Source organism: Hippichthys cyanospilos, chromosome 14 (assembly GCF_059441005.1).
Source record: "Hippichthys cyanospilos isolate Australia breed blue-spotted pipefish chromosome 14, RoL_Hcya_1.0, whole genome shotgun sequence".
Taxonomy (NCBI): domain Eukaryota; kingdom Metazoa; phylum Chordata; class Actinopteri; order Syngnathiformes; family Syngnathidae; genus Hippichthys; species Hippichthys cyanospilos.
Window position 1 is genome coordinate 14,558,524 of NC_142382.1, and position 72,089 is coordinate 14,630,612.

Below are 72,089 nucleotides of genomic sequence, written 5' to 3' on the forward strand. Positions count from 1 at the left end.
TCATAACACTAATGAACCCTGACTTCACTGACCTCTCTGGGCTCCAGAGAGAGTTGCTGGCCGCACACAGTGCAGCCAATTATACCTGACCTACAATGGAGACACACAAGATTAGAGGTGGGCAGCGACATGGTAACGGATTAGTTGGATACCATTGTGGTGAGTTGGTGCATTTAAGGCTGAAAATGGAAACCAACTGTGGCCAGTTATAGAGCCAATGTGACATAGGTTAGAATATGCTGTGACAAGTACTGTCAGATTGTCCGAAGGCTGTATAAATATTTTATTTTAGATCCAAAATGTGGTTGTGAGAGGTCTTTCTCTGGCGAAAACAACTGTTTTAATTGGTCTTGTCCTTGGATTGGCACACCAGCACAATCCATTGCAGAAGATGCATCAAAACATTCGCTTAATTGGGCAATAGAGAGTTTTCATTGAAACTGGAATCTTCCTATTGAAGCAAGGGTAAATGGTGTGTAAAAGACTTGCATTGCAAAAATAAAGAATTCTGCAGTTTTTCCACTACAATAAACCTTTTCACATTAATATATTTTGCATAATTATTTGTTTAGACAAAACCCTAGATGTAAGTCACTCTTGTATTTAATCTCATCTGCGCAGGTGACACTGTTGTGTATGAGAGTCATTGGAAACAAAATTCAGGATGACCTCTTTCACTTTTGTAGCACTTTCAAGCATGTGTCTGCATGTTGGCAGATACAGTTTTGTGTTTTCAAAAATTATATTTCTATTAAATAGACCTGGGTTTTCCCTGTGTTCCACAAACGACAATGATCACGTCAAGTGTGATTTTCGTCTTTAAAATGTTGACAATGATTAGATATTGCTTGGTTCACCACCTGTGGGTTTTTCAGTCTTTCAGTGGAGACTCCTTATCCACCTCCACAACCCTCTCTGGGGATGCCATCACACCCACCATCTCTCACAGTTACCTCAGCTCTCCCGCTCATCACTGCAGAAACCCATCAAACTGTTCCCAGCAGGCGTTGATCAGTAGCACGATTCAACCATTAACACAGTATTATCACCTCCTCTAATAGAGTCATTTAGCTTCTTCACATTTCTTTGAATGCTAATTAGCTTCTACAGTGATGAAGCTGAATAACCAACATGCTCAGGTTCCAAGCTCTTCATTTGAAAAGGATCTTTTACATCACAGTTGAATCAACACTGTTTCTCACAGCCAACCTGTTTTAAATCTTAACTTGGACTACATGTTTTGTTTAATTTCTGTTATAATGCTTGTCATTTTTTTATTGTTACTACCCAGTTGCTAAAATAGCTCATTTAAAAGAGCTATCTTATACGAAAAGTAATCGTATAAGGACAGTACACTCTTGCAAATTAACATCATACCTTCAGTGACATGTTCTTGTTTACTGAATTAATTTGGGATTTCTCTACAGGGATTCTTCATATTACTCTACCTTAAACCTAATTTAATTCTGCCCACAGTGGTACCACAGCATGGGCCTAAAATTTTTGTAATATAGAGTCTATTAAAGAGGTGGGTTTTAATTTCGTGATGAGTATGAAGCACATTGGACCATCTTCTCTTTCATCTTATATGTTCTTTATTCAGGGAACATAAACAAAAACAATCATAAAACCACATTAATCAAATGTGAAGGATAAGGAAAGAAACAGGAAAAAAAGAACAGACAACGAAAACACTCGACTGAGAAAAAACAGGTCAAAGCATACACCTTTGCATGTTCAGAAAGTCATAAGAGGGAGTGTAGTCGTATCTAGTACAGTACTACCCTTTGCCTACAACCCATAGCTCATATTTACCTGATAAAAATGGTAAATGAACTTTTGCTTATACAGCACAGCACTTTTCTACTGTTGGTACACAATTAACTGCTGATGATGTCACAAGGAGCAACCGGTGGTTAAGTGTCTTGCTCAAGGACACGTTGACTATAATTAAGTAGAATGTTTTGAAATGCAAAACAATTAAAATAACCATAAAAGAAAGCTATAGTTGAAAACTAAACTTTTAGAAAAAAACTTTATTCAAACTCAGAAAAAAAATTGGAATAGGAACATGAAAGCTTGCAATGTTGCTTTAACATTTTGACAGTATGTCACTGAGAACTGGAGTTACTCCCATCATTCAATACTTCCCACTTATAGAGATATAATATTGACAACTACAACTATGCATAAATAGGATTCACAGTGTCAGTGGTGAGCAGAATAACTTGACAGCAGCATAGGGGTCCTGGATTTGCTTCCAGCGTCAGCTTTCCTGAGTGGAGTTTGTAGGTTCTCCCCATGGCTGTGTGTGTTTTTTGTGGGTGCTCTGGTTTCCTTCCACATTCCATAAACATGTATGGTACATGTATTGAACACTTTAAATTGTCCTTGGGTATGTTTGTGTGTATGAGTAGTTATCTCTCTATACCCTGCTGACAACCAGTTCAGGATGTACCCTGTCTCCTGCCCAAAGAGGACTGGGATAGGCTCTTGCATGCCCGCAACCCTTTTGAGGATACATTTTCTTTTAAACTATCGTATGTTCACATTTCTCTGCGCATATACACCTAACTTCTTCCAAAGTTTAACCCAACACAAAAAGCTCTTCAAAAGCTGTTTTCGTCGTTGTGCGGTGGACTTTAAAGTTTGATGGATTCCTTTTAACTTAAAATGCTCCACCTTCTCAACAATCTTGCCTGTATATTTCACAATAACAGATAATTACAACAGAATTACTGCAGATCTCCTTTAGATTTTGAAGGAGGCTCTCTCTCTCTCTCTCTCTCTCTCTCTCTATCTATCTATCTATCTATCTATCTATCTATCTATCTATCTATCTATCTATCTATCTATCTATCTATCTATCTATCTATATATATATATATATATATATATATATATATATATATATATATATATATATATATATATATATATATTATTATATATATTATATGTATGGGGGTGGAGTCAACACACTGAACACATTGAGGCATAAGCTAAACCTACTTTGCTTGATTTTATTTTATTTTATCACTTACATCAGTGAAAAATACAGTCAGGCACCTTCCATCTGGGACGTATTTTTAGCAATTTGGAGAATGCATCCTTTGAGGGACAGTCTTTCTTTATCTAACCTTTAAAGTGTTGTTTTAGCTCTCTTAAAGGCCACAGACCTCCTTAAGGGAGATCTCATCTAGCCTGCAGCAAATTAGTCTCAGTCAGCCAAAAAGGCCATGCTGTGTTCACTGGTACAGCAAACACATGACTTAAAATTCTATCATGATCTTAAAAGCGCACTTCTATTTTTTTCAGCCATACTGCTACTTCTCTTTGGTCACAACCTTTACCAGCTAATTAATCAATATAATATGTAAAACAAGGTGATTAATTATTCTGGTAGAGTTTTGAGGCTGGTGACATACATGTAAGTGAACCAAAGTGCTTCACAATTTTGGAGAAAATAAAACACCTCTTTAACAGCAATGTCATCCTGACATTGACTGTCAGTCAAGTGTCCCCTGAAAATGTTGTGAGCTCAAACTACAATATAAATGTAAACTATATCATCTATACAGTTCACATTGCGGTCAAGCAGCAATTAAAATAGAGAGCTATGCCTGTAATCCACAAGGGGCCTTTATCTGCAAGCTCAAAAAGACTGCAACATTACAGCCAATACTATCGTCCCTAGTGTAACATTTAGGCCTCATTGGCACACTAAAAGCAAATAGTGAAAGACAGAAACTCACACAAACAATAATGAGATCACAGGAGCTCCAAGATAATGGAGTGGAGACGAGACCTGTCGAGATTAGAAGAATGGTAAGCTATATAGGCTGTGGTTATGAGCCTAGGGTTGTTGTTTCAAATTGTTTGCTGTGCCGTGTTGTGCGTTACACACGGGGAGGTGACCTGACTGCTTCATTCATTCTAGGAGTGGAGACGTCTAAGTGCAGCCATGCTCATTGAGTGCATATGGCTCGTCTAGCTTTAATGGCAGTTTGAGCTACAACTTACCTTAAGCGACTTATGAACTCAGTACCAGCGCTGGGTAAAACCGTCGTTATCGCAGATTGTTGTCGTTGACAGTCGCCCTTTGGCGACCACTCCTACATTTCAGCATGTGTTTTACGCCGGGTGTCCCCAACCACCGATCCATGGCCAGGCACTGGTCCGTGGATCAACTAGTACTGGGGTGCACCCAAAAAAATTATTATTTCTGTTTTATGTAGTAGCTATATGAGTCTGAAAGACATTTCAGCTTGAAAAAAAAAAAAAAACCCTGACCAGATCCTGTTCTATTTATTTCGGTTATAGCAAAAAAAAATTAGTAAGTAGTCTTTAGAAAATTTATTTGGGAAGCGGAAACGGCCCAACCAAAACACAGGAAAAGAGCTTACAACTTCAGAAGAAAAAAAAAAAAGCTTTTAACAGGCAGTATCAGTAGTAGTACTGTTTTTAAAATAATGATTCATCGTGATAAGGAGTTCAAGCACTACTTTCTAGCCGGTCTAGGTGATGTTAATGATGGGCCAATGTGTGCAGCTCTGATCGATACATTTTTATATTCTGAGACATTAATATATAAGGAACATCATGCAACGAACACTCAAATACTCACATTAACTTTCCTGGTATGAAATTGCTTCAATCTGTGCTAAAGAAAGTGGTCTACTTACAGTATGTGCCTTATGTGCCCTATTCTGATCTTTTGGCACACTCAAACAATTGTTGGCCCGGATATGAATAATGCATCCCTCTACAGCGCTGAAGCATCTTTTACATTTCTCTGAATAGAAATGGAAAAAGAGTAGTATAATGCACGACTGTTGGCTAAGCCTCTCTGGAAAAGACATAATCTCCAAAGATTTTCGGAGGTTACCGCAGAAATAATAAACAGGGTGTCCATAAAGTCTTTCATTTAAAAAATGTATTACATATGCAATTGATTAGATATTTTATTCAGATTTGTTCTATTGTATTCAGTGTTTTTTAAAGTTTTTTATCACACTGCATTTGGCTCCCCCCTCAAGAGAAGGTGTGATGTGTCTCATGGTTTATTGAAACAAAATCGAATAGGCAGCCTCAGCGAAACTACAGAACTAAGTATGGAAGAAATCCACCATCACGTCCGTCAATTCGTGCATGACACAGAACATTTATGGAGACAGGGACAGTGTTAGATAAAGGAAGGAGTGTGCGACCAAGAACATCTTGAGGGGTAGCCATTTTGTAGGGGTTCATTCAACATCACCTCTTTGACAAACAGGATCCCTTAAACACGCAGAGTAATAAAAAAAAAAACTTTAACAAACACTGAATACAGTAGAACAAATCTGAATAAAATATCTAATCACTTGCATGTTTAATAAATTTTTGAAATGGTAAAGAGACGTTATGGACACCCTGTATATTTTTTTTTTTACTAAGCGTATTGCAAGGCGTGTAATTAAGAACCTGAATGCGTTGTGTTAAAAAATAAAGGATATATGCTTAAAATAGTTTTAGCTTTTAGTATTACTCAAAATAAGGATGGCTTAAGGGGAATGAACAGTGCATGGTGAGGCCCCATGGGTGCAGGTCCGGCTCCAGTGGGGGGCCCCATTGACAGTATTCAGGCGAGGGAAAACAAAGTCCAATAATCTTCATGGGAGTCTTTGGACCATTCTTTGTCTTGTCCCTCACCTTGGACCTGTTTCCTTTGGCTCTTGGCTCTTACAATCATTGGAACAGACAAACCCCTCTGCTCTGATAAGCTGATGTCCCAGCAAAGGGATACTTCAATCAGTCTTGTATTTTGGTGACCTTTTTAGCTTATGAGACGGATTGAATTTTACACACAACTGTCAAGTGCCAATAATGTCTGTCTAAAGAATTAAGAACTACTGCTTTTGATTTATGATAACTGTCAGATGTGTACGTGTGCAATAGCCTTTGCCGTCAAGTACTTACTGCCCCTGATTGTGCCTTCCACGCCTACAGTATGTCACTCCCAATTACCTCCTGCATTTATTCTTGTATCTAATCCTAATAAGTCTCGCTGTTAGTTTGTTGTACCTCACGTCACATTCAAGCATTCCTTTAATGCCATTCATTGACTTAGTACGCTCTCTTGTGACCCTGTTTGTTTTTTGCCTTTGCCTTTTTGCATAGGCCTATCTCTACCTTCGCTGATTAAGTAAACACGTACAGAACCTGTTATTAAACAGTGTGTTGTTTGGAAACTGTCTTTTGCCTTACGTTGTTTATTTAGGTCATCCCTTGTGTACCGATTATAACTATAATTTGATTCACTGGCAATGTAAAAATATTTAGCAATGGTTAATTTCCCTAATATCTCATCATTTCACTTCAGAGATGGATTGTCAATAAATTATTCACAAACCTGAAAGAAGGTATTCCCTGTGACTGACTTGCAAATCAGAGTTTAGCCTGCTCTCTGCAAACCGGAATAGGACATTTCCTATTGAAAAAATGGATGCAATGAGAGTTCATTGTATGGCAGGTGTCCCTTACATTTTTTAACTTGACAGCTTCCACTTGGTTAGTTTATTATACAAAGGGCTACTAGTGTAATGGAAATGTAACTTTATGAATTAATTATTGTTATTTCACAATCATTACCTGCTATCATACACAACTATGTGAAGACAAGAATCATATTAATGATTTAGCACAATTTTTAGCTGATATAGTGAACAAACAAAAGCTAAGGTACACATTATTATGCACTGCTTAATTTTTCTCAAACCGGGCAAACGTTTACGTTTTCAAAAGATCACATCTACAACAGTCCTAGGAAATTACAATGGCTATGTTTACATGCAGTCAGTATTTAGGTTAAGGTCGGGTTATGTTAGAATTTGAGTTCCAAAACCATTCGGAATATCTCTGTTTAAATGCGTTAGCCAATAGGGTCATTGTGCTACGTCCGACCACGAGGTGCGGCTATGCCTTGATGCAAATAGACCTAATATTTGCTTCATATATTACATTGTCAATAAAACACATTATAGTCATACCACTCACCATAGAAACAACGTTATTGGGTTCCTCCCTGCTCCCAAAATGAGACTAGTTGAAGCATTTGATTTTTGCCTAAGTTCATCAAGTGGCAACCCAACACGGGTTGCTTTGCTTCTTCCAAGGTAACCTTCCCCCTTGTTACGGCAAGGTTTACACAACGTTGCGGTGCATATTTGAAGTACTTTTATATCAAAAGGCACATATTCCTTGCAAATGTGCACTCTGAATGTTCTTGCATGACCAAAAGTTAGAAAAAGAGGTGATTTAGGGTTCACTATTGAAGTTTTAAAAAGGCCAAATATGAATATATTCAGGTTATTGCGCTTGTTGTCATGGCATTTAAAACCAGAATATTGCAGTACTAATTGGAACAGGATGGAATGTCATTGAGGCCAACCTATTGGCTGTGTGTATGAGAATTTCTGGCTCTATAAAACATACTGGGTGTCAATGTACCTCAGATGCTATATGCATATTCACTTGTGCAGTCTAATAAGATAATACGTGTGAATTTTGATCATTAAAAGAGCTATTTCACCAATATATATATATAGAGAGTTCATTCGTCGTGATTGTATGTGTGTGCAGTGAACTGTTCATTTCCTGCCAGCATTACACACGCCTGTCTTGAGTACAAGTGGAGATCAAGAGCACCCCCTGTCAAGCATCTGAAGTAACACAAGCGGGACATCACTAATTGCTGGAAGCTGCCTTTGAGTGTGCTTGTGTTTCATTACCCTCAAACACCTTTGCACCACTCTATATGTTAATTAGAGAGGAATTCATGCCAGCATGGCAGTTAAAACATACTGGATGATATTACTCTTGGGAAGTTAATCTTCGCTCACCTTACCTCCCAGCTCTGGCCTCGTCACACATCTCTCCTGAGGTTAGTAAAACGGCGTATGGTGTTTGTATGCATGTAAAAAAAAAAAAAAAAAAGGCTAAAAATAGAATGTTCTGAAGTGGGGAAAAATTTTACAAGGCCTCTCTTAGAGTGCTGAGAGATGGCATACTCATGAATTTTCCATTCTTATGTGTTGGCATTCAAAGGTGTCAAGAGCTCCTTTTGCTTGATTATGTCAGTCACTTGTGCTCAATTATCTGTTACGGGGTCAAACTGTCATCATCAAAGGTAAATTAACCACTTAATTAAGACTATGTGACAATCACATAGGATACTAAAATTAAACACTGAAGGTGTTCACTTGAGGTGCTTGGTGGCAGTAGATCGGTTAGCATGCCCAGCCAACATCTGGAGGATTTTGGGTTCGATTCTGGCTCCGGTCTTCCTTGTGTGGAGTTTGCATGTTCTCTTTGTGTCCGTGTTAGTTTTCTCTGGGTACTCCGGTTTCCTCTCACATTCCCCAAAACATGTATGGTAGGTATATTGGACACTCCAAATTGCCCCTAGGTGCGATTGTGAGTTTGAATGGTCGTTTGTCTCAGTGTGCCCTGCGATTGGCTGGAAACCAATTCCAAGTGTACGCCGCCTGCGGCCGAAAGACTGTGATAGGCACCCAGCTGTGACCCTCGGGAGGACAAGCGCCTAAAAAAGTGGATGAATGGATGGATGTTCACTTCATCCTGTTTGATACAATTTTACATTGTCCAACAGCTTTGACTAACAAAGTGAGTACTCTTTGTCAAGTCATCTGGGATAGACTTTAATTCACTTGTGAAGAAAAAAGGATTTAGAAAATGCATAGATGTTCTATTGTCCATAAAACACAAACATTTAGTTACTTTTTTTAAGAGTGTCAGAAAATGTGGTGCTTGAAGATGAACACTCCCAAACTTTGAGAGCTTTCAAGAGATCAACTTAACAAGAAGTGTGGGGGCGAAAAAATAAGACAGGTTATCCAGCAAATTCTACATATTCTATAATCACCTTGCAGCAGCTGCTTTTTTCTTTTGTAGATTTGTTGTTGCTAATGTTCACTCTTGAGTGACAGTTTCTTTGTTTTAAATAAGGGAACGTGTGACGCAGGGAATTATGTTCATCCATCCATCCATTTTCTAAAGCTGTTTATCCTCACAGGGGTCGCAGGCTTGCTAGTGCTTATCCCAGCTGACTTCAGGCATTAGGCAGGGGATATCCTGAACTGGTTGCTAGTCAATTGCAGGGCACACAGAAATGTACAACCATTCACACACCCAATCAGAGCTAAGGACAATGTAGTACGTCCAATACACCTGCTAAGCATGCTTTTTTGGCGTGTGGGAGGAATCCAGAGTTCCCGCAGGGAACACACAAAGTCACGATGAGAACATGCAAGCTCCACACAAAAAGACCGGAGCTGGAATCAAACCCGAGACCTTTGAACTGTGTGCCTAGGTACAATTTGGTGTGTCCATTATACCTACTATGCTAACCAGTCTTCCACCATGCCACCCTAGAGATCTAAATAGTCTTGCATGAATAAAAGTGCATGAAAGTTGAGTTTGAAATTAAACAAGAGTCATATTGCAACATCCAGAGAGAAATCAAGTTGTTTACGCATACCTCCCTAGGTGTTCTTTAATCAGAAATGCATGACACGGCTGAGGAAAATCTGCTGTGCGCTTGTTTGTGTGGACAGGAAGTGTGTTCCTAAAGGGCTTTATCAGCATTTCTTACACATTTGCTGGGATGGAAGACATGCAGGGTGCATGCCAGTTAAGACCACAGCACCATACTTGATTCCCTGATTACGGCATGCTTTGTAATGCCAGCGATGAATAATGTCCTTGGGTTTGTATGGTCTCCCAAAGGTGGCTTTTCTGCTTGGCCTCGCTCAGTGCATTAATCCTCATAAATGTGTGAGTGCTTTTGTGCTGATCTTTAAGACCTCTTAACACATTATATGCTTGTTAAATATGAAACATATGACTGTAATGTGTTATCAAGGTATGGATCCATCCATCCATCCATCCATCCATCCATCCATCCATCCATCCATCCATCCATCCATCCATCCATCCATCCATCCAGTTGAACATTCTATTTATTCTATATTGAATACTAGTGCTGGTACTAGTGCTGTCAAGAGATTAGAAGGTAGAGAGATAGATCTGTATTTAGTTTGTGGAAATAACCTCTTTTTAATCACACTGATTTCTGGGAAAAACCCTCAAACAGTTTTTACCAACACATTGAATCCCAAAGATATAGATAGAAAATACTGAATGAAGAAATTAAGAAACTCCTTATAAAACTAAATATTGTGTTTTTAAACAACAACAAGTGCAAAACAAATTCAAGAATTCTAAAAAATGTCAAAAAATAAATTACCGAAACATGTTTGCCTCATTATGAATACATAAAACTACCTTCCATTCTGCTTGTGTGACCAGTAGTACTTTAACTACAAACACCTCCTAATTAAGTCATGATCATTTTATGATAGTCAGTAGAAATGACAGCTTTTTGGTTTGAGTTGTCTTACATGTCACTGGTTCTAAAACTGTCCTTTTATTCTTGTTTGTTTGTTTGTTTGTTTTTTTTAAAGGGTGAAGCTTGGAATATACCCACTTCTCAGGCTATACCCACTTCTCAGGCAACCACACACACACATGCTGACACGCACACAGACACCCACGCATGCAAACACACACACGTCTGCCTTTTTCCTCTCATGCAATTCTCTGTCTATGGTTGGGGTAGTTTACATTAAATACATGATTCACTTTTCTTTCAAATGTCTAAAGTCTAAAGTCTAAAGATTGTAACTGTTGCATCACCTAATTTGGATAATCCTGCTATGAAACAATGTGATTTTTTGCACCTATTTGCCAATAAAAATATGAATAAAAAAAACATACTGTGACGTGGAATCAGGAACATTTCAGGAAATCACTGTTCACGCAGTTCATCGCTGAACAAAGTTGGAAACTGCAAATAAAAGCCATCCATCAACAATACCCAGAAACCCAGGTGGCTTTTTTGGGGGCTGTAGTTTACCTGGTATGACACGAAAGAGAAATGAGTGCTATGGTCTGATGAGTCTACATTTAAAGTTTTTATACGTTAGGAATAACAATATTATAGCTGATAATTGCTTGTGGGAAGCAAACCTTTGTTGTATTGTTTCAGATGAATTAATAATTAATATCTATGTTTCTCTGTGTAGAGCTAAATAATTTGTAATTCTGAGTGGCCTTTGGTTCAACCCTCTTGCTAACTTTTAACCTTAGGAGTAGTTTAAGCACCAGAATCAAACTGATGCTCTTTAAACGTCTCCATCATTCTCATGCAGGTTCAACCCCCCAAGGTGATGGCTTCAAAGGCTTGGCCCAACATCAGCCAAGGTGCTCTGATAAGACTATTTTTCAGGCTTTCATCTTCATCAGCAAATCTGCCTCATCAGCTTTCTTGACTGCATTATTCATCAAATGACTGGATATGACTGACTCAGACACATTTCATTTTGTTCAGTGAGTGATTGTAGCCTTAAGCACAGAACATGGCTTTGAGTTTGTACTGAATTGCCTAAAAAAAAAAAAAAAAAAAAACCTCTAAATGTGTGTGTCTCTGACGATAAAAAAATAATATATATATATATATATATATATATATATATATATATATATATATATATATATATATATATATATATATATATATATATATATATTGAGGATGAAGGGATAATATGTAAATATGGTCAAATAACATTACAATCAACCCTGATATGTGCATACCTTTTTAGTCGTTGTCATTCAATATAAGGTATGGAATAGGATATGCACGTTTATACTAATGCAATCTGTTCTGTGGCTTCACCCAAAAAGCCAATGTTCAAAATCGCCACTAGAGAGCGTATATATTCCTACCAATATACTGTGCCGAGGTAAAGCGTCAACTCTAATTATTGAATTAAAGTTAGGTACAATTGCACATGCCAATGAAGAACACATAATGTTTAGATGTGGTAAGTTACTTTTACAGTATCACGCATTTTACTTAGCGGTATTCTAATAATTAAAGTGTTTTTAATGTCAAAGGCTTTAATGTCAAATTCTAAAACTCTTGAATGAATTTGCTCTAAAGATGTTTACTTCCCTCAAAATTCTAATCATTCAGCTGCAGGGAAATGGCGAGCTGACCATTTTATTGGGCTGGTTAGTTATAGTAATAATCTATTACGATAATTACAGCAGTAAACTACGTAATTATGAAATACAGTAAGTAGTGATTAGTACTTATCAGTATTTATGATATGTTTTATTTTTTTTATTAGCAGTTAACACCACCTAATAGTCTGACCTGTGTAATTAATAAAGTAATGACTACAGTGCTTTTTCTAAGTGTAATTACAAAACAAAAACAATGGACATCCATCTGGGGGTGTGAAAGCTGTCCTGCGGCTGACATGCTTGATTTGTATGAACACATATGCTTCTGCACATTGTGCATGAACCATCTAACCTGTCCAGTGTGTGCAAGCACAGCGACTTCCTGAATTAATGGCTTCTATCACTTTTCATCATGCCACACAATTAAGTCAGCAGAAACCCTGCTGAGTCAATCATCTATAATTGCATTCTTAACCCCAACTCTTCTAGACATCAGTTCCTTTCAAAAGGCAGGTGTTTCCATTTGTGTGTGTGTGTTGCCATGTCTAGAAACATCAAACTGATGAATTTTCAATACTAGACAAACCAAGTCTGACCACAATCTGATGAAACACAATAAAATGTAATTTCTTCTGTCTTGCGTCACAGGTGATACATAGAATGGTGTATGTCATGCGTACAAGCATCCACTCACCCGTAATATAAAACAAAAGTTCTCAAAGTGAGGGCTGTGGACCCCTGGGGGTTGGTGGCCCGACTGCAGGAGGTCTGTGAAATAATTTGGGTTATTAACAAAAAAAAAAAAAAAATATATATATATATATATATATATATATATATATATATATATATATATATATATAAATATTATTTATTTATATTTATTTATATATAAATATTTATATATAAATATATATATATATATATATATATATATATATATATATATATATATATATATATATATATATATATATATATATATTACGTGAAAGTATTGATTACTCTTCAATAAAGCAATCAATTCAACCAGTTTAAGTCATTCAATGCCACAGATGTATTTTCACATTCATTTTTAAAGAGTCCAGAACATTCAATCCCAGATACTTAAGTATTGATTGAATACCTAATATAGTTAAAAAAAAATGTAATCATTTTGAAATTTGTCAAAATGGGTTTTGTGTCTACAGTTCAATCAATCAATCAAATTTTATTTGTATAGCCCTTAATCACCGAAGTCTCAAAGGGCTTCACAGATGAAAAAAGGTCATGTCGAGACTTCTTTCGAAAAAAAGTCATACAGACATCTTTTCAGTGTAAGGTACACAATAGCATCCTCTGTCAAAGCTCCCAGTCTACATTTGCTTGCTAATTAGGAACCAAGCAAAGCTAAAAAGGCTTTTTTTCTTTTACAATGCTGTTTTTGACTAAATAATTGGAAATCGGCCCGGTTTATTATGACGAGGCAATTTGCAATTTTTATTTTGTAAACTTCAATATAGCTGAAAATGAACAAATATACTTGTCAAATTGAATCTGTTGGTGAATAAAAAGAGCATTTATCACATTTTTTAATTTTATATAACTAATACATGCTTATGTTTTTTTTTTTGGTTATTTTTTGTTTTCCGAAATATTTGCAAGGGGGGTGTCCTTGGAAATTTGCTTTCTATGAAGAACCCCCGGTCTATGGTTTGGTCTTTTGGTTTGATGTTTGGGAAGTTAGAGAAGGTTTATCATAACATATTTTGATGTCAACATCCATCTTGTTTTTTTTTTTTTTTTTAACTTTCACTGTTACATCCTACGTATGATTAATTTGGTTAATCATAATATTGAGAGAGCCTTTCATGGAATTGCACATTGAATCCACCGACATTCAGACTGCTTTATTCCTTCTCGTATTGATTGGAGCCGGCAGACTGTCGTGGATGATGGACTTGCAGTCTATTTAAGTGAGACCCATGCGCCACGTAATCGGGTGCTTCAGCAGTTGCTGCGTAAGTGAGATGTGTCCCTCCAGTGTGTTTGTTTTGGTATTAATCCTCGCTCTCCATGCCCCTCACATGTAACCTTTCCCCTGGCCCCACCCAAAGCCACGTACATTTTCTTTAGGGACAAAAGGCCTGTCCATGAATCCTGCTGACTGTGTGGCAGCAGTCCGGTCCCAGGACCGCACCACACTGAGCTCCCTTGGGGCCCACGTCCTGAAGGCTCCAGCTTCAAAGAGTTCCTGGGTCAAGGGGCTGAGTGGAACCTGATTTAACCCTCCTATGGCCTTTGCATCACAATGTGTGGGTACGTTCCCGCTCTCTAGCTCTCACTTTCCCCATGATATGCGTATATCAATGATAACCAACCCCCCCACCCCCATCCAACCTCATTTGTCCCTCACAATGTTGCCTGACACATGTACAAGTCACATTCGAAGCCACTTGACTTACCATTCATGATTCAGCTGTCATTCAATATGTGACCTTGAGACAGAAGAAGCAGTAAGAATGTTCAGGACCTGGTTCATTTTCTGATCATTCGGTCCCCCCTAAAAAGGAGTGGATAGCGAATGCCTGTAAGTGCCATTGTTTTCAAACTTAAGAAGCACTTGAAAGAAAAAAGAACACAAAATTAAGCTGAGGCTAAAATGTCTTGAAAAGATGTTTGTTTCTTCTGAGACCAGGCCAGGCAACCTGTAGTGACCTGATACCGCAGCTCCCGCCGGAGTCGAGCAGTAACTTTCCAGCGGGCTAAATTACAAAAGTGACATATACACTCCAGCCGTGTCCCACTTAATTCTCCGGGTGCTCAGAGTCATCGTCCCCTCAACCTGTGATATACAGGTTACACCAAAGATACTGGAAGAGTCATGTAAGGTCTTTGGAAATATATTGTTTGAGTTGTGGATCAATTGCTGTTGGAATTCTGATGTGACCAAATTGTGCAAACAGTACTACAATGTTAAACTGGTAGACATGCATACTCACGTTATGAGAAGGTCAACTTAAGTTTATTCCTAAGTTTTTACTTGAATTTGTCCTTTGCAAACATATTTAGAACCTCCTCAGTACCATGTATGAGCATACGACCGGTTTTCTCAAATGTTTTGAACATACTTTACTCAGTTTACAACATATTAAAACTACATTGATTTATAAAAACTAAAACCATAACTGAAACTGGGTATTTGCTGATGAGTTGTTTCCATGTCACGTCTACTTACACTATTAAATACAGTGTTCAATTTAACACTGTACAACACAAAACATGACCATGTAGGTGCAATACTTCTCTCAATTATGACACCATATCTTATCCTGTAAATGACAAATTAATGTCATCACTTTTTCCCTTGTTTTGGTCACACAGGCCAGATGAGTTTCCTCATCCGCTCATTCTGTGCATTGATATTATTGTGTTCTTGCCTTCCTTCATTTTTCTTCTTTTTCTCTGACTCGATTACCTTTACTTCGCATCCACCTTAATTTCAAACTGCTCTTTCGTCATCAGTGCTATGGTGCTGACCTCAGATGACATTATATTAGTGACCGCTCCAGTGATATAGGCCTGCATATTTTTGATTTGTCAAACAAAATGCCACTAACCATTTCCATGTACAGTAAAGATATATTTAAGCACCAGAATGGAAACAAATAAAAGCACTCATCATGAGTGTCTGCATCCATCCATTTTCTGTCGCTGCTTATCTTCACCAGGATTGCTGGTGCAAGCAGTAGGCGGGGCACACCCTGAATTGGTTGCCAGCCAACTGTAGGCAGCACAAGGAAGAAAAACCATTCATGCACCTAATCACACCTAAGGACAATTAAGAGTGTCTAATACGCCTACCATGCAGGATTTTGGAGTGAGAGAGGAATCCACAGTGCCCGGAGAGAACGCACACGGGCTCAGGATGAACATGCAAACTCCACACAGGAAAGCTGGAGCGAGCTAGAATACGTAGAACCCGATACTCTGAACTTTAAAGCTGATGTGCTAACGAGTCTCCCATTGAGGACACTTTGTGTTATCTGTTCCCTTCTGCTTATATGACTATTAAAATAGAGAGCAGTGATCAGGGTTAGGCTCAAGTCAATAGCCTTAGGCTCAAGTCAATAGCCTTTGGCTAACGTCTCAGCAGTCTACGTAGTAGCTTCCACTTTGCCAGGGGTCACCAACCTTTTTGAAACTGATAGCTCCTTCTTTGGTACTCAGTAATACGGAGGGCTACCAGTTGATGTGAAGAAACCGATCATGTTAATGATTTTTCACAATAATTAAGGAATATCTGTAGTAAATATGTAAATACATGTAGAATTGTTTGTAAAATTCATACAAAATCACCTATGTTCTATTCACTTCTAAGCTATTTGCAGAACAGGCCTGTGGGCTACTCATGTGATCTTTGGGCCTGCGGGCATCACGTTGGTGACCCTTGCACAACGCCTTTTATGCTACTGCTGCATAACTGAAGTTTATCAGCAGGGTGACCACATGCCTATTTGAACAATTTCACCAGTAATTTTTTGAGTTATGGGTGTAACAAACTAACCCTCAGTGATTTCTGCAACAAAATTTGGAGTTGGCAGTTCTGAAAGTGAGTGTTTTGGAGTGCATTGGATTCAAGTTCCAATGTAACTAAATGTCATTTTTTAAATGCAGTTTTGATTTCCATCCAAAAGACAATTATAACCAAAACAATACATCTGAAAAAAAAGGTGTTGACAGAAAAAACAACAAAAAACAAACAAAACAGAAAACGTTTGTGTGCATTTCACGTGAGCTCACAGAGAAAGAAAGAGACGTCATTGGGTAGGCAATCACTGCAATGAATTTCAGCCGAGCTTCCACTTCTTTCCAGAGACTATGGGTGAAAAAAACCAAAAACACAACCAAGGAACACACACAACATTACGTAATACAGTAAAGTTGTGAAGTGCAGCTTCAAAATAAACACACAAGATAATACATTGAAGTCTTTGCAATGGCCATAGTGCACTTTTATCATGAAGTTGGCTTTTGCAGCAGTGGTTGCTATCAGCAAGCCTTACTCTTCTTTTTTACTCTGCTTTTATTACCATTAACATGCCACCATTGAAAATAATATTCAATCACTTATTAAGGATGCTAAGAGACTGCCAACCAAAGAAATACAAATAAATGAAGGATAAACCTTTCTTTGTTATATTTACACATTATAACATTTACCACAAAAAAATTGAGCACATTAAATTTCGTCCATGTTAGTCATTGAACACTGAACAAGAATAATACTCAGTCAGAGCCATTGTATGTTAGAAGTTTTACTACATTTCCATCAAACAGATCTGTACATGATACTGCTTGTACCGTTACAGCACCTGAAGCTCATTGGATTGCTATGAGGCAATGTGTGAAAAAAAGATTAGTATTTTTTTCAATGTTACCGTTTACGGCCAAGAATTTTCTCTCTTTGGCTTTTCGGAACACGTCTAATTATTTTGCTACACGAGTGGCTGAGATCACAGGATGATGCTGTTCCCCACGACTGCAAACTTAACATTGAAAAAAGGCTTCAACACTTGGAGGGTATTAACCAAGTCAGAGCATCTATTAAAGAGCAGAATTGATAGTACAGCTCTTAAATTAAATCTTCTAAAACACACTTTGTAGAATGAAGCACGGTTGCTTATTGGTATTAAAGCCAAAAGACTGCCATGAGTTCCGCTTGCATGCAGTAGAAGAGCAGAAGGCAATTGTCTCAAGAGGAGGTTGTACTTGGCTAACTTAAATGGGAGGTGGGGACGCAGGGGGCAAAGGGCACAATCTTACATGAGTTTCCTCTTTCAGCGATACACAATAAAGTTGTGAAAGGAAAGGAAAGTGAATGGCTGGGATGGGGTCACTGGGAGAGACACAATTGTGGCTGAGAAGGGAGGAAATCTAATCAGTTTGGAGATGCTAATTTTATGGAACACCAATTAAGGAGAGCTTTTATGACACATTTCGGGAGAAAGCAAAACACCACAGTCGTCCTCCTGTTGGTTGATGATCTATTGTTCATGCCCCCCCCCCCACCCCCCACCCCCATACACACACTTATCCTCAACCTCAGCAGCATTGAGCCAAGCCTCTAATGGGATGGCACCTCCTTTCTGCCTGTACTCACCCACATTGGGGAAATGAGGCTGTGTCTGTTTGTTGTTCTGGAAGGCTCTGTGTGCCGTTTATCACTGTCACAGCACAGAAACATAGAAAGAAGAGAACTAGGGTGGGGGCTTGGCTATGCAATCTGTCCTGCTTGGGGCTTTATGACCACAGGCCTCACGTGGCGAGAAGCCCACCCTAGACCCATAGATCTCCATTGATGCCTTTCGGGCACGACGGCCTTTGTATCGGCTCACTCCGGCTGCCAAGATATGTGTCTGCACCACTAATGGGGACCCGTGTAGTGCTCAAAACAAGACAATGACAGGAGAGTCAAGATAGCCAATGTTTAACCAGTGAGCGGCCCACTCATGCCCCTGCCCGGCCCCGTAGCCCCCTGTGCCTTTGTGGGCTCGGGGTTAATCTTTTAAAGGCCGGAGCTGGGACAAATCCCCTCCTACCTACAGCACCTAAAATATACTACCGCAAAGTCACTAGAGTTGTCCTTTTATGGGACCTTTTGTGTGAGTACTGTGTACAGTCAAAGCACTTCATGACTCTACGAACCTTAGATCCCTTTAGGGATTTAACCATCATAATAGGTCGCTTGGTTAACGGAAAAAAGTGGAAGTGTTAAAAGGTGCCATTTCTTAGAGGGATGCTAAACCTATATTGCCATTTTCAGCAGTAGAAAGTACATATTTTGTCTGTACTGTATTTAATTTGATAACCAGTATATTTTCAAGTGCAAGTTATACATTTAAAACACATTCTCCCACTTGCTTGGCTGAAAATGACATCCCAGATACAAAGGGCTGAGCTAACTAATCACGACTCGGCATGCAAATGTCACATGACCAAACCCAGAAAACAGGTTAGCTGAGACTTAAGTGGGAAACTGCGTTTCTATAGGTATTTTTTTTTTTAGAAAAATCAATCACTAAGAAACTACCGGTAATTGATTACGGAATTAATTGATCATTATTTTTGAATATTGAATAATCATTTATAGAACTATAATTGTTCAAATCTTCAGATTTTCAGCTTCTAATAAGTAAATATTGATTAGATTACTTTAGTGGTCTTTTAAATCCTACGGATTATCATTGTGTTACAAAAGAAAAAGACAAACATCTGCTATTAATTTGGAAAACAATGATCACCTTTTTTTCCTTTTTTTTTTATATTCGCTGTAGACCAAACCAATAACTGCAACATAACTAATGTATGTTTGTGCATTTTTAGCACTTTTAATTAAGGAAAAATGTCCTTTTTTAATACAGACTGATGCGAATTACAAAAATATGTACAATATTTCAAAGATTATGCTTTATGCTTTTTACCTTTTAAATACAAAACACCCATTTTTTTCAATTAACAGATGGAATTTAATTGTTTCAAATTGATTCATCAATAGGCGGAAGACGGGTTAGCACGTCAATTCCAGCTCACCCTAACCTTCCTGTGTGTAATTTGCATGTTCTCTCCATGCTTATGTTGGTCTTCTCCAGGCGCACTTACCAAATTCCAGAAACATGAAAATAAGGTGTACTGGACATACCAAATTGCCCTTGTGTGTGATTGTGACTGTGAATGGTTGTTTGTGTCTGTGTGGCCTGCGATTGGCTGACAACCACCAATTGCCGAAGATGGCCAGGATAGGCACCAATAAACCAGCAACCCTAGTGAGGAAAAATAGCTCTGAAAACTGGATGGATGGAGGATTCATCAATTATTTATCAACATAAGTGACACTTTAATCAGATAAAAACATCATCAGCTGCTGCTCTTATTGTACATTAAAATAGTTATATCAATTTACTTATAGACAAAATATTAACTTTTGTCTGCTGAAAATAGCTAAATATGATGTGATGCATTAATCATGCGACGTAAAACATTTCTGACCACAATGCCAAGACCTGTTGTGTCCTGTTTCTTATTCCATTCAATCTCTGCTGGTTTTCAGTTTGCACTCCCCATCTGCACACCAATTTCATACACACAAGAAATGCTGAGCTTTGAATCTTTTTTTCATTGCTTGTCTGTATCAAGTATTTACAGGCCGTCATAAACAGGTATTGATATTTAATGCTGCATTCAGCAGGGCGGGGTCTCTTGTGTAGAGATTGAAGTACCAACAGAAACAAGTCAAGCAAAGAATATAAATGACAAAGGTGCAAGAAAAAGCAAAATGGCCCAAGAAGGTGACACATCAGTATGCTTTTTGCCCAGTGTAGCATCTGTGGAACAGACTGAGCTTTGACTCTAGCTGACCTGTCAAGGACTTCTTCATGCATCATTTTGACGCTACACTGCCAGGCTGCTATATCAAATTCTCCACAGAGTCTAATACAATGATGTCAAATACCAGAGCTGTGCTAAAATGCTTGCTTGACAAAAAAAATAATCAGTTTCCATGACAATGACAGAGAATTATGAATTGATCAATATCCTAATTCATGTGCGCTTTTTGTATTACGGTTAGCTAAAGGGGGACTCAAAACGTAGTCTAAAAAGAAAAAAAAATGTAGTAGTGTGAAATGCATCTCTTGATGTGAGCGTCACCATTGTGTATTATAACACAGCTCATGCTTATCTTACTGCACAGGTATTCATCTTTTTTTTTTTTTAAATATGGTTTTATACACTGAATGAACTCACCAAAGAAGAAGGGAGGCACTTCTAAGATCATCAAGTGTATTTGAGCTGTCTTCTTGCAAGCAAGCTTTGATTACATTTCAACTGTCATCATCATTTACTGTATATGAAATATTTCTTGCTTTTATCTGAATTGTTTCGCCTGATGACATAATTATCAAGAAATGCTGTAACTGGTAACTGGTGAGGAAGGCGGGCTCGGTTGTGGGCACAGAGCTGGACAGTCTGACAACTGTGGCTGAGCGACGAGCGCTAAACAAACTGCTATCAATCATGGACAATCCAACACATCCACTACACAGCATCATCCACAGACAGAGGAGCTGCTTCAGTGACAGATTGCTGTCACTGTCCTGCTCCACGGACAGGCTGAGGAGATCTTTCCTCCCCCATGCCATGAGGCTCTTCAACTCCACCCGGGGCAGTAAAAGCTCACATTAAACTCTAAACCTCATACTCTGCACTGCACTATTCACTTTATACAAGCACCTTAATTATACTTGCACTAGACTCCAACGATTCACACTATTCTGTTTACACTGTTAACAAGCACCTTAAGTATACTTCTGTACTGGACTTATGTGTATCTTGTGTATTTTATTTCTCATATTTTATATCTCGACTTGAGGATACTGCTGGAAATGTGAATTTCCCTACGGGGATGAATAAAGTATCTATCTATCTATCTATCTATCTATCTAAATCCATTGATTATGCATAGTTAAGGTTAGATTACTATTTGGTAATCATTTTTACCCTTCTCATTGGTTTGATCAGCATTCATAACCACCTATATGCAATTTAGGGTTTAATGCATGGCAATAATCACCCATCTGACGCTCCCGAAATGTAGCTTGATGCCCATTGTTTTGTTTATTTTGTGCAGCTTTGTTTTACTAATCGTTTTTTTAGTTTTATTTAGTATTAGTTGTATCTGTGCACTGTGCCTTTCAATGACCTTGTGTACTTGTTGACAGTTACGTACTTGAATCAGGGACATGTGTATGAATTCCAAACTACTTGTTTTAAAGTTGGTGTTTAACCTGTACAAATGGCATTAAACTTTATTTTATCCTAAATTATTGACATAATGAAAACAATATTAATGGCATTATTCGGTAAAAACAAAAAAAAATAATTGAAACAGAATGTTGCATAAATTAAGATTTTTGAAAATAGGCGTTTCGTGCAGGCAACTTTGTGTACAGACATCTTTGTACTTTCTCCGTGAGCTTTATGGGGTGGATGATGCTTTATGACCTTAAATGACATTTGACTCACAGTTATGCATTATCAAGAGTCAATAGTTTGAATTTCTTGTCCTCTTATTGTTTATGGCCATTTACATCTGAAAGTGTTCTAGCTCAAACTTATGACTGTTATTGTACACTAAGCAGGGACAGTAAAGCCATTATATTTGAAAGTGTAAAAGGTTTTTCTCGATTTTCTACAATTAAACCATCATTAAACACGAGTTACCGGTAATTCTGAAAAATTACTTTTGCGAGTCATGCTGAAGCTACATTGTAAATTGGTAACAATCAATGTAAGGTCCCCATTAACATCTAAATGATCACAAATGAGTGCTAGAACTAGCCACAATTTACTTTACTAATGTTAGTGTGTTAAAGACAACACTTGGATGGGAGAATTTAGCTCTTCCCTCTTCATTAAAAAGTAAGTTATATAGACAGTCAGAGTCCCCCCTCAAAAAAATATGAGAGAGCATCCAAACATTGGGTGAAGACATGAAGTAATTGTCCAACACGGTGCTGGCTTCTACATGTGATTTCTCCATGGACTTCAACTGCACCACCGGAAGTGGAAACACAGAACGAGAGGGAAAGTGGAGCTATTTATTCATATATTTGTTTAATTATTTATTTTACATCATGTAGAACATAAGAGTAATGACCATAGTGAGTGTAACTGCCAGGAGAGTAAAAAAGCGGAGCAATTTGGGTGTTACGGACGTTTGCCCCCAAATGTTTCCATGGTGATAGGCCCTAAACGAAAGCAGAAGATGCCTGATTTGAACGCTGCGTTCAAAGACCGTGTGAATTTGGACTCCACGTGCAGTCTAGTCGGATCAGAAAAGATGCATCTGAAAAATACAGCCTTTGGAGGATCCAGCCTGTGAATTTGGACACAGCCATTGTGACTGCTGTACGGCACATTTCATGGGCTGTTAATGTTAGATATCTAGCAATGACAAGCAATCAGTTTGATAGTTCACAGTTCTACACTGTCACGACCAAGTACAGAACAAATTAAAAAGTGTGATATTGTTGATATACAATTACCTCATTGCTATTCATCTGTCTCACAGCTAATGGAAGCAGAAATGTAATTCAGTCCGAATGCAGGTGCCCGGAGCTGAGCCTTTCATGACACTATGGGCTTGTCCTCAAAGGAGATGTAGTCTCTTCTTACTCAAAACACTCCCTCTTTTGTCCATAAGGTTCTGTCATAATCAACAAAATCTGAAAGTTCTAAGTCATTACTTCAAGATACATTTAATACTTTATCTAAAATAGAAATGCTGTGATGAGGATAAAAATCTATAGGGCAACAAAGTCTAATAGATGGCTCTAATAGGGCAAGTCATATGTCTAGGATATATATATATATATATATATATATATATATAAAACCAAAGTCAATAAATTTTGGGTCACTAAGTGGCCTGATGCCTTCCTAAAGGAGAATACTCGGAGAAAACCGACACACTTGATTTGGTGGGCTATGCAGGCTGGGCCGAAGCTGTACGTGAGCACACACACTAAGCCACACGCGCGGTTGGGCCATTGATCAGCTCGTCAATCAAGAGCCAATGAGGATAGCCACTGGCCACCAACATTCAGGTTATTGTGTGTGTTGACCCCAGGGTCAGCGGTAAGTAGCTGAGGACTAAAAAACACACAAAAGGACAGCATCATGTACTTTCCACATACAGTTGCGTTGCCGCCGGCACCCTTCTGAATAGACACATGGCAGGCCTGTCCACAGATGGGACAGAGACAAGGGGGGGGCACTGCGTTTCTTCTGTTTGTTTGTTGCCATGGTGAGGGGGCACAAGCAGAGGTAACAGACCGAAACAATGATGCTGATGAAGGCAACAGTCGTGCCTGGGCTTCAGGGATGAAGATTACTGGGTGAGCATGGCCCCGCTTCTATTAGCCTAGATAAAACAGAGACACGGGGGCACGGAGGACACACAGGCGGGTGGGGGCAAAAAGTGGCAGAAGTTTGCAGACTGCCGACACAATGCCGCCCACATGCCTGAGTGAGTGGCCAACTGTTCAAAAGTGTGACATGCACGCTGCCAAAGACACGCAATGCGTCTGTGTCTATTGGTCTATTTGTTTTGTATTGATCAAGATTTGAAAACAATGATAATGAATAGTGACACTATGTATTTGGTAAAACTTTATCCTTGCAAACATTTGTACTGGCAGCTCAGCGCTCTTGATGTTTTATATAATTAAACCTCTACATATTAATAAGAAAACAAATGTAGTATGTTTTATAATGAAGGAGAATGTATGACTGTGAAGCATATCAGATGGAAAGCTGCAGCCACAGGATTTGTCAATATATTTATCGGAACATTTTCTTTGCCTCTGTCTTTCTTTGCTTAAATTCTTGATTTGATTTGATTTGATTGAAAGCAAGCACTTCAGCCTCTAAACATTTATACTCAGAGTCACTTATTTTTATGAAAAACAAAACCCTTCTTCAATAATTGTGTGTGTGTGTGTATACATATATATAGATAAGCACATTACTGCAAAAGTCTATGGGATCTTCTACAAGCATTTTGTTGTTCCTTTGATCACTGTTGCACATATTGCTCAAAAACTAAAGACTCAAGTTAAGAGGAAATGTATCCAACCCTCTGGTTTGGCCACAGATGAAATGTTGCTGACAATATGAAGATGGATAGGAGCAATGGTACAAAGAACCCAGAACAACCTCCAAAGAAATAAAAAGTCAACTTCAAGGTCAAGGTACATGGGTGTCAAATCGCACCATCCATTGTTATTTGAGCCAAAGCCAATTTCTTCAGAAATGAGTAAAGAGAGTGGTACTGTTGCTAGGACAATCACACACACAAAAAAATGTCCTTACTGTAAAATACTCTGTAGGTGGCTCTCTGATTTTTTGTGACGGGACGTTCACGAACAGACAGAGATGGTCGGCTCTTCACAGTGAACGGTGAATGATGAGAACCGAGTTTTGATTAGGAGCCATTGAAGGCGAACCTCTGGAGCTGGGCTCTACACCTCGTGATGAGGGTCGGCACGGAAAATGGTTCTACTCTCTCTGCTCCTTTCTCAATCTCGCCCCTGGGCCAGTCTTTCCACCCTCTGTCTTCCCCTGGGGTAATTGTGGGGTAATTTATGAAGTTCTATCAGCAAGACCTAGCCAATGTATGGGGCAGCCTGCTGATTGAGCCTATTCAACCTAAGAAGAGAAGGCACAGACTCCTTTTATCCCACTCATAATCAACGTTTCTCCATGGATCTGTGTCCTTCTCCTGGTTTGCCTCGCCCTGCAGCCCTCCTCAGCATGTGATCCTCCGTGGGTGCTTTAGGAAGAAGGGGAAAGTTATTGGGCTCTTAAGTGACTCATAAACATCCGGGAGGATTTTCATAGCACCTTTGTGCCTTTTTGTCATTGCTGAAATAATGCAATTGTTGCCAGCAGTGTAAATGAATAAATCACAGGACAGTTTGCTCCAGCAGAGAGGGATAACAAAGGGCAGCACTCCCTGTCTGCTCAAACAGTGTGTGTGTGTTTATGTATATATATATATATATATATATATATATATATATATATATATATATATATATATATAAAGAGAGAGAGAGAGAGAGAGAGAGAGAGAGAGATAGATAGATAGATAGATAGATAGATAGATAGATAGATAGATAGATAGATAAGATATATATTTCTATACTTTGCAAAGAACATGGGAGATGCTAAGATTATAGAGCAATCCAATCAAATTCCGTCCTGTACCTTTTTTTCTTTTAATGTCTTTATCTCAAAGCCTTTAGACATTCAAGTGACAAAAGGGGAAAACATAGTGCTAAACAAAAGCAGCTGGAAGCTCCACGGGGAATGCTCTCAACCACAAGCCCAGATTAAAGCCCATGTGTGCATGTACAGAAGATGTAGCCAGTGATCCAACCGAACAATAACCAGCTGAGAGTGAAGGAAGCCTTTTGGTCCACACCACAGGTTTGTCTTTCAGCTTAGCATTTTATTGAGCCGCGATACGCCTTAATCTATCCTGATCCTCTGTTGCTACAAGCATATGCCTGTGATAATGCTCTCATTTTCTGGTCACCTGAGCACTTTCATTGCTGTGTACCCCATGAGGTAGAAGAAAAGGGGTCTCTAAACCTTAAGAACGTCTGTCATCAAGCCTTTGAATTGGATGTTAGACTCTGAAAGGTGCCAAACAGAGAAGAAAGTCAAACAGCCAAATGCAGGGTTAAAAATTGGAAGATTATGTGGAAACATGGAGGGTGGCTATGCATTCATTTGTAAAATACAAAGCTCAAAGACCCTTGTTTCTCTCTGTGTGGCCCGTTGCTTCTGCAAACACATGAATAAGAATAAGAAACCGTAGAAGAGATTTATTTGGCTCATGCATATATCTGTATTCTAAGAAAGTGTTTGACTATGTTTCCTTTATTCCACTTGAGCCCCTAACAATGATCTATGTGTATGTGGATAGCAACTGTTCTTTTACTAACACACAGTTGCTCCGTCTTTGTGTTTTGGTGCATCTAAATGAAAATGAGTGGCAAAAATCTTTTCAAAATTCTCACCTCATATACAGTCAAATTAAAATGAAATTAACTGAACCTTTAAACACACATTACCACTGCAATGTGTTAAACACATTAAAAACCACAGAAGCAGGCATTAAAAAGTCTGAAAAGGCCGCAGAAGAAAGAAATCAGGGCCATTGTGTCCGACATAGTTAATTAGGATCTGACCCAATTAGTGAGGGGAAATCCAGAAGCCATGTTGGCGCGGAGCCTAACGATGGGAAAATCCATATGCTCCGAATAAACGGCCCATGTTGTCGCTCAAGGTTCTCCAATTATAATATCACTACATGTTGGCAGGAGCAAAGCAGCCTGTGGGGCCCCCTGATGGAGCTCTAGTGGGGGGTCCTCAGGGCCCCCTTGATTCCCATTCTCTGTTTGAGAAGAACACACAGTCTAGTATATCTTACACTGCATCAGTCGACGCTATGCACTGTGCAAGTCAATGAAGGTGCCCCCGTACAAACACAATAATAGACTTTGAAAACTTGTCCTCAGTTGTTTTTGCAGCAATTATTATACAGCATAATGACACCTACAGTTGGAGAGGACTGTATTGTGTCGAGTAAAAAAGATTAAAAAAAAAAACAATGTCCCACTGTTGAACGAGTGGACTAAGGTTAACACCTTATTCTGTTGTTACAGCATATAACTAATAATTCAGTAGGTTTCCTCCTTGAGTGCCTTGGGGTATGCAACAGAAAACGATTGTGATGTTGAATTATCATATATATAAAATATTATTAACTTTGAAATCCATTAATTTGAATGTGAAATAAGTCATCATGTAATTTACAAGGCTTACACTAATTATATACACCTCTAATTCAATATAGTATGCATCCGTTTTAGAGAATTTGGACATAACATCGCAAAATGCACTTTCATCAAGCATCACCTAGTTGCCTCTTTGTTGTCAACAACGAGGCTACGTGGATATTTTTTTTCGGCAGACTTTGAGACTTATGAAAAGGAAAATACGGCTTGAATTGGCTGCTTCAACCCTCCGATGTGTGCTTGAACAAGCTGGCATGGATCTTGGCGGGATGGGGGAGAAACAGCAACAGGCAATGTTCCATCCATGATCTGAACTCAGAGCAGTCGTCATTTGGGTAAAGAACATCCCACATAAGATGATTAGCAAATCATCTCTTCAAACAAATTGGATGGATCTAAAGATGACTACCCTTGGAAGAGTAACGAGGATGTTTGCACAAATGACGAAGCAGGATGGAGAGGACATCCGTGAGTTAAATGAGAGAAGCTAGTTGGTGTGTCAAATAGTGATGATGACTTTTGGGCCTTTTTGACAAATTAATGTTCAGTTGTGTCAAAAAAAAAAAAAACATTGAAACTACAAATAATCTTATTGTAGCAACATTAGTTTCAACATTAGCTTTACTTGAAGTAAAAAAAAAAAAAAAAAAAAAAAACGGGACGGGAAGGGGGCTACTTATAAGGGAGGTTCACTTGAGCACTGAGAAATAGGTTACATGTAACCTAACTGCAAAGTTTGTTTAGTTTTTAAAGATTTAAAGTTTTTGATGGATGCAACTAAGTCACTAAGTATTGTGTAATAAAGTAAACTATAAATCTCGAATGACTGTGTTGACTGTGTTGAGTGTGTTTTGGTTGATCATGGTTTGGTTAGCGTTTTAGCTGTCAATTTTTTGGTGTCATTTTTGGATCCATTTCTTCCACACCATGTTTCATTGGACTCCCCAACCTTGCCACAAAATAACATCCCTTATTTTATTCTGTATAGACAGACAGCAATATCAAGATAAGTACCTCTGAAGGATCATGTGCGATTTGATACATTTTTTCTATATTTGTTGTTTTAGTTGATAAATCCTCAATGTTTTGTGAAAAACATTTTTTTTTTAGTTGCTTTAGTTTTCGTTAAATATAACAACCTTGACACACACAATTGCTAAAGAATAAAACTTGGGTTTGATACAAGTGGAGTAGCAAAATGTTATCTGAAGGATATTGGATATCACTCTTCATATCACTCTTCAGAGATGTACATTTTGGACATGTACATCTGACATGTACATGTTAGAGCTGAAATGTGGTATCCGCTGTCAAAGAAAAAGAAGCCGACTTGCGAAGAGCTGCAAAGTGTGCATGTGAGAGTACAAGTGGCTTTATGGTTGAATTAGGGGAAGACAATGCAGTGCCCACTCTTTAGTATCTTTTTAACTACCTCCTCCCCACTTGGCAGGCCCCCTTCTAGTGATAGTGATGCAATTTCGCAGACTGTTTAGAGAGCCAAGTCAAATTTATCTGACCCCTTTTGTCTTGGCTTCTGGTTGAATTGTATCTAGTCTGCCATTAACACTGCTCTTTACATGTTCAAGCACCTCATATGGTGCTTCATGCCTCTCCTAGTGTCGCATAGATACCATATGTAAATAAGGCCTTCCAGGCATCATATATCTGGTCCTATAGTGCAGGCCTAGGGTGGTGGACACTCACTTTTACTTTACTTTCATTGAATGGTAAAAATGTGTATGTAAAACACTATGAAACATTGGGATGAATATGAAATGTTATATTTGTTTTTATAATGAATATCTCAATTTACAAGGAACTAAGTACCTTGGACTTGATTCAAAACTGACTTACTTCAATTCTGAATTAGTAGATCCACAAAATTCAGCCCACTGATACTGATAACTCTTTGTTAATCAAATTTCTGTTTAGAGATGTACAAAAACAAAACAATACCAGAGACTTTTGAGAGAACAGGCTTGGCAATAATTAAAAGCTTGTGATTACATACTGGGGGAGAAAAGTAGTACTTTATGTGGTACATACTTAATATCAATGTTGTAAAATTAATGCCATTTTTAAGTCATCGTTTGTTAAAAAAAAACATTACTTGCCATGTAAATGAATAATACAGTCAACCACTTAGTGAATAATGTTGTAATTACAATAATTTATAATAAGATGTAATCAAAGAAAATGATATTGTGACGTATCAGAATTCCAAACACATTTACAATTGTAATCAAAACATTTGAAAAGTTTGCAAAATAAGTGTATATTCGAAATTTTCTTTTGTGGATTTAACATTTTCATTAAATATTTTCCTTGTGGATTTAGTTTTGGCCTTCAAGTATTACAAAGTGTGCCCGACATAAGATACTGTGTGAAATTAATTTTTCAAAATATGATTTCATATTCACAAGTACATTCTTGAATGACAGTTTTAACAGTTTTAACAGTTTTATCTCAGTTAACTTGTTTTTGGTTAATGTGTTGTGCTTCATCTGGGATGTTGGGGAGAGATGGCTAGTTGGGTGAAAAGAGGCTAAATGTGTGTGTAGGAAGGCTCAATGGGGACTGCAGGACAACGTGCGTGTGTGTGTGTGTGTGTGTGTGTGTGTGTGTGTGTGTGTGTGTGTGTGTGTTAAGGGTGAACATGTGTCCCTTCTGCAATTGGCTATAGCTCTAAGTGTCTCATTATGCGACTTATTGTTCCTTTGTTGTGGAAGCTGTATAAATACACCCCAGTGGGCCCAGAGGATGACAGTTCATACAGACTGGTCATCAGACTGAATGAAGAGAAAGAGACTGTGGCTGCACTACGAGGAACACACACACAGCTCAAGAAATTTGGGCAAGCGTCTGAAAACATTCTGGATTTTTTTTTTCCTTTTTGTGCTTGTCTTTGCTTCAACCAAGATGGATTCTGATGCTGGTTCAACCTGCAGCCGTTCCTCATCCCCAGACCTTGTTGTGGATGACTCAGCTGGCAGCTTCTTCTCAAACAAGATGTTTCAGACATACTGCCAAGAAAATCGGGCAAATAGAGAGGCAGACCAGAGCGGCGTTGGTAAGCCCAAAACGAGGTCTCAGCTCAGCAAAGAGGAGGTGCAAGACCTGAGATTGAAAGTAAACAGTCGGGAGAGAAAGAGAATGCATGATTTGAATCAGGCCATGGATGGCTTGAGGGAGGTCATGCCCTACGCTCATGGGCCATCGGTCCGCAAATTGTCAAAAATCTCCACCTTGCTACTTGCCCGAAACTACATTCTCATGCTGTCCAGCTCGTTGGAGGAGATGAAGAAGCTGGTGGGTGATGTGTACGGAGCCAACGCTGCCGTCCAGAGTCGCACTGCCCACCCGTCCATCACCCCTGCCGCATCACCTGCTCATCTACCCTTGCATCCTCTGGCCCAGTCCCTACACTCTCTGGTAGGCACCAGCCAGCACCATTCATCCACCCCGGCAACAACAGCAGTTCCAACAGCTCATTCCCCTCCGTCGACCAGCTTTCTGGGGTTTCATGCTCCAGTCCAGGGTCTTCTGAAGGACCCTCTGCACCTGACCACCACCTACAGGCATTTCCCTGGCATGCCTTGCCCATGCTCACTCTGCCAAACTTTACCCACGCCGACCTCTTCTTTGCACAGCTTGGCAATGAACAAGTAACTGTCAGACTGCCGACTACTTCGTGTATCATGATGAGGGACCAAACAACTTCAAGAAGCTGAAGAAACAGCAGACCTTACGAATGGTGCCACAATTTGTACTGTACATAATGTATATACATTTTCTGCCATGCAGACTGCTGCTATTTTTATAACTAGTCTCTTCTGTATTGCTTTAAGAGAATTATTCTACGTGCACAAGGGACTTTATCAAGGGTAGCAAATTTTGTAATTTATCTGAAGTACAACAATGGAAAAACTGTCTAAAAATTAATTTTGAGTGTCGGTGAAGGATGTCTATTTTCCTAAATTAAATTTGTTATGGTCATGAAACTTTTGCGCTGATGTTTTTTTTTTAATAAACTATCTATCTATCTATCTATCTATCTATATATATATATATATATATATATATATATATATATATATACTGTATATATATATATATATATATATATATATATATATATATATATTATATACTGTATATATATATATATATATATATATATATATATATATATATATATATATATATATATAAAATCAGCTTATGTAACAACAATACTGGGACAAGGGTGGAGCATAAGAAGAAAAATGGAGATTTAGGGTGTCATTGGTTGCTAACCAGTTTTAGAGGGACGGGGGGCCGACCTCTCAAAGAGCAAAAGAAGGACAGAAGGGCGACACAATGTGACAACACAGAAGCTGAATGTGGTGTTCTTGTGCTGAGGGACCATCCATCTTTACCTCAACAGGGTGTAGGAGATGAAAGGACGACACAGGCGCCAGAAAGGCGCGTCACTTTTGTCCCACACAGGCGAGGGACGTAGCTATGTCCTTAGGTTCCAGGACAACTATTTGTCACTGTCTCATAATGACTTCGTTATTTGCACACAAAGGGCAGCTTGCACCAGAGGGCACAATGTGGCCAGTCTTCCAAAATTTGTTTTTGGAAGGTGATATTTCTACATACAGTAGTCAAAACAAAATGTGCTGGCAAATACATTTAGTTAACAAAGTGCGGACTTGATAAAATGATGAATCAGCTTAAGTGCAAACACACTGATTACCATGAACATGATTTCGGCAAACAACACCACAATGACTTGCCTTCACTTAGCAACAAATCAAGCATGTAAAATACATGCTTATCCTCCCACGGGTGACAGATGAGCCGCAGATCAGGGGAGAAATGAAGAGATGTAACTCATTCTCACCCCACTCCCTCTTGGGCCCCCTCCCTCTCCTGAGAGCCCTGAATGGGCTTGAACAATAGCCATGCGTGGGTCACAAAGGCTGGGGGTGTCCGGGCTCTCGTGCCTGAGACACAGGCCCCCTCCATTCAATCTGCATTTCATCATGGTAACAAGCGCTGTCAGGCCAAAAAGCCTGACACCCTCACTCACCACAAAGGCGGTTAGCTCTAATATATGAGGCTATTGACACTGTAAGGAGCCCCTGTCAGTGCTGGGGAATTGTCAGCTGTGGGATGTCTCAGTGGGGGGAGGCAGCTGCCAGCCAAAGCAAGCAGTGAAGCTTCTGGAGTGGGGACCGCCATTGCTGCATCACCTGGTGCCTCGTCCCTTGACACAGAGACCCCAGGTCCTCCCACAAGGCCCCCCTTTTATCAGGGCACAGGTGGGAATGGGAAGCAAAACACATTGTGGAGATTAGTGGAAACCGGCCTCCCTTTGGTCAAGGTAGATAATTAGAGACATTGACTTGTGCAAAGCTGGTGTTTCCTGATCGGCACCAGATGGTGTTAACCCACGGTGTGGCATCAGCGGTCTGGAGTGAACGTGTTCATGGGTTTGAGTGTGCTGCGTAATGGATATCCTTCTTAAATCATACAATATGGGCCGGTCCTCTGTGGACCATTATGGTCAGCGACTGCTGTCATCAAGGCAATGTTAAGCAGACTCAGCAGCTTTTGGTCACAATGATGAATTATGAACAAATGTTACGGAGAAAAAGACACTGTGACAATTTTAATTCATTAAAAATTGTTGTCTGGACAGTCTGCATTTGTTAGTCCGTGCACCTTTTCTGGAGCACTGAATATGTGAATTTAACGGCACTCTGTTTAGTATGTATTAGGTGTTACTAATAGTGCTGTCTAGACCTTAGAATTGAGCGATTAATTCTTTAGCATCTGTAATCAATTGAACTAAACTCCTTTTAATGGCACCTTAAACTTTTGTGAGAAAAAATCTCAACCAGTGGGTGTGCTTTTTTTAAAGTTCAGATTGTTAAGTTCAGATGTTAATGTGGCTTCAAGTCATTTACGTTATTTAGAATTAACACATTCAGTTTATTTAATCTAGAATCACAATATCATTTGGGGGGGGGCATTATAAAGAATGTGTGTGCGAGCATATGTGTGTGTTTTTTAATGTATTTGCTTAGGAATGGCCTGAAGTAGTTTTATCAATTTGTAAAGAAAAACAGTTCCATACTTATTAGTCCATAAGGCACAATTAAAATCCTTATAATCAAGGTTGATTAATTTCCTTCAGATTCATTCATATTTACTTTCACAATGAAAATTTTTTGGTCTGAAAATATACGGCACTTTACACCTGTCTACAAACTATTACATAAACGCAAAACTACAATCTTCAAAGTATGAAAAGAGGCCTGTTCATTCAGATTGTACCTTATCAATTGATGCCTTATGATAAAAAAAACACCCCCTCCAAAGAAACAATATATGGTTATTGCATGTCTAAAACAAACATTAGGTAATGTGACCCTTGACCTTTGAAGATTATGCTGTTAAAAATGTGAAAACGTCATACAGATTTCTCCCGATGAAAAAATGGCGTGAAAATGTGACATTGTAAACACACCCTTGGCAGTCAAATTCATTAATTCCATGATATTGTTGACAGATGGACATTCTAACTGATTCAGATTCTGATCAATATAGAAGCACTTGTCTAACTTGGCTGATTCAATCTGCATTGACAGAGTTAATTGGGTGACTGAAAAACCCAATTAAAGTGAAAGAGACACTGGGCAGAGTATACATATTGCAGGACATATGCACACATGGTGTAGCGTCTGGATAAAGGCAATCTTCAATTAAGGGACAGCACACTTCCAGAGCTTTGTTGTCTGCCCATTTTTTTTGTTTCATTTTGAGCTTAGGAAAGCGAACAGACAACCCCCCCACTACCACCACCACCCCCATCCAAAAAAAAGCAAAAAAAAAAAACGGAATGCATACTAATGAATCATGAGAGCACAGCTGCTGGGAGTATGGACACATGCAACACAGGAACGTGTGCACGCAAAGGCAGAGCTTTTCCAGAGGTCTTTCTTCATGTTAGAGGTTTAACAACAAAAATGCAGTGAACTAATGTGTTCAGTTGTTAACATTGTATAACACTGTATTATTTGTTAAATGTTGCCCACTTGGCACTCAGGCTGGTCATCCTGTAAGAAGGATTCCCTATCTAGCCCCTTCTAAAGAGTTGACTTTTTTTCTTGCTTGGTTGGTGGTTTCCATCAGTGGTAGTCACTAATATTTGTAATCTCTTTGAGACACCTGTGATTATGAGCTATATAATTAAAATTGATTTGATGAATGTCCATTTGATGTCAATCAATTTTGTCAATGATACGGTCCCCACATTTCTTTGTCTTAGTTTGCTTTTATACACATTCTTAAAAAATAAGAATTAAACAGAATTCACCATTTACATTAATTGTAGTTCTTGTAATTAATGTCTTGTACATCGCTCTCCAACTAAGCATGTTGTGAAACATGAAATTAAATGCACTAAAAAATATCACAATTTCTAATTTGTCACATCGTACAGACATTTACCAGTAATCACAGGTGATCAAGGATCAATTTCACTTTAATATGACATCCCTTACAAATTCATACATTAAATAACAATTTTTGCATCTCACCGTCAATCAAAAATGGACTTGAAAATATGTTTGAAAATATTTGAAAATACGTTTAAATGTGCTTGTTGGCTAGTTGATAAAAAAAACAGCTGTTGTACCCATAATGCCATGAGGTATGGTATTATGCGAATACATTGTGTTATGGAGAAAAATGCTGAGCGTGAATGCTAATTAACCCAGAAAAAATACTAATGAACAATGGTTAATTCATTCTGAACATTGGTGCTGTAAATCATGTGCTACAAAAATGTTTTTTTTTTTTTTTTTTTAATGTTTCCATATGTAAGTCAAAACGTTGTGGCATTATGGGGGAAATGCAATGTTTTTATTTGTTTGTTCAGCCTACAAATCCTGGGGAGCTCACGGCCATGCTACCCTGAGAATGCTCCATTCTCGGACACGAAACAGGGTTAGTAATTGAATGGAAGATACTTGGGAGTACCATGTGCTGTAAGCTTCCAAATGGGGAGCACACCATAGGTCTCTTCAGGATTTGGGTGTGAGGGGCCCAGGTCCTCGGGCGCACTGGGCCAACCACACAATCACCATAAAATCTAAATTGTTACAGAAACAGAAGCAACAGCCCTATCTCTGCTTTATGCCTCACCCGAGGTGAAGGGGAGCTACCTAAACACAAGTATAATACTCAAATTATCACCATTATTTGTTTGATCAATCAATCAATCAAATTTTATTTATATAGCCCTAAATCACCGAAGTCTCAAAGGGCTTCACAGATGAAAAGAGGTCATGTGGAGACCTCTTTCGGGAAAAGAAGTCGTACAGAGACATCTTTTCAGTATAAGGTACACAACAGCATCCCCTGTCAAAGCTCCCAGAAGGGGAAGGAAAAACTCAAAAAATCAGAAACCTCCAGAAGGGACCACAGGTGGGAGGAGCCCCCTTCCAGGCCCACAGGTTGAAGTGGATGCTGCATGTACCAAACACAGAAACAATATAAATTACAGAAAACATGTTGTGCTATATAGTGCAGTGATGTCTTGACAGCAGGCAAAGCCATTGGGCAGGAACCATCCCACATTCCAGCCAGGTGGACCGCAGATGGCCGAACTCCTAACCCGTGATGGTCGACCAGTGCAGGACCCAATGGAGGCGGTCAAGTCAACCCTCACCATCTAGCTAGCCCCCTCTCCCGGCCGGAAGAGGGGGGCAGGAAAAAAGAAAGAAGAAGAAAGCTGCAGACAGGCTCAATTAACTAAATGCTTTAGAATATAAATGTGTTTTTAGTCAGGATTTAAAGATTTCTACTGAGGTGGCTGCGCGAACTTCCATAGGTAGGGCATTCCATAGTACTGGCGCGCGAATGGAAAATGCCCTTGATCCCGCAGACTTCTTTTTAGCCCGTGGGGTCGATAGCAAACCGGCATTTTGTGATCGAAGTTGTCGGGACGGAACATATGGTGATACTAAGTCGACAAGATAGGAAGGAGCTAAACCGTGTAAAATTTTATAAGTAATTAACAGCACCTTAAAATCACATCTCACGTGTATTGGAAGCCAATGCAGGTCAGCTAGAATCGGAGTAATATGATTGAATTTTCTCGTCCTTTTCAATAGTCTCGCTGCTGCATTCTGTACACACTGCAGGCTTTTAATGTAGGACATGGGAAGTCCAGAAAACAAAATGTTACAATAGTCTAGGCGCTACGTAACAAATGCATGAATTAATGTTTCTGCATCGCTAATAGGGCAAATTTTAGCTATATTGCGGAGGTGAAAAAATGCCGTTCTTGTCATGTTATTAATATGTGTTTGAAAGGAGAGAGTTGAGTCAAATATCACGCCGAGATTTTTTGCTGAACTACTTTGGGAAGTAATAGTTTTCTAGGTTCAGCGTGGTATTCTTGAGCAAGTGCTGATGATGAGCAGGGCCAATAAATAACATCTCAGTTTTATTAGGGTTGAGAAGCAGAAAATTGGAAGACATCCATTGTTTAATCTCGGCAAGGCAAGCCTCCAGTTTACTGCACTTGCACGGATTTGTTATTTCTAAGGGCATATAGAGTTGGATATCATCAGCATAGCAATGAAAACTAATAGCATGTTTACGTATAATATCGCCGAGAGGAATCATGTAGATGTTGAACAGTAAGGGACCAAATACTGACCCCTGCGGGACACCACATGAGACGGAGAAAGATTCAGAGATCGCATTGCCATAAGAGACACTATGCGTCCTTCCCAGGATGTAAGATCTGAACCAAGAAAGTGCTGATCCCGAGATACCAACACATGATCTAAGACGTTCTATAAGATTATGATGATCAATAGTGTCAAATGCGGCAATAAGATCAAGCAGTAATAATAATGATGAGATGTTGGAATCCAAGGCTAAGAGAAGATCATTCGTCACTTTTACTAGGGCTGTCTCAGTTGAGTGGTTGGCCCTAAAACCTGACTGAAGGAGTTCAAATCTATTGTTGTATATCATAAAATCGCTAAGCTGTTGTGCTACAACTTTCTCAAGAACTTTGGCGATAAACGGAAGGTGTGACATTGGCTTATAGTTAGAGATTTTCAGGATCTAGGTGAGGTTTCTTAAGTAATGGTTGAATGACGGCCGTCTTAAAAGCTTCAGGTACAATGCCAGAGGAGAGTGACAGGTTGATAATATTCAAGACAGATGACCCTAAGACCGGGAATAAATCTTTAACGAGTTTGCCTGGAAACGGGTCGAGCATGCAGGACGTCGGCTTTGCTGCATTAACCAGGTGTGTAAGACACTCCAGGGATACTAAATCAAACTGGGACAGGGTAACCAGACTTTCTTGAACCTGATTATCCAAACTAGCGTCAACAATCACAGCCGAGGGGGTAAGTGGCGCTGCCTTTTTTATTTCGTCCCTTGTTAGCTGAATCCGCTGAGTAAAGAATTGCATGAAATCGTGTGCTGAATGGAGGGAACTATGATTAACCTGCTGCTGTTGTGTTAGCTGTGCTACCGTCTCAAATAAATATGTTGGGTTGTTTTTATTAAGACTAATCATTTTGGAAAAGTAATTTGTTTTTGCTAACCTAAGAGCCTCTTTATATTTCAGCAAGCTATCGCACCAGGCCTGACGGAAAACCTCGAGTTTAGTTGTTCGCCATTTACGCTCAAGTTGTCTACTTAACAATTTACATGTACGCGTTTCATCCTTAAACCACGGAGTGTGCCGCTTCGGACGAGATTTAAGTTTCAGCGGCGCAATAGAGTTTAGGGAATTTAAAAGAACCGTATTAAAATCATTTGCGAGCTTATCGACTGAACCAGTGAAAGACGGAAAGGCAGCTGTTGCGGAAGGCAGTAATTCAGAAAGTGCAGCAGTGGTTGAAGAGTTAATATCACGGCTCTTAAAGCCTTGGTTGTGGACAATAAGACCACACTGAGCTAGGACTTCAAATGTTATAAGATAATGATCAGACATAATGTATGTTTGATCAATTATGAATCACACTTCTACAACAAACAATTACAATACGAACAAATATAGGTTTAATTAAACCTATCTTTGTATTTCTTTCTGTGTATTTATATCAATTTGTGTTCGTTAATACCTTTATTTATGGCAAAGAGTCTCGGATTATTTACTTTGCAGGCTCAAATAAAATCAGTTACAGTATTTATATTTTTTCCACATATAAATCAAACCACCTTCGAGTTGAAACATCTAATCAAGACATACCCAACACTAAATAGTTAAAGATCTTCATTACAATTTAAGGTTACATGCTATGGCTGCAAATTTTCTATTTTCCTCTCATAAAATTGAAACTATTATATCGACTAGCCCCTGTTTGTTTTTAAAAGTACTGTATCTTAAACCCAGAACTTTTAGACTTATTATTCCACAGAGATGGTGACAAATTGTAAGGACTTGTATTTCTTTCAATGCAACTATCTCGTAATTTCAAATGTTGTAATTAGTTGGCCAACAATCTTTCTTATTTTTATTTACATTTTTTACCATTACGTTATATTTCTTTTTTCTTAATATTGCTCTTCAGAAATTATTCTTTTTTTGTTTGTCAAAAGAAGACAATATGTGGTTGTTGTCACACAATTCCGCATTAATAGTACAGTACTGTATTTGTTGTTGGTTGCCCGGAAAAATAACATTTATGCGTATTAAATTTGGTCTTTTTAAGCCACCGTAGTCAGAATAAGATCACGGCGGCTTTATCCACAGTACCTACAACGTAAAAGTAATAAAGATGATCTAGCTGCGTTATTAAAGCGTTGTACGTTCACGTATTTGTCAATATGACGATGTCATGGCACGTATAAACAGTTTTTGACGCGTATGTATTTCCTGACGTAACGGGTTAGAGTTCAGCAAATATTGACATGACGTCATCTTCTAAAGATGGCTGAAGGGTAAGTGTGAACTCAGGTTAGTTTTACTTTTAAAAGTTGTTTTAGATGTCAATACGTTTTCAAGAACACATTTGTAGATGTATTTACAAGTTATGACCGTGCGTCGCTTTTGTTATTTAGTTAATTTGATTTGCACAACCTGCTGTTTTCATTTCGGAGTCATGACAGCAAGTGCGTTTGTTTACAAAAATATAGCCTAGCTAGTTTAGCCTAGATTGAATTATTTCCTCGTCCAGAAACATGAATTGCCACTTATTGAACGACGAAAAAGAATTAAGATTTATGCTCATGTCTAACGTGCTTATTTAATACCCACATATGTTTTTCCAATCTCCAATAATAGAGCATGGCCAAGCGTTTACTTTGCTAGTCTGTTAGCCGACTACCTTCAACTGTCGTCATTCGTGAGCCAATTTGTTGCAAGCTAAAGGAGACTCAGTAAGGCTATAGCCAATGTACGATGGAATCGTCGCAGGAAAGTGATTGCAGGATCAATCAGATAGTTTCTTCTGCTGTGAATCTAGCTAACGTGGTGACTCTGAATATGTATGCGATCACAGAGAAAGCTGGTGGGGAGGCTGGCTTCATCAAAGTTTCCAGGCCGTCAAAGACAAGGTAATCATTTTTACGTCTGTTTTATAAAATGCCGTATACCGCTAATGTTACTTGAGTTTAGATTGAATTTCTTGGGTGTACTCAAGAGTTGTCAACAGAATTTGGGTTGTGGTTTTTCAGGAGATATGTGAAAGTGAATAGAATAGAATAGAATACCTTTATTAACAATGTACTGTATATAGCTTTATATAATGAAATTGGGAGCACTGCCTGTATTGATGCTTATTAATAATATCAACAATAATAATGTATACATAAATAATAAATAGAATATAATTCATGGCATAGGAAAAAAAAACGGTCATATTCCAAAAACCAATACAGATATTTTTGTTTCTAGAGAATGTTAGTATGGATGTTTTCTTTACAATAACTTTATTTTCATTAGTCATCAGAGGCCTTAGAGTTTATTAAGAGGGACCTGACGGAGTTCTCCACAGTAGTGCAACATGACACAGCCTGCTCCATTGTGGCCACAGCCACAGCTGTCAAAAACAAGCTAGCGGTAAGTTGTTGACTATTTGTTCCTCATATGGGAAAACATTATGATGATGACCACACTGGCTGAATTATTTTTTCTTCCCTAGGTTGAAGGTTCATCAGAGACCACAGAGAAGATGAAGAAGAGCCTCTCTAGTTTCTTAGGAGTCATAACAGATACACTCGCTCCACCTCCTGATAAAACCATTGACTGTGATGTCATCACATTGGTGGCAACACCAGCAGGAACTACAGAAGTGTATGACAGCGCAAAGGTGGACATTGATTTTTGTTTTTGTGACTGTTAGCCAGTGTTGATAGTTCAAAACTTACTTCAAAGACCTAAAATCTCTAGTTTTTAACACAAAATTAACATTTTGTCCAACTATTGACCAACACTTTTTCTTCACTCGGGGACTTCATTTCTTGACAATCTGTTTGACTAAAATGCTACTTTAGAAATGGACATGTACGTATATGCAGTATGTGCACTCTTATTGTATTTAATTTTTATCATACAATTCTCAATGCATGTATAAAAGATCTATCCTAACCCAACAAACAAAAGGGTTTGAAGGAAACAACAAAAAAGCCATGTGAGAAAAAAAGTCGACACAAAATGTAATTAATCGTGGTCACAAAGTATTTTCCTTTTCCTTGAGTTGATTTGCATATTTCAAACCAGATATGCAGATTTCGGGCCAAAACACATTCTTCTATGGGAGACAGAACCTCATATTTTAACGACATTCTGAGCGTGCTTTTAATTGCACATGCTTGCGTCTGGCGGAATCTTCATGCTCTAAAAATCGATACTTTGCAGCACACCCCCAAAATTGTCAGTTTATTCAAGCATTAGCATTGTTAAAAAGGAAGCAATCCTTATTCAACAATTATTAATTATTTGAGCAGACGCACCCTCTGGAAATTACACTCACGGGTAAACTAGATTTGTCCAAATGCACCATTCTTTGATATCGTGTTGGTTTCTTTTTACTTTTCCTTGATTTTATACCAGGAAGCTGTGTGTTTCAGGTTTGCCTTCAAATATATCCGGGAGTGTCACTATTTCACTCAAATTAAGGCTTCACGATTAAATGTTAATATTGCCGAGCCAGCCTCCCCACCAGCTTTATTAATCGTGGCAGCCTATATTGTGATCACAATTAAAATTTGATTAATTGTGCAAACCTCACTTAAATAAAGCTTCCAAAGGCATGGTGCCATAATCTTAGTTTTCAGAAAAAACCTTATTCTCAGTAAAAGTTTTCAAAAGTATCCTCCTTTCATGCTAGCAGTTAGCAAATAAAAATAATTTGGGTTATCCTAATTGACCTAAAATAGGATTTTCTTTGTCTGATTTTATGTTATACAGTGAGTGGGAACAAATATTTGTTTTTGTATTGTATATGGAAACTTTTGATTTCCACTGTTAAGTCCAAAGCAACCATAGTTAAGCATTTTTTTCTACTTCTAGGCACGTCTCTACAGTCTGCAAGCTGATCCCGCCACATATTGCAATGAGCCTGATGGTAAGACATGCAATAAACCCAGTAAAGATGTGCCTTGGCTTATGAATTGATTTTATCTGTGACCAAGATCATAAAACACTTTACTCTTACAGTAAGTCAGTTTCCCTCAGAAATGAACAGAAATGGCCTTAAATCTTTTCCACCCCCTTTAAAAACACCTTGAATACTCATCTAATAGCCTCTTGCTGAGGAGCTGCACCCACTTTTCTGCCCTACCCCGAGACTTCAAAAAAAATAGTTCTTCTTTTACTAGCAATAACACTGCCATAGTTCTAGAATTCGAGAATCGTAACACAGCAGACATGAATTCATTACCAATCATCTGCTTGGTATATCAGTTTACCACATTTCACTTTTGACAAGAAGGGATTAAAAAAAAACTCCAAACCTATATACCACAAGCATCCTAGAATATTAACTGTAATGTTATTGTAAGGGATAAACCCGGTTGTCGGCCGGGCTGACTACCAAAGCCCATATTTGCGGTGCATAGTTGCCCTTTTTTTTTTTTTTAATCTTACGGACGATCCGCCCGAACCGTTGTTGCTTTTGAATTTTTTAATAAGCCTTGAAAGTTGACATCACTGTTGCACTGCTGTTAATTTTCTTTGCTTGTTTTTTTTTTGTTTTGTTTTGTTATTTGCAAACAAGCTAAAACACATAATAAAGCAGATATGCACCACAAATATCGGCTCCGGAAGTCAACCTGGCCGATAACCAGCTTTATCCCTTACAATATCATTACAGTTAATATTTCAGGATGCTAGTAGTATATATGTTTGAATTATTTCCTTACTGCTTCTTTTCAAAAGTGAAATAGTAAGCTGATACACCAAGCAGACAATTGGTAATAAATTCATGTCTGCTGATCTTATTTCATTTTGGTTAACCGTGGTATTTTTAAATGTGATTTATAAACAAAATTTGACTTAAAAGAAGACTTAAGTGAGCAGAAGTTTGACCCAGATGGGGACGACATGTCAAATTTCAACGTGACACAACTAGAGTAAGCCACAGGAGAAGTTGCAGAAACTGATAGCAGTCCATCGCAATAATGTCTGCTAAATAACTTTATTTTTACTATTATTTGAACAAAGTTATTTTCACTATTAGTTTCACAAAGCTATTTTACTTTGCCTTTTTCTGCGTTGATTGAGAAATCCTAATGGGTTTAAATGAAGTAAAGTTTGTAAGTTTGGGTTTGTATACAAATTGTTTTCTCATTTACTGCAATAAATGCTCCTTGATTCCTTGAAATAATTATCAATTTTGAATATCACTTATCGGCCTCCCTGATAACCAATAATCAGCATTGGCCCTGAAAAAAAAGCATATTTCTTGATCTCTAGTTGTTACATCAACTTATCACTGTTTGAATTCTCTGCATGTGCCTTGTGAATTTATGAATTGTGGTATGCTCTTCTAATATTTACATTGAAACTGGCCTAGAAATCGTATAACTGGTCACTTTATATTTCACAGTGCTGTGTCAAAAGAGATTAAATACAATACAACATTGATATTGCAATACAGGGTTTTTCCCGATACACCTCAATGGCAATATGCTATTTCAGTATATGGTTGGTTGACCATAATGCCATGCCTCACATGTCCAGGCTAAGTGCAAAATGGTGTTCATTTACTTTTTCATTCATTCTCATAAAAGCACTTACAGCTAAGTAGACTGCAGACTGGTCATCAATATTTTTATTAGCTACCAAGTCTGTAACTTCTCTCTGAGGAGAAAGCCTTAAATTAATCGTGAAATACTTAAGGATGGCTGCTACAAAACCAACAATGAATCGACTTAATGGTCGATCTGATTCACTGGTGAACTCGAGCGTCTCTTACAAATATTTTGCATCAAATGTATCATTCTTTTGAATTCTATGTAGATTTGATTATTTATAAAAAAAACATACTTAAATGTGTTCAGTTCTCTTTGATGTCTGATAGTAATGCAATATATTTTTGCAGATGCGGCATGAATTAAAGTGTGTGTTGTTGTTTTTTTTATTTAAATACAACTTGAATCATATTTTTCAATCATCGCATTTCAGAGCTTGTTTCCTTGTTACTGTCCTCCATGAACTTGGCTGTGTCCCAGAAGATTAGATTAGTGGCATGTTGTCAGACTTGTACGGCAACACTTAAAGATGCTCTATTTTGGCACCTACTCTAGTCCCAACTCGAGTAGTAAAAATGCAGCCTTCGAGGAAGTTGAATATGTTCGAATTGTTCATTCAACCGCAAACGCATTAGTATGTAAACAACAATGCCTGTTGTTTTTTTGCAAAGTTGGGCTCCTTGTTTTCCCCGACTTTCCAGTCCAAAGGCTGTGTTTGAGCACACCATTCCTAATTCAGTTTGGACCCGACATTCTCGAATGTGGCACATGAAAAACTACAGTAACCACTGCAGATGCATTTGTCAAATGAAGTCTCAGAACAACTCTTGGTTTGAGGACACCCGTCACTGGCTTCACTTTTATCAAAAGCGTAAGAGAAGCAGAAACGTGACAGATAAAATACATCACATGTAATAAATAGCTGTCAATGTGCTAGCGTTTGATCAAGGTCGCCGTAATGTGTAAGGCTTGTTGATGCCGTCTTTTAGCAAGCAACGTTCCACCATCTTTAATGCCTTCATATGTGTTATCGCACAGTATTTTACACTGTACTTTTTTTCCCTCAGGGCCCCCAGAGCAATTTGATAACTGGATATCCAACTTCAGGATGGAGGATAAAAAAGGCGAAATCTCTGAGCTGTTGGTCAGCAGTCCCTCAATACGAGCACTTTACACAAAGATGGTACATTTAGTTTTGTGAGTCTACCATTGATTTGTTTGAACAAAAGCAATCAAGCGATTCATTTTGGGATAATTTATTTAAAGGTCCCAGCAGCGGTTGCCCATTCGGAGTTCTGGCAGAGGTACTTCTACAAAGTATTCCAGCTGGACCAGGTAAACGCACCCTTCTGCGTTTCTTCAAGCCCGTTTCCTTGTGTTTAATGCCATCTTCTGGCTAATTTGTATATGACAAGTACCATACGTAATATTCTTTGTTGCTACTCTACCATGTTGCCTGCGTGTTTGAGACCGTAAATATACAACAAAGTATGATCATGAAACAGTTTAGAATAATTTCAAACTTTTAACTTTTACGGTATTAATATGAATGGAAAACACTAAATTATAGGGCATAGTCTGAAGAGGCCTGTTTCAGAAATTTCCATTTACAAGACACACTGGGTTTATAAGTCCATTAGTGCACATTGGGGGGAGGGGGTGTACAGCTATTAAGTCAAAGTTTATTCAATTTTAATTTGACATCCATCAAATAAGAAGCACCTAATTTGCACTGCATATTAAAAAAGTATGTTTGGAGACTAAAAGGCCATTTCTGACTTGAACAAGTGTGTGCAAGTGAGTGCTTTGCTATAAAGAAATTTTCTTGATAAAGATATTGTGGTGAAATGTTGCAAAAAAAAAATCATGATTGTGTATTATTGTGCGCTGTCAGGAGGAGGCACGACGATTGGCGCTGAAGCAAAGGGCAGAACTGACATCCCACACGGAGACCCTCGGCTGGGAGGAAGAAGAGGAAGGTACGCCAACAATATTCAAACACCTTAATTTTTTGAAACTAGACTGATGTACATTACTTTGGTTGGTTTCCTGTTTCCATTAGATGACTTTCTTGGTACCAAGTCCTCATCCCAGCTCAACATCACTCCCCTTTTGGACACAAGCTCAACACAAGCGCTTGCAGATTCGACGACCCCCGCAACCACCACGCAGCAGAGTAGTACAGCTCTGTCCCCTAATGAAGAACGTGACGCTACCCTCTCAGTTAACAGCGACAGCGCCAGTCTGCCAACGCAGCTGGAGCTGCAGCCTGAGGCCGTTGTCACGGAGTTGGCAAAGAAGCTGATAGAGGTCACTGTGGACGATGTTGTAGAAAAGCCAGAGCAAACCTGTGAGTCGGCCCCTGAGGCTCAGATGGAGAGTGGAACCCAATCAAAGCTTGCTGTGGATAGAGTGAGAGAGGAAGGACCCCATGATCTGAGAGTGTTTGAGCTGAATTCTGACAGTGGCAAGTCTACGCCTTCTAACAACGGCAAAAAAGGTACAGTGTCTCGTGAAAGTATTAAGCTCCTAACTTTTTGACATTTTATGAAATTTTGATCCTCAAAGATTAAAACGTCTGAAGTATATGTGAGGAATCAACACCTTGCGGGATGCAATTGTGAAGTGAAACTAAATCTAACAATATTTTATGCTTTGAAAAAAATTCTTTGAAAAGTAAGGTGTGCAAAAACATTGGCCCCCTCTTCCAATGATCCAATGTTGTGTCATCTACTCTCATACCCAGTCCACAAGGGCTGCAATCCTGCATGGTTTTGATATGTCCGTCCTCCTAGGCACCCAAATCAAATGATCAGAATCGTATCACGCGTCTGCTGAGCTTGCTCCTCGTTTGAATTAGATTACGGCCCTTGAAGACCGGGTTTGGATACCCAAGGGTTCTCTTCCACCCTTCCAATAAGATAATGATCCGAAACATAAACCCATAGAGACAATGTACCGTAATTCCTCAAATATAACACACTTTTTCCCCAAAAAATGAAAGCCAAAAGTATGGGTGCGTCATATAAACGGTAAATTACAAATTTGATTTTTCTTTTCCTTTTATTCAACACCATTTGAGGAAGATCGATCTGTTAGCCACGAAAGCCGAGTGTTGTCGCACGGATGTCCATTTCTATCTGTTGCGGCTAACAGCAACCCGTGTTAGCTGAAGTTGTTAGGTCATTATTTTCAATAAAAGAAGCAAGCGGACTGAACCAGTGTCCGAGTCCATACTTGTTCACACACAGTAATTTCATAAAACCGTCTGGAAAATGTTATGATGGCTGTTATGATGGCTGAATGTTATGGCTCCAGCTGATACAATTAAGGTGCACCAGTTAGAGAAACCGAAGGGTATTGCATCGTTTAGTAATTGCGGTCCATTGGCATACACACACAATCATAAACGTGGTGAAACACAGTTGCTGCTCAAATTCGGGTATTTATGGTCAAATGAACTCGAATCGCGCCACAAGAAAAAGGAAAAAAACTTTATCTTTGAAGCTCAAAATATGGTGAATGTCAAAACGTTATGGGGGAATACGTTTGCAAGGCACTGTACATCCATCCGAGGTTGATTTTTTTGAATAATTTTTTTTTCTACCGACATCATCAAACATTTACTGAATCAATAGAGATGTTCTACAAAATCTGTTTTAAAAACCGGAACAGATGACAGAAATTTGAAGACTAATTTCTCATATGTCCTCCAGGTTCAAGTACGGATGTGAGCGAGGACTGGGAGAAAGATTTTGATCTGGACATGACAGAAGAAGAAGTTCAAATGGCGCTCTCTAAAATTGAAGCTTCAGGAGAGGTTGGTCCCCAGTCCGCCACACCAAATTTACAGTAAGGTGTAAATTGATGGCATACGTAATTGTTTTCTCCACTTCTAGTTGGAAGAAGACTGGGAGAGCTGGGAATGAGAGCCACCCAAGCACCAACCATGTCCCTGCCATTCAAGCTAGTGCTCAGCAGATGAACCATGCGTTAAATCTTTGTCCACACTGTCACCTCGTCTTAATTGTCAGTTGGAGATTTTCCAGCAGGGTTTGGACCCGTTTGGCAAACCTATTAAGGTATAGGTAAGCCACAAAGCCAGACAACATGACAGAACACGGGCCCGAACTATTCCTTGGAGTTACTCCGGAATGCAGAGCAATCGACACTCGTAAATAGACGGGGAGTTTCTCACAACGCAGGAGGGAACTCCGCTTTTTTTCTTTGTATTCTCAGTTCGCTTCTCATGTATGTTTTGCTGGCTTAACTGTAGGCTAAATATAGCAAAAGTGCTGCTTATCACTACTGTGCGATAAAATAATACAGCAGTCATTTTTGATTACTATTAAAGAGCAATTACGAAGCCTACCCTTGCTCTTCTTCATTGTCTGGCTTTTTATGCAAACATGAACAGTCCCTAGCAGTAATCACACGTTTGGATTTCTACTCTCTGATTAATTACAACCCCTAAATACAGCAGTCATATTTATTATTGTTAAAGAGCAAATATTTAGCCTACCCCTGCTCGTCTTCATTTTTCTCCCTTTTATGCAAATTTCCACGCTCCCTAGCAGTCATCACAACTTTTGGCGGTTACTCTGTTTCATTCTAAACTCTAAATTATTTGAATTTTCAAAAAAGACACCTAAAATTCACTTGTGCGTAACCCTCGAAGGTGAGTACTTTATAGAGGGGCCGAGACTGGAAATGACACAAATTTTCTATGAGCGTGCCAGCGGTGCATAAAGCAAAAACATCTTCTTGGCTGTCGTAGTTTCTATTGCGAGTGGATTTACACTTAGGCACGTGTAAATGTTTATTTCTCTGTATTAAAATATTTTTAATCCATGTATTTCTCATTTTACTTCAAACTTGGATTATTTTGTGCAGCTTCTTTAAAAAATACTGAAAACACAAAACTCACATTTGTGAAAAATAATTGTATTTTGGAACAGCACATAGCATTTTAGTATGGAAATGGAATTGGTCCTTAAATATTAGTATCAAATAATGCATGCATGTAAAAATTGCAGGGAAATTTTTTTTACCCTGTATATGTGGGGGTGGCCAAAGAGGGGCAGATCACCATTGTAGCTCGGAGCCCAATGAGGAATTAATAATTATAGTTCTTACAAGTAGCCTGTTATTACATTTGTAGGGTTAAAATCAATTAGATTAAAATCAAGCTTTTTAATGGATAACATTTTGTTTAATTTGCTTGGGGTCATTTTTGATTGTACATAGGGGAAAATATCACTACAAACATGTATAAAGTCCTAGACACCCCGTTTAAGGAATCTGGAAACTTGAAACTGTCATTTTTTTTTTCTTCAAATTACATACTGAAAAAATAACATGCCCTGGGGTCATCTTGGACACACACCCTTAATGTATTCAAAGGTCAAAGTGTTAACTTTTTTTTTTTTTTTTTGTTGAGTTGATTTCAGCACGCATGCACTTTTTTTGTGCCATTCAATTTTAAAATGTTTTAAATCAAAATCTTCTTCCGAAATGAAATGCTCCAAATGTTCTCTGTAGTTGTTAAAACATAAACAAACGGAAGACTTGAAACATACTGTGATTACTGGAGTGCTGGCATTTGCAATTACAGTACAAGACGTACAGGAAGTTCACTCATACCAAACTTCTGTCCTCATCCTCTTGTGTGTTCCGTGCGGCACAAAAAAATCACATAAACCACAATACATATGGGACACTTATTTACAAGATTACATAAAAACAATGGAATTCTACTTTTAGAGGTACTAAACATAGATGCTTTATGAAATTCCCACACTTTTATTATACTCCCTGATAATGTATAAGTGCATGCTAATATTTATTTGATTGTGTGACATGCAAAGAATGGAACGCGTTTCCTTAATGTTCTTGCTTACGTTTGTAAAAGGGCAAGGATTCACAAGAGCTCAATACGTGTGAACCCAACCGCCTGCAATGTCCCAAATTGACCACGTGAGGTCAGTATTGTTACAGTTTGGCCCATTCGGTCTTAATCTGCCACTCCTTTTTGTTGGTGGCAGACGTGGATTAGCCACATGTGCCTCCACATTGCCATTGTTCACCATCTGTGGTTTTATTTATGCAAATTGTTTTCACACCAGATCTCACTCATTTGAATAAAGCAGGATTCAACCAACCGTCATCCGGATTTTCCATGTGGCTGTAATTTGAAGCATTTGGGCTAATATAGGTCATTGTGAAAGTCATATTTTTCTTATCGTCACTCAAGGCAATGAAGCTGGTTGTTAGAATTAGTAGGAATTTAGCAAATCCAGTCACCCCTGCAGGTTTTTAATTACTAAGTAAACGTTAATACACTGAACTGAGCAATAACTAATAGTACCATCCAAAAGTTTGAAAACCCCCTCTAAATAAGGATTTTCGTAATTTTGAGTTTCCTGAATGTCAAGTAAAAAAACAAAAAAAAAAAATCATTATATTCAATGCTGCTCTACTGGTTTAAACACTGGATTCTGATAACGCCTTTGTGGAATATGACAGAAGCAGCCAACTTCACCGGATTTAACCATCCCAGAAAGGCAGCCATTTTGCCACTTGCTTTTGACTGAAAATGACATCACATTTACCCAGCGCTCAAGTAAAAAACAATCCTGGATTATTTAGCAGACATCACATGTCCTAACTCAGAAAGCAGGTGAACTGTCATTGGTCAATCATGAACAGCTGTGATGTCATTTTCACTTGACAGCAAGTGGCAAAATGGCTGTCCCCTGAGATGGATAAAAATGGGTGGATTTTCCTGCTTAAATCATAATCCACAAATGCAGATTACAATGTTTAGGCTAGTGGGGCCACATAGAACATTTTGTTGTAAAGAACATTTTTGACCTGGCCTCATTTTTAAGTATTCGACATTTCAAAGAAATATTGATGGAAATAATTTATATAAAATCAATCATGTTAAATCAAAGACAGTTTTAGGATTTAGATTCTTCAAAGTACATCTTGCAATTCTCTCAGCGAGTTTTGTGAGGTCGGTCATTGCTTCTCAAATCTTTTTTCAGTGATGGACCCCCTGTGAAACATGCCATCAGTGTCTAATTTATTAAACTTTCCAACTTTATCTATATTGGTCCACAAAAAAATAAAACCTAAAGTGTTGTTCTTTGGATCAAAGAAGAGATCTGTTATCAAAAATAATATTTTTCCTCACGAAAATAATCAATATAAAGTGTCAGACCTGTTCTCAAAAATAACTTTGAATAAATATTTGTCCACAGAAAAATATTAAACATAAAGCATCCACTTTGGTTGTTACAAAAGAGATCTCTTCACAAAAATTTAATCATTAACAAATATATATTCGTTCACAAAAAACAACAAAGTGTCAGACCTATTGTCAAAAATAATTATGAATAAATATTTGTCCACAGAAAAATATTCAACTTAAAAGTGTCCTCTTTTGGGATCATGGTCGAGACGTGTTCACAAAAACAAAGAATTCCCATGACAGGTAACGAGTGGTGGCACAAGTTGTGTCAAACCATTCTATTATGGGGGGACAGTCTGGCTTTTTAAAATAATGAAATTGAATAACCGACTGAACAAAAAAATTGTTTTATGAACTTGTATTCTCCTGAAAGAATTATTTTTAAAGGATGTTCGCACTTTTGTTTTATTTAAAATCTAGTGGACCCCATTTGAGAACCCCTTTTGAGAACCACCGATGTAGATGAAGCTTTATGACGACGACGGACTTTTAGCATTATCAAGAATAAATAGCTTGAATTTCGTGACGTCTTTATATGTTCGAAACCTTGCGAATTTTGATTTTTGTTCTATATAATTATAATCTGGCTCCCGTATTTCACACCAGCTCCTTCACAGTTGCGTGGTAACGGCTTGCGCATATGTTGCCCTAACCGAACCCCAAATTACACAGACGCCATATACATTACATTCTTTCTTACTCCGTTCACACTTGTTACTCCTTAGTCAGCAGAAAGGCCGTAAAGGAATTTCCTGTTGAAGCCCGCCACCCACCCAAGCTTGTCTTTATATGTATGTTTTACACTACCCCAACAGGCCACAAGCAATTGCCAATATCATACACGGATCATTTGGGTAAACAAAGACAGCGGAGAAAGATTTACATCCCTCCGGAGGATCTTTGCAGCATTCCTCATAATCCATTGTTGACAGAACACTTCCTGCATCCCTCCTCTTTCTCCAACGCTAACCACAAGTTTACTGTCCAGAGTTACATCTCCCACACACAAAGACCTAAAGTGTCCGTATGAGGTCATTGTCTTGGGAGCGGGTATTCTTCCCGATACCCTAAAGGGAGAAACCCTGCAACCCCCCCTGCCTTTCAATAAGCACAAAAGATTGGCTCTGAGGGAGGAGGCAGACAACATTGGAATGTGTTGCCAGGGTTTCCATAACCAAAGACCTCTGAATTCGCACTCATTTCATCAGAGCTCTTGTCTCCGTTGCAACCCTCCACCTTTTTCATCCGCCCCAAACACGCTCCACATAGTGAGTCCCTCTTTTGCTGAAGATTACAGCGTGATTTAAGATAACCCATCTTAGTTAATGACATTGTACTTTCTGCCGAGTGGAAAGTCGGAGTGGACGGTTTTGTTTCACGCATGTACAAAGAAAAAGTGTTGATCTGTCAGCGACCAACTAAATTGTCCCAGGGACTCTCAAGACGTCAGTTTTTTTCCATGACAAAGATTTGTCTTTCCCAATGTCTAGTGGTGGGAACCGGCCACTTTGTTTGGATGAAGCAGTGTCTGGGAGGAATGCGGGGTTTAGCTGGGGAGGGGATGCAGGGGGAAAGTATGATAACTCCCACTCCATTCAGATTTATGGTCAAAACGAGGGGCTCCTCTGGGTGCACGTTAGGGGACGGACAGACTACGCTGCAGCCGCCAAAGCAAATGTTTAGTCACTCAACCTTTCCCCATTCTTTACTTCTGCTTTTCTCCTCTGCGCCAACTTATGGGAAAGTGAACCCAGTTTCCCTCGTGGCTGTCTTAACGCAGCTCAACGTGTTTTCACGTTTCAGTCTTCGAATGGTGTGTGAAGAGCAGCTGTACAATGAAATGGGAGGTTTCTTCTTACAGTCACACACTGTGATTTAAACTTGATGAACACGAAGACCAGTTCCGAACACTTTGAAAGGGCACGGGTCACATACGTATATCATGTTGTTACTGTTTTACTGCCATGGACTTATCTATTAAAAATGGCAGGTTCGATGTGCCTATAGCTATTATTATTATTTTTTTTTTCTTTTTAAGAACTCCTAGTTGATATTTTGGTCCTTTTTGGTTTTTCTGATGATGCAAAAGAGTGCCACACACTGACTGTATACCACATAAGAGTTAAATTACATGTTCATTTATTTTACCTTGCTCATTGAAATCCTTTAAGGGAAGTTTTGCGTTTTCTTTTTATATTACCGCATTTTCCGCACTATAAGGCGCACCCTCAATTAAGGACACATTTTAAAACTTTTTCCATATATAAGGCGCACCGGATTATAAGGCGCACTCTCAATTAATGACTATTTTAAAACGTTTTCAATCACAACATAGTAAAACTCAAGAGCAATAACAACAATAACTCAAATAATAACTGTAAACTCTCAATAGCATAATAAGTCAATGTCAATACGACCAACCTTGTTCAACTGTAAACACACAAAAGAAACAGGTAAAGCTTACTTTATCAGTTCATTCCCTATTTACAAATCCCAATCTTAATATTGATCTATAAATATGGCGCACTTGATTATAAGGCACACCATCAGTTTTTAAAAAAAATTAAGGCTTTTAGGTGCCCCTTATAGTGCGGAAAATACGGTACATTATATCCTATTAATTACACCGCACAAAGACTCAAAATGCATACATTAAGGCTGGTAGAATACTGGATCTGATTCCAGTCAGATTTTACCTGAAACACAATTTGTAGGGCTGAATTTCCCCAATGTTTTGAGCAATTGTCCAAATCCAATGTGGCCATCTTCAGACTAGGCCTTGATATTGAGTCATCTGACGCGTTAATGAAGCAATGACACTGAAAACACAGCATCATCCAGTAATGAATTTGATGTCAAATGCAAGAGCAACAGCAACTACCAGGGACGTTCAATAAGTTCACTCCATCGCCTATGCACTAGCGGGTGTGTTTGGAGAGACAAAGTGTGTTCTGCTCCCATACACTTAATTATTTTTCAATAGGCAACATGTGCTTGAACTGCTCCCATTGGTATTACTTGACACGTATACACACCATCTTCCCAGTAGGAGCGGCTAGATTAGCATAGAGGTTTGCATCGTAACAAATTGTATTCTCTGTTTCAAGTGTCTGTTCAGATTTTTCTTCGCAAAATAAATAATAAAACGGACCCACATCCACTCTGCTATCTTCTTATATGTTTGTTGCTGCTTTTGGTGCTTTTAAATAGCGTTTCCATGTATGGGTTGGATTTCGTATTGTGAGTGTGGTCACTAAACGCATCTCAAGTGTACTACTGAATCACTTTTCAACAAAATCCGTGTGCACTGCGTCGCATAGTGACAGCACGGATAGTCAAATCTGATCGGTGTGTTTAGAGCTGTTCAAACTGCGTGACATCAAGTCAAGATTGGATATGAATATGGTCTCAATACGTCCCGCAAAAATCGGGTTTTGTGTGCTTTGACGACAAAAGAGCAACACGGTTTCAATTTGCATAGGTTGGCGAGTAGAGGTGGGTGCCAATTCTGATTTCCTGAATCCATTAAATTCAATCCAATATCAATTGTTTTATATATATAATATATATAAAAATTGATATATATATATATATATATATATATATATATATATATATATATATATATATATATATATATATATGTGTGTGTGTGTGTGTGTGTTTATGAAACATAATAGTCTTAAATATTAAGCACATTAAGAAAATCCACAATAATTTCAAAATCAATTCATGAAAAGGCAGTAACTGGTCAAATGAGTTTATTTTTGTTATTATCAGCAAGGGTGAGATGAATATATGCTTTTTAAGGGAAAGTTTTCTTAGTGTATTTAGTAAATAAAGAGACAAAAACATTTGAATATATAGCTGTCTAAACATGTATTTTTTAACAAAAAAACACCAGGCCTTCTCTTTCAAACATATTAAAGTTCTGCATAGCATGAAAGGTTGCATGCATTTATGAGACAAACATCTGAAACATATTTTTTAAAAATTGATACCCACCTATTAAAAGATCCAAAAAGTCATTAGCGCTTGACAATATTCATAGTATCTCACGACAGGGATTCCAAAGAAGCTTTATTTTTTTTCTTGCATTGCTAGTTATCCTTTTTGCACCCATGAACAGTGCATGTGTGTACCATTGAGCAGTGTTCAGTAAAAATAAAAATGAATGAAGTGATCGTATATAAACATGTACTCTCCTCACCTTTGCGTTTGTTCCCTGGCCGTGCAAATGTTTGTTAGCCCCACAATATGTTGGAGTGATATTGCCCATTCATTCAACATTCATTCATTTTGTCTTTAGTCCGCTCCGGTCAGAAGCAGATGCATTCAGCCGCCCCTCAGCACACCCTTACTATCCCTCACCCAATAAGAGGACCACACACGCTCCCTTACCTCATCTGGTAATTGACTATACAATTGTATTATTAGATGTCAGAGGCCAATTTGGGTTTGACTGCCAGCTGTGGTGCAAGTGTGAACATTGCAATTCTACCCTTTGACTTTATAATTCAAAAGTAGAGGCGGATTGAAAAATCTCCCTTGTACACTGTAGAGTGAAAAAGCACTTGAAGAACACTGCTCAGAGATGAGGTAAAAGGTCTGCTGAGGACTCGTGTTGAACTTGTGTGGTTGTTTTAAAATAGACCTGCCTGTCAACATACTGCCAGTGTGTGATGTAAGGCTTCTGCCTGCTTTCACATATTTTATTCATGCCATTCTGTTGGTTGGTTTCCCAGAGTGATTTGACACTTTGAAATATCCAAGCATTCCCAAGGAAAATTTTACATGGCTGCTCCTACTTTTTCTGAAGGTGGAACACGTTCCTACCACTGAGGGTGATTTTAATCAGACTTTAGTTACTTTTAACCCTTAGTATGATTTGTGTAGCAAAACCAGACGACCTAAATCTTCACCAATCAAAGTAGCTCCTTTCATTCCCTGTAAACGGGACACCTTCACATTTTTGAGTGAGGATATTCTGTATGAAAAGGGACGCAGCAATTAGAGTATGACTGGAGGATTGTCACTGTTCTGAATGAGGATTGGAATACAATTAGATTTTAATCAGATTTTTGGGTCTACAATTTGAATCAGAATCGATTTTCGATTAAAAATATTTTTAAATTGAAAATGACTTGATTGACGATGCCTTCTTCTTCAATCTGTCTGTAAAGAAATTCCATAATAGACTCGAGTCTGCTGTGCGAGACAGTAACAAATGGGATCAGCATCTTTTTTTTTTTCGTTTTACATTTATTATGTTTGGAATTGTAAGGAAAGTGATTTTTTTCTACTATAACAACATGTTGTGATCCCAACTGCTACTCTATTTTTCATTTTGATTCATTGGCATACCAACCAAAGAAAGACGAAAGCCGAGTTATTTGATTATGTATTGTAAACACACAGGAGTGACTGGATAGACCATTTATTGTAATTGAAATATCAACGTAATTTCACTCCATCATTCTTCAAGATATACACTATATCATCGTTCACTGCAGCATGCACACCTACCATTAATGCACAAGTAAAAATGATGAAAAAAATATCTTTAATTAACCCTAATTATATAAGTGTTTTGTTTGAGATTAATAACGTCCTATAGAAGCTATAACAGTACATATGTTCATCTGTAGTTAGCGTTTGCTACCTTGTTTGCCTTTTTTTTTTTCCGTCGCACGCTACTAGCTTAGAAATTGGATTGTCAACCATGATTGACACAATGAGCATGAGTGATTTAGACCTACCTTCTGCCACCAAATTGTCATTCCAACTGACCATCTCTTCCAATCAGGAAAATTGGCACGCTTGCATGAAAATTAGGATATTCCAGCATTTACTTATGTGTCATTTGCAAAACCAAACTCAGTCTCACAGACTTAGAACAGACTTTATATCGTGATAAACCTGAGCGCTTGAATCACATGACATTTGTACAAATACCAAAAGTCGCCTTTATTAGTTGCTCTGAATTATAATTAATTGGGTTACAACGTTTTATAACAAGCATAATCGTTACAATATTTTTCGGGCTTTAAGGTGCACTGGAATATAAGGCACAATGTTTTGGAAATATAAGACATGTTACTGCCCGTAAAAAGAAACAAACCATATTCAACTTCTATTTGACAGCCATTGTAGAAGGCAACCTTGATTATACAGCACATTGTTGATTTCTGAGTAAATTAAAGGATTTAAGGAGACTTTAGAGTAAAAAAAATAAAAATACAATAGGCACATTGACTTTGTCCTATTCAGTTTGAAGAAAACACAACAATTCTCTGGGTGCCTCTAAGGATTATAATGTGAACGTGTAGGGAAGTCCAATTTGAAATGGTATCTAATTTCTGTCTAAAAACACTGTCAACTGCACGTTCAATGTTTGGAGGTCTAATTTAAGCTTTGAAAAATGGTGAAATGACTTCCTGCCTTCATTTTGCTGATGCTGCAACTCACCAGCCAAACATGCTGATCCTGGCGCGGCGGCCCTTGGAGAACTCGCCTCCTCCACCATCCCAATCCAGGGGATCTGATTGACTCTGTGGCAGTGCCATCTGCCCCTGGACAAGATTACACAGAGCGCTGGGCCAAGATATCCTCAGGCAGAGCAGATTAAATATGAAATATAGGGCAGGAATAGTTGTGTCACTGCATGTCTAGATTTAGTCCTACCATATTTCCTTGCTTTATTGAATGTCTCTGAGGTCTTTTTTTTTCCAGGGGTCTATGTGGGTTTTGAATCTGTTTTGTTATATGGAAGTGCATCCTCCACGGCAAAAGAAATCCCTCTCTCCGCTTTAAAGGTTCCCACCTTTTGGCTGTTTGTTTTCTAAACTTATTGAGGGTTTATATGCACCTAAAAATAGAAAACGTTGAGATAGACGAAGAATCAACGAAGGAACAAAGACAACCTCTTTGTCTAAAAATGGTTGCTATGGAAACTGTTCCCTACTTTTCTCTCCCAGGTCCATTTTGACTGATTTTTGTTGTTGTTGATGCAAATTAATACTACACACCCCACGTCTTCCAATGTTGCACTTAAGTGATACTACTGAATGGTTTTTATCTTTAAATAGTTTTAACATTTCAAAAGGCATAAATTGTGGTGATTGTTGTGTCCAGCATGAAAACAGAGGCCCTTCAGAACCCCAACTTGGACATTTGAATGGAATTCCACCAACCATTATGTAGTTTGTCACTGTTGTATGAATGAACAGTCCTCATTGGATGCTTGTATGCGTGTGTAGGAAGAATGGTTAGAAGGCGGAGGCTAAGGGGGGTGCTCATCAGCTGCTTCCATCCAAAAGAACTTACCTTCTTTTGCTTGAAACAATCTTGATCTTCACACATGGCCAATATCCAAGTTTAGTGTCTGTGCTTCTTGTCAGAGAACATCTTTTGCTCTGTGTTTCTTTTGTGGTCGAATCTTCACTGCCAAACTGCTACACATGCGAAATCAATGGCAAATATGGCAAACATGTAATGTTTTCGTCTGAGCAGTTTACCTAAGTACTTTTGCGGTTCCCACTTCCTGGCTGCAACTTTCTTGACTCATCTGGTTTTTCACTCCTTTATAACTGTCGCTCACGTTCTTTTCACATTCAGCTCAGTGTGCATCACATTTCCATCAATCTTTCAGCTCATCCTCCAAGGTTTGCCATTTGCCCCCCGCCCCCTTGCCTCCTTGCTACCTCTGGCTCATTAGGCCTGGATTCCAAGCTGTTTTCAGTGAGTGCCCATTTGTGGATTACTCACCAAGAAATCATGTGGCACAATTGAATTACTAGCGGTTACAGACGCCTCACTTACTGCTGAGGCATCTGGAAAATGCTCCTTTTAAAACGCCATTCCCAGCCCAAATGTCCATGATCCCAGTATACAAAGAGACCCTTCTTCCTGGCCTTGTTACCCCTAAGGCCAAGTGCTAATGCTGCCTTTTGTCCGGTGATATCCTTCACAGGCCTACAGTAAGAAAAACGAAAGCGCTTCTACTGGGATCTCGTAAAAGCGTGTTGAGAATATGTTTCTTTTGATTTAATTTTATGTTTGACTATTCTTTGTTTAATTAGTTCATAACTTGATCACAGATGCAGTTTACGAGACTGCTTTTCTTTACAGTGCAAGATGTTTATGATTATAAACTGGCTGCGATACATGCCCGAGCAGATGTTCAGTCTACAGGAATTCAACACAAAAGGTTTCTCACCCAACTACTTTTGTAACTCATATGCGGATTTGTATATGGGCATCGCTATTAAAGTAAGAAGTAAAAACACGGTGACACAACTAATAAGACTTGAATAGGTAAATTAGAGTATATATTGGCACGCCATCAAGCTTCTAGGAGAGAGCCCTTTGGACAGATCAGACACATTTTCGGCAAGTAATATCAGCCTAATGTTTACAGACATAAAAATGAAGCACACAATGTTAAAATGAATGTGAACTGTGGAATGTGAATGAAAAACGAAAACTATTTCTTGATTATTGAATAAAATCCAGGTAACATCTTCTGAGGGTAAATGAATATCTAATCTGTGCATTTTTACAATGCTTGGCTATGAACTGTGAACAGAAAACAGCTGCCTTTAAGAGTTTGCCGACGTCAATGAAACTCATGAACTGAAAAATGTTCCCTTTTATAGTTTAATTGCCATCTTCTTAAAGGTAATATTTAAAAAAATAAATCTGTTTATAAGTGTATGTAAATTGTTGCCGGAGGGAGATGCCAAAGGAAATCTTACCTAGAGTGTGCCATTGTCTTGGACTTGCTTCTCTGACAGGATTATGAGCTGATTTGTGACAAATTTGAGACAAAATGTGCCGTCCAGTATGAAACAGCTTGCTTTCAGTCATATATCATGGATCCTCTAAAAGGATACTGAACCAAAACAACCAAGAATGACTTTGGACTACTCTAAAGTGGCACTGATCGAAATCTTATTAAACATCTGTTGAATGAGCTATGATATGGAGTCTGGAAAAGCCCCTTTCAAATCTGGGACAGCTGGACCAATTTGCTCACAAAGTCTTGTAACAAGTCTTATTGAAAGTTGCAATCACTGTGATCAAATTAACATCACTGTGATCAATAATTGATCAATAATTGATCAATAATTGATCACAGTGATGTTTTGTTAATATCAGATTACTATTATGTGGTCAAGACCAATTTCTTTTAATCATGGTTGTATTTGATCATGGCAAAAAGCAAAGTCTTTATTGTTAATTATTTATTGTTTTTGATTTGTTTCCACTAATATTTGCAATAGGGGCCCTTGGAATATTCACTTTTTCAAAGAAGTCCCTGACTCCAAAAAGTTTGAGAACTCCGGATTTCAACAATGTAGAAAATGCTTGCAGAGAAGCAAGATCGACAAGATAGGATATATGAACACACAGATATTATCAGGACACTTTCTATTTTCCCTTCTCAAAATGATACATTGGTAGTCATCGTGCTCTTGCTAAAATAAATATGTTATTCAAAGGTTAATGAAATAACTGGATTTATCTTCTTGCCATCGGCAGCACCGGCTGCCATAGCAACGCACGCGTCGTTGATTTATGCTGGAGATAATGAAGAGCAGCGATGAACGTCTGTGTCTGAGCTCACAGGTGTGAACCCCGACACACGCATGCACATTTGCACTCTCACACCCACAACTCCAAAAAAACTCATTATTGAGCAGTTGCACTTTCTAGATTTCGCCTACCCTCCATTTTTGGCAAGCGCTATCATTGTCGTTCATTCAGAGTGGCAACTTAAGTGCTTAGTGCAGTGTCGAGAACAATTGTCTCTCATTAATGCGCACACAAGAACATACACCAACACATCTGTTGCTTGCCAAGCATTCAGTCCCACCCCCTCTTTTTTGTCAGGGAGAAAGGCGGGGCCGGTCAATTTGTCTTACTCTTCGGGCTATCTGCAGCTCACTAATCCTGATTGGACGTTCCTTTCACCTCAGGGTCCCAGTGAGAGTGTGAAACCAATCCAAGCAAAAGGCTTTCACCAACTGCAATGGTAAGGTAAGTATACCTCTGTCCTCACAATTCTTTTTCTCATGTCACCCCTTTCCCTATGCGGTGTTTGGAATGGTTTCAGGTTCCCAACAAGCATGGGCGGGGCTCCGGTTTGATAAGTGCTTCTTTTTACAATACCCCAGTGCTTTCAGCACGCACACAACGCGCCGGAGATGCATCAACCTTCCAGCTGACAATCATATCAGGCCTCCTCATTTCTCAAAGGCCATTCTACAGGGTCACTTAATGGGCTGAAATTCCACACACCAGCACACATGCAGGCATGTGCGCATACACAGTCTGTGTAACACACAATCACAAGTGACATCACCAGATGGATGAGGGGGGCCACAGCGGGGCCGAAGGCTCCTATTTCATCAGGCTAGTTTGTCTTAAAACTCCTGTGTGTGACACACACTTCTCTGGCAGTCCCACCCACTACACACTCTGGACGACACACAGTCTGCAGCTGGAAAAATGATGAATGGCGAAATGAAACCTGTCCCTTTGCATTTTCATCCTTCCTTATGCGCCCTTGCTCCATATTTGACTAGATGGAAATGAGACACCAGAAAATAATGTACATGCATTGTCAGAATTAATAAAAGAAACTCGGCAAAGAACTAGAGTCAAAACAATCTTTGTAAAAGAGGGAGAGCACATCAAGGTCTTGACCTAGATTACCACATTTCACAGTAATACCATATAAAGAATTGTTTGTGCGTGCGTATTCAAAGATGTGGAATATGAATTAATCAGCAATATCTGACTCAGGTTGTGAAAGTCACATGACCAAACTCATAAAAACGCTGAGTAATTGTGATGCCATTTTCAGTCAACAGCAAGTGGCAAAATGGCCGTCCCATTAAGTGGATTCAATTGGGTGGATTATTTTGGCCTAATTAATATACTGTAACCAAAATATTCACTTAAATAGCAATTTTAGAGTAGGAATAAAGCATAGAATATAAGAATATATATATAAGGAAAAGTGTGCCATTAAACATTCACCATTTTGGTTGTTAACTGCTTTTCTTATTAGAAGGATTATACTCATAACATATTATGATTTATCTTCTGTCTCAACAAGTCAGGTTTCTATCTTGATGATGCACTTCCTGATACATTGCTCCCTGTTTTCTACTGTTTGAGGCCAATGATCAAGCCTCATGGCAGCAAAGAGTGTAAATATGCTTTCCGTTCTTTTCCATAATGTGCAAATAATATATATTATCTATCCATCCATTTTCTAGAGCCGTTTATCCTCACAAGGGTCGCAGGACCGCTGGTGCCCATCCCAGCTGGGTTCAGGCAGTAGGCGAGGACACCCTGAACTGGTTGCCAGCCAACTGCTGGAGACACAGAGACAAACAACTATTCACACACCCAATCACACCAAAGGACAATTTAGCGTATCCAACATACCTGCCATGCACATTTTCGGCGTATATGAGGCAGCCGGTGTCCATGCAGGCTCGGGCACAACATGCAAACTCCACACAGGAAGGCCAGAGCCAGCTGGATTTGAACTTGGGTCCCTGAACTGGGAGGCAGACATGCGAAACCGTGTGCCACTGAGCCACCCCAATTTATATTATTCAAGGTCATAAAGGTGTATCCACATCATAAATCTAACTAAAAAAAACATCAAGGGACCCAAAGCTGTTATTTGGCTGATTTTAAAGCATCTTAACATTTCAAATATATTCTGGTTTTAATATAATTTCTTAACTTTAGCAAAGGAATCCTTATGTGTCGCTGCATCGACTTTAGTAGTAATTTAATGTAGGAAAAAATATGAGCAAAATCATTGAATTTAAAGGCTTTTCCAACCTTTTGACAGGTACTGTACAAGGCAGGCCTCAGTTTTGTCCAAAGTTCAGCCAAGCTGTGATTTTATACAACACGAAAGGGAAATATTGTCAAGCCACATGTATTGGATCTCACCAGATTATACACATCTACCAAACATTATGACTGAAGACTATACAAGATGTGTGTCATGCAAAGAAACTGTAACAGAAGGAGGACAGAATTTATATAATCAGACGAGCGGCTTACGGGCCAGCCAATAAATGAAACCATACTACATCCCAGATCCACAACGGTGTCATAAAATAGGTGCTGTTCAATGCATTAGGAGTGAGGGGATTTTACCAGCTGTCCACCTGAACTGAAATATTCCTGTTGTGTATTTTTCCAACATGGGCAGATTCTCTCCAGATGCCGCCTCGTAATAGTGAAATTGCACGGACGCGCACACCGTCAGTTTCGTATTGAAGAGTGATGAGAGTCAGGATCATCTGAACCCCCTCCAAGCCCCACATACCAACCCCCACCACGCAGACGACACGACGAGCCACATCTGTCCTCTCACATGGGCACACAAACAACTACCACGGTAGACATCAAGCCCAAAGTCACTTGCTTTGATTTCCTGATCTTAAAAGTTCAATCTTCATGATTCTTTAGCAAAACAAAATCTGCAACACATTCACATCAGTTAAGCCCTATTGAAGAACGCCAAGACATGCTTATCAGCCTCCTCAGTCTCCTGCCAGATTCAGAAGAAGCAGGACCACTTCAATTACTTCAAAACAAAGCAGGAAGCAAAAATCTTAATCAGCAGTCTGGAACATTGGAAGATCGCTAAAAAAAAAACAATGTTGACACAAGAGTTTTTTGTTTTGGTAGCTTTATAGTTCAATGTCAATTCTCAAGTCTTAATTGTTTAAATGTACAAAACAAAAAACCGCATAGCTAAAACATCTGGGAAAAAAAGAGCACAAGCTCTGTTCCACCTCTTTTGCTTTGAAATATAGTGCATGCCATTCAACATCTGGAATGCACTCAAACATACAGCTGTTGCAGTAAGCTGAGTCTTTCAACCCCCATTTATTTGCACCTTTCGGGGTGTCTGTAATCAGTCCGTTAACATTCCTTTGCACATCAAAATCTATACAATCCTTTTTTTTCCCGACTGAGATTTTGTAGGAGTCAATAAATGTTTTCTAGGTGTAAATTAAACCTGACCAAGAGACATTGTCACACCAAAAATTTGAAATCTTTTTCATTGGCAGTTGTCAGGAAAAAGACAAACATCTGTGACCTCTGAAAAAGAAAAAAAGAAAAGAAAAAAGTGTTAGACAGAATGCATAAAAAAAAAAATCCCCATAGACACAGGGCAACATCTTGATGGAAGTGTTCCCAGAAGGGAGGAAGCTCATATAGCTCTCAAGGGAGAGCAATTCCTTCATGTCTTGAATTTATTCAATCCACGCTCGCTTTGTCCATACTTTAGTCAGTATATTCTAGTTGCAGTTTTTCCACATAGTTTATCAGTTGTCTAAACCATCGAGAAGTAAACCAGCTGTGTGATCATGGAAATCCTGAAGCTGGAGATGTTCTGATTAATAAAACATGAAATGAATCATAAGGTTATCTGATGACGAGTAAGAGGGGAGGGATGAAATTAAGTTCAGTAAATGTCAGATTTACATAAACCGCTCTTCATTTCTCTTTCAGAAACACCATTGACATTTTTTTTCTTAAGCCATGGCCACAGTCCAGTTTAAAGTTTTCCAGCAGAGCTGTAGTACCAGAGCTTGGGCCTGGACTCTGACTCCAGTAAGGACATCACATGTTCTGTTGCGTTGTCTTGGACTTGACTCAAACGATTCTCTGGTTGGACTCGCAAAATATGTTTATCCACTTGACCAAGTTCAACTATGTTTTATATTTATTCATGAAAAGAAATGTCATTAAAAAGAAACTTGAAATTAAGTTTTTTACGTTAACCAAAGGCCAGCTAGAAGGCCTCACGTTGAATGCGCCCTGTGATTGGATGGGAGGCAACGCTATGCAGAGCAACCAAGCTATACCGTGTAGCTTGGCAGAAATACACCAGAGCCAGAGCAGGGGACCATTAGCAGAAAAATCAAATACATCTACTCACTTTTTTTAACTCACAATGGCTGAAGGAGAGGAAAATGTCACCCAAGTCATTGAAGTGTTCTCAAGGAAAGAAAGAAGAATGGATTTTGTGTTGACATAAGTGTTTGGTACAGCCGTTTTCGTGAGATCAAGCATTTTTTTTTCCATTTTTAATATGACTTTTTAATTTTATTTCGCTCATTTTCAATTAATGGATATCACGTATTACGTGTAGTGATAGGATTTAATGGGTTTATTGAGGTTTAAATGCTCCAGAAAATAGCTCGGGTAGTACGCGACTGAGGGGATGCAATGCCCAGTAATGCGTACGTGTAATTTCTCCAGCGGTGGTGTTGGACTACGCAGAACATCACTGAAGGTCTGAAGTATGAAATGCATGGACCACCACTGATATAAATGTATATAATCATTCAATCAGTAATTATCTAATTATTACAAAAATATCAAGCACAACAGCAAACTATTCTTAAAATGATTTGAAAATTATACCTGTTTGTGCAGACATCCTATGAGAAACATCTGACTTTGAAATAGTTTGGAAGAAAACTTCAGATCAGAAACAGGCAAAGGCTTTCATAGCTCAAACTGTATCTTTTTTCCTTTCTTCCCAGTTGGTGTCAGCTCACAAGACAAACTATGCAACTCAAAACATTCAAGCAACTTTCTATCCTGCCATGCTCATTCTATACAGTCACAGCAAGACAAACACAGGTATCATAAATGAGGTTTACTGAAGTGCATTCTTTCAGGGTTTACAATCCTTAATCCCGCATGGCATCTGTGTCCCTAACCAGCTAACAGCCAATAGTAAAGGAGGGAGTGCTAGAGCTCTAAAGCAAAGATTATCACAATAAAGTTCCCCACCCATGACTTTGGTTGAGAGCCAAGCCTCAGATATTTCACTTTTGTCGACAAGCCACTTTTCTTTCCAGCATTTCCCCTGTATTGAACCCCTCGTTTTCTTTTCACTTTGAAACCATCCGTTCATATGCGTGATCTCTCCATGAAGAGCTCCAATGCTGTGTCAGATGTTTTGGTAGATATTCCTTCTTCGGAGAAATGCGATCATTTCTCCGCAAATGGTAATGTTTACATGAAAAGAACTTTTCCGGTGTTGGGGCACTTAAGGCCACATGCAGGATCCAATGAATGCATTGTAAAAGCAGCATTGTAGCTACACTTTAGTCCCAAAAATTACGTGGTCATAAATAGTACACCCCCCTCTGACCTTTTCACTTGACTTGCATGTGTTCTGCGTTACAGACCATCTTAATTTCTTTTTCCTTTGTTTTCACTTGCATTGCTCACCACCTGGCATGCGCTCATCCATGAACATTACGAAGAAAAAAAAAAAATCGAAGACAGGTATTTATCTGCAACTGCCTTTGTTGTGTGCCTCTTTACACTCCTCCTCATCGTTTGTCTCTCACCAAAACCACAAACAAAAAATACGAAGATAGGTTGAAGAGCTCATGCAAGTTTGCAGTCACATCAGCCATTCGCGCTGCGGTAACATGAACCAGCTGTCTGCATGATACTCACTGTTAAATTTTCTCTTTGGTTATACCCAATGACCTCATCTCAGTAAACCGATTTTATAATATGCTTCACTTCTGTAGTGACCAGTCAGCCCTGATAGTCAAAAACTTGTGACCACCATGATACAATTTAGAAAGGTAAAAAGTGGTCTGGCTTCTGTGTTATTTTTTTACCTTTGCGCCGATTTAAAAAAAAAAAAAATGACACTCATAATTAGCGAAAATAATTTGTGGACTCGTCAGACCACAACACCTTTTTCCATTTTGTGTCACTCCATCTCAAGTGAACTGAGACCAGAGAAGCAAGCAACATTTTTCTGGGTGTTCTTGGTATACGGCCTTCACATTGCATGTTAGAGTTTTAATTTCACCTTTTAGATATAGTGATGAACTGTGTTATTGGGCAATAGTGTTTATGATGCCCACGTGGCAATATCCTTTACACATTGTTGCCGTTTCTTAATGCATTGCCTCCTAATAGAAAGTCAGAGGCTTTTAATGCTGGTTTTTGGCCTTGCCACATTCATGTAGAGATCCTGGGACTCAACTGAAGCTGTGGCCACAGAACATTGTTGACAGAGCCTATGCCAAAGAATGCCTGGAGTCGACATACGTACTACATAGAAGAGTGGTCAGGTATGGTCAATCAAAGAGAGTGGACAGTTAAACAAAAAACAACAACATTGTATTCATTTTCATCCTCACTGAGCGAGATACTTAAGACAAGCATTTAAAGGCACTTCATGAGTCTGCTACTTCTCCAAACTCAACCATGCAGTAAATCTTGCTCTAATCAGAGTTTGTTTTCTAATCCAGTCAGAATAGCAAAATATGTACAGTATATGTACAGAAAAGAGGCCCCAGATCTTATTCATGGCTCTAAATTGCGCTGAATCCCTCTGAATTCACAAAATTCTCAACATGTCATGTCATGAAAATGAAGCTTTCAGGATTTTAACTGCAGCTGTTTTCTGGCTAGTTTACTGTCTGAGAAACAATAATAATGTGTCAGGCAGTCTCCAACCAAAAGAGATATTGTTATTGTATTGTCCTCCAGAGATTCACCACACCCTCAGTGTCAGTCAACATATGGAATGGAGCTGAGTGGGTAGGACAGTCTATGAAGAGTGCAAAGGGCGAGTAGATTACTTCATTCACAATGTGTAGTAATCTCTCAGTGTAGCTGGATCCAATGACAGAAAGACACATTGACGCCGCCATCGACTGAAATTAGCTGATCCTCTACATTTATCACTTTATTTAAGATATATACCGGAATGCCAGGCCTTTGGGGTTGTCTCATAGTCACTGTTCTAGCTCATCCATGGGTCAGGGCTCTCAAATTCCTCCAAACTAAACTGGAGTACAACAGCTGTTATGAAATAGAGGCTACTTGTGCAATGGGTCACAGTCATTTTAAAACCAAATTCTTTTACCAACCTCTTCCTGCAAAGCAGGAAACATACTATTTATTGTTCAAAAGATGAAGTTAACAAATACAGAATGAGCCTTGCCAAAGCCCAAATTCAATATTGATAGGGTAACCAAGATAGCCTGGGTGACCAGGAACATTCGGCTGAGAGCAACCAGGAGTTACTTCCCCCAGTTACGCTTCCAAGGAGGGCGCACAATCTCTGGATGCACCCTAATGTACTCCGATTGTCAGAATCATCAAAGATGCCATGCCATGTCTTTTCATAGACTTTAAATGGATGCATATTTATGTAATGTTTAGCTGGATCAGCCAAAAGGCCGGCCTTTCAAAGAAAACAGTATGTTCCTGGATATGTGCCAAAATGAATTAATATCGGTAAATTCTTTAGTTTCTTCTCATCTGTTACTGCTGTTGATTTTAAATCTTCTATGACAACGTCTTGATTGACATTTTCCTCTAACTGCAAATAATGCTATTCAGAGCTGTTTGGGACCTGCATTTTTAATAAAATAGCCTGTTTCCATGTTAACATTGAAGACAGTGTGGTAGAAGTGACACGGGGACACAGACTATTATTTTCTGTTACTGAAAACCATATTCAAATTACATGACATTTTCTACTATCTTTGTGCATGAGGTTTCGTCTCTAGGCTGTTGTTTAAAAAAAGCAACATAAACATTTTTGGGAGGAAATGTCATAATGTCAATTTATAAAAAGCAAACATTAATTGCAGGTCTGGGACATGGTGGTTGTTAACCACAGCAACTTCCATTTACCACAGTGACCTCTACATCCTGACTTTATATGCTAAAACGACTGCTTTGAAAACATGTGTCTTCCTGTCCATGTACCATCACTTTTAACCTATGACTTTTTAACCCTTTTAACCGTAGATGTTGCGAATCGGTGAAGGTGGAGTCAAATGTGTAGGTCCACCCCACGTCAAGCAACGTCGAGCTCTGTAGCCAGTGGTTTCTCCCAAAATATGCTAGCACATGGTTTACTCTGTGTCTCACTGTTAATTATCAATTCAATCACAAATTGCAACACTTTTATGGTATATTTCTGTTTTCAATGGGAAACAATAGGCTGCCCAGAATGCATTAGATTTTACTGGGTGATAGAGTTTTAATAGAAAACGGCATGTTAGAGTTTGACTTTATTTTTATAGCTACTTGTTATTGTACAGTGAATATCGAAGACATTTGGCACCTGACTCGCAGCAAGCAACTTCTCATTTTCTTCATTCTGAGCCAAACATTCTGCAAAACCTAGCTGTTAATGCAATTAAGTCAACGGTCGATTTATGGTTGAGATAAATATGAGTTAGTTGTTTTGGATCATACCTACCATTTTTTCTGTCATGTTATTGATTTATTTCTCAGCAGCTCTCTCTTATCCATCTGCATAATAAATATAAACATTTTAAAATGTGGGCCAGCATGCTGAGGAGGTGAATCCCAGTCATGCACTCCCTCTGTCTTAGTGCCTGACACAAAGTTGGAGATGCTAGCTGGTGTCTGATTAAGATTGAGTGAATGGTTACAGGCCTTTAAACAATACATTTTGAATGATCTCCTCTGTCGTCTTTCTTGACAAGAAGGTGCACAAGGGTGGAAAATGGAGTGATGCTTGCGTGTTATGTATCATGCATCAGTCACTTTGATAATGTCTCTCTTATCTATTTGTTCGAGAGACCGACACATTTGCAAATGAACAGAAAGCTGAACAATTACACTCTGTCAAGATGATTATCCCAGTGTATTCGTATTTCATGTTCGTTGGATATTCCTCCTTTGTTTTCCCATAAGTTGATGAGGATTCATGTGATTTCATATTGCCTGACCAACTCATTAAGACATCCTGCACCAAAAAAGCAATCTCTTCTGTGCATGTGAACTTCTCCTCTGCAAGCAATCTAAAGTAGGCAGTAGGCGGGGGACACCCTGAAATGGTTGCCAGCCAATTGCAATGCACACAGAGACGAACAACCATTCATGCACGCAATCCCACCCAAGGACAATGTAATATGTCCAATACACTTGCCATGCAGGTTTTTGGAGTGTGGGAGGAAGCTAGAGTGCCCGGAAAGAACCCACGTGGGCTCGGGGAGAACATGCAAACTCCACACAGCAAGATTGGAGTGAGATGGATCTGATTTTAACTCAGGTCCCTGAACTGTGAGGGGGGCCTACTAACCATGATGCCACCAAGCCGCTTAGTTCAATGATGTACAAAACAAAGATTCTATCACATCGTTATTTTTATTTATCAATCGTAACCGTCACGGCGATGACCAAGTCAAACGAGAAGTGAACCCTGGAACATACTGAAGGCGGCTTTGGTGTGACAGAACGTTTTATCCAAAAAAAAAAAAGAGCACTCGGCGCGTGAAGTAACAACGGAAATTCTTCACAGTGCAACACAAATCAAAGAGACAATGCAAAAGTGCATTTAACTAACTAGACACTGGGGCGTAACTAACAAGAGGACGTCACCAAGAAATACAAAAGTACCAACTTTTAGTCGGTACCCTTTTGCTATTGGAAAAACTGCTAATGCAAGGTAGGAAATAAATAGCAACAGAAATTCTCATTCAAAAAAAAGCTAAGGCATGGCGAAACAAGGAACGTGAGACTGGAATTGACGCTGCAAGGCCAAGGCAATAATGCAGCAACATCTTCCTGCTTCGGCCACACCTAAATAGTCCCCTGATGGCAATGTGCTGCAGGTGTGCAGCCGGTGGCTCCGCCCCCTAATCTGCAAACAAGGACAGATGATAAAGCACAGGGGATGTCACAGTAACTCTAGTAATCTATTACATAGGTTTTGTCTGGCTAACAGGCGGGTAACATGTTTTGTCGCCATCTTTATGCTTCAGATACTCGATGGAGAAGAGGCTTAGTTGCGGCGTCACACAAAATTCGGTGAAAAAATCCATTAATGTAACAAAGAGGCCCGAGCCAATATTTGGGTCAATTTGACCCACCTTTCTATGTTGTTTTGTACAAAACAACCCCAAAAAGTCCCCCATTTTTACAAGACCTTAAAACCTCAACCTGAAACATTGGGTTGTTTTGTATATAACAACCCAGAAAGCTGTCAAATTGACCCAGCTATTAGGATGGCTCTTTGTTGACCCATGACCAGGTTATGTTTCAACTTAAATGTTTTCAGAGTGTATGAGGAAAAACAAGTGATTAATCGACATTAGGAAAAAGCGTGTGCGTCTCATACATCATTTCAGGCCAAAGGTTGGGGAAGTACTGAAACAGCAGGTTAATGTGCATGCAGGTTTCACAAGTGATGAAGGGCAACATAATTAACCCTGCAATGTGCAATGTTTAGGGTGCGCTGGGACACCGATTCCTCTGACAGTGACAGATGGGACCCATGGCCCAGTTAGAGAGCCACTGGTCAACCGGATCGCTGTTTGGCACCATAGGTCATTTTCATCTATCACAAAGCTGTCATCTGTGCAGTAGCATCAGTGGTCTGATGGCTGTGATCATGACAATATCTCACATTGAGCATGCATAAAGCACACAGGCAGCCAACTATTATGTTTTGAACATTTGGGTTGCTTCGCCATGTTAAATCACTGTCCTGACCCCAGTATTTAATATATATCTGTCTATTTTGGATTACTTTCCCTCAGCATCACTCAACCAAAACCACAGGATGATAATAGCCTTGTCCAACAGGTGGCGCCCCCCACCCCCCCACACTTTGTCCTTCATTTTCTGCTGCTGCCCATGAAAGGGGGCCCACACACCCCAGTAACAGATTTGATTGGAAAGCATCTAGCCCCTGGCAACCAATCCCCTACTAGTGTGCACACACAAACCCAGACATGGTTACCATGGCAACTGCGGTGTAAAGGGTAGTCTAAATGATTTGGTCTGTAGAACAAGCCAGACTATGGTCATGATGGGACAAGGTGTCCACTAGAGTATAAGAATGAAAAAGAGGGTGGGGGAAGAAACACTTACAAGTCCGTGTTGAGAGAAAACAGAAAAATGTGCCTTGTGGGCAAATGTATTGGGACGCAAGGCTATTACACCTGTATTTTAAAATACAGGCATTTGTTGCAGTGGTGGACAGTCAGGGCCAGCAAGCCCTTCTCAGAAACATATCAGAAACATGTATG

The 72,089-nt window shown here is 38.9% G+C and overlaps 2 protein-coding genes and 1 pseudogene across 4 annotated transcripts; all 3 read left to right on the plus strand.

Moving 5' to 3' along the window:
- The first annotated feature begins 25,953 nt into the window (after positions 1-25,953).
- On the plus strand, positions 25,954-48,092 carry bsdc1 (BSD domain containing 1). 3 transcript variants are annotated; one of them, XM_088433323.1, is made up of 11 exons: positions 25,954-26,121; positions 40,028-40,082; positions 40,471-40,587; positions 40,670-40,837; positions 42,040-42,094; positions 44,789-44,904; positions 44,988-45,056; positions 45,616-45,700; positions 45,784-46,221; positions 47,438-47,541; positions 47,621-48,092. In XM_088433323.1, the coding sequence occupies exons 4-11, from the start codon at positions 40,700-40,702 to the stop codon at positions 47,648-47,650; spliced, it is 1,035 nt and encodes a 344-aa protein (XP_088289449.1). In that variant the 5' UTR covers positions 25,954-26,121; positions 40,028-40,082; positions 40,471-40,587; positions 40,670-40,699; the 3' UTR covers positions 47,651-48,092. The 3 variants fall into 3 exon arrangements, with proteins under 3 accessions (XP_088289449.1, XP_088289448.1, XP_088289446.1); XM_088433322.1 differs by lacking the exon at positions 25,954-26,121 and adding an exon at positions 39,230-39,467 and having other exon boundaries at positions 45,784-46,188; XM_088433320.1 differs by lacking the exon at positions 25,954-26,121 and adding an exon at positions 39,240-39,467.
- On the plus strand, positions 30,400-31,513 carry olig4 (oligodendrocyte transcription factor 4). Its single transcript, XM_088433504.1, has one exon. The coding sequence runs from the start codon at positions 30,417-30,419 to the stop codon at positions 31,164-31,166; it is 750 nt and encodes a 249-aa protein (XP_088289630.1). The 5' UTR covers positions 30,400-30,416; the 3' UTR covers positions 31,167-31,513.
- Positions 48,093-64,566: 16,474 nt separating the features above from the next.
- Positions 64,567-72,089, plus strand: part of LOC148413114 (uncharacterized) — a 21,203-nt pseudogene continuing 13,680 nt past the window's right edge.

Excerpts from the sequence above, each read along its gene's own strand:
- olig4 (XM_088433504.1), top strand. The coding sequence starts at position 30,417 with ATGGATTCTGATGCTGGTTCAACCTGCAGCCGTTCCTCATCCCCAGAC.
- bsdc1 (XM_088433320.1), top strand. Across the intron at positions 40,838-42,039 it reads AAGTGTATGACAGCGCAAAG|GCACGTCTCTACAGTCTGCA; the intron begins GTGGACATTGAT and ends TTCTACTTCTAG. Across the intron at positions 46,222-47,437 it reads TTCTAACAACGGCAAAAAAG|GTTCAAGTACGGATGTGAGC; the intron begins GTACAGTGTCTC and ends TATGTCCTCCAG.